This window comes from Hermetia illucens, chromosome 5 (assembly GCF_905115235.1).
Source record: "Hermetia illucens chromosome 5, iHerIll2.2.curated.20191125, whole genome shotgun sequence".
In the NCBI taxonomy this organism is placed as follows: domain Eukaryota; kingdom Metazoa; phylum Arthropoda; class Insecta; order Diptera; family Stratiomyidae; genus Hermetia; species Hermetia illucens.
In genome coordinates, this window is record NC_051853.1 from 28,846,285 (window position 1) to 28,918,373 (window position 72,089).

A 72,089-nucleotide genomic window follows, 5' to 3' on the forward strand; every position below is an offset into this window, starting at 1 on the left:
CCTCGAGGTGCTGAAGCAGAAACTTGCGGTATGCTCCAATCGCATCCGTAGGTATCAGAAAAGCTTTCAGCGAAGGACAGACAACACCTTGTTCTTCCAGAACCAACGTGGATTCTACAAAAATCTCACCAGCTCAGATAGGGAAAGTAACCTCGATGTGGATCAGGCAGAAGACTTCTGGAGAAGTGTTTGGAGCGAATCCAGCCGTTGCAATTTAGAAGCAGCGTGGCTCCCACACCTTATGCGTTCATGCGAGGTCCTCCCCGAACTGACCATGCCTGACGTAACTGAAGTCGACGTTGAAGCAGCCCTTGACAAGGCAGGTAACTGGAAGGCGCCAGGAGTTGACAAGATTCACAACTTCTGGCTGAAGCGGTTCAAGAGCACTCACAGGATATTGGCAAATCAATTTAATCAGATGATTGCCGATCCTGATTTAGTTCCACCATTTTTCACCAAGGGGATAACTTTCCTCATCCCCAAGGAACAGGGTGTCTCTTGCCCTTCAAAATGTCGACCAATTACTTGTCTTCCTACCATCTACAAGGTCTTCACTTCAGTTCTGTGCGCGAACATCTCAAAACATCTTGATGTTCATAAATTGATAGCTGAGGAGCAAAAAGGATGCGCAAAAGGCTCCCGAGGCTGCAAAGAACAGCTTGTAATCGATACGGTAGCTGTAAAGCAGGCTGTCCACCAAAAACGAAACATCTCGACAGCCTACATCGATTATAAATCAGCCTTTGACTCCATATCACATTCGTGGTTACTACAAGTGTTACGCTTGTATAAAATCAACCCGAATGTTGTTCTTTTTCTGAGAACAGTAATGAAGAATTGGAGCACGAAGCTATCGGTATCTTCGCAAACATCAGGAGAGATACCAATCAGGCGTGGCATTTTCCAAGGCGACTCTCTAAGCCCACTGTGGTTTTGTTTGGCTTTGAATCCGCTATCCCATCTTTTGCATGAAAGCAAATACGGGTTCCAAGTCAAGCATGGCATATTATCGAAATGTACATTAAGCCATTTCATGTACATTGACGACATCAAATTGTATGCCAAAGACGAGAACCAACTTCGCTCCTTGCTGGACATCACCATCCAGTTCAGCAGGGATATCGGCATGCAGTTGGGTTTGGAGAAATGTCGCATAAAAACAATTGTTCGGGGAAAACACACCGACAACGAAGGATACAGCCAAAATAACATCCGAATTGAGGGCATGGATTCGGACGACGTCTACAAATACCTCGGCATATTGCAAGCAACAACACCTGCTGTGGCAATAATTAAATCTAAGTTGCTGGGGGAATTTGAGCGGCGTCTGGATCTTGTCCTTAAAACTGAGCTGTATGGGAAAAATAAAATCATGGCAATCAACACCTTTGCCATTCCCGTCCTTCTATACACTTTCGGTGTGATACAGTGGAGTAATACTGATTTAGAATCTGTCAATAGACGGGTAAGGGTAGTTCTTGCAAACAACAACATGCACAATAGAGCTGCCGAAAAATTGAGGATCACTATCCCACATCATCAGGGAGGAAGGGGGGTACTTGATTTAAAAACGTTGCACTACAATCAAGTGCATTCTCTTCGTGAGTTTTTCTATGAGAAACAATCCTCTAGCCAAATACATCAGGCTACCGTCATGGCAGATAATAAATTATCTCCTTTGAACTAGAGAAGCAGAGAATGGGATCCCATGTCGAATGTTACTTCAGTCCAACAGAAGATCGACATGTGGAAAGAGAAACCCATTCACGGAGGTCATATAAAAAATTTGTTGTTGTCAGGCATTGACATCGAAGCCTCCAACAAATGGTTGACAAATGGTGTACTTTTCTATGAGACCGAAGCATTCCTAACTTCAATTCAGGATGCTTCGCTCCCAACAAAAAATTATAAACGGTACATTCTTCACGACTCCTCAATCACCAACTCCAGTTGTAGGTTATGCAACTGTGAAGAGGAGACCATCCAGCACATAACATCTGCGTGCAGGATGTTGAGCGGTACCGAGTACACCAATCGTCATAACTCCGTCTGCAAGATTCTCCATCAAAACCTTGCGTTGAAGTATAACTTGGTGGCAACCTACCATCCTTACTATAAGTATACTCCGCAGAGAATCTTGGAAAATGATCGGGTCAAATTACTGTGGGACCACACTATCGCCACCGACCACAGTGTTAATCATAACAGACCCGATCTAGTTCTGCTTCTGAAGGAAGAACGAGCGTGCTTTATAATCGATGTAGCCGTACCGTTGGACCGGAACACTGTTGAAAAACAGCACGAAAAAATCCGGAACTACGGCCCCTTGGCACATGGAGATGCAAAAACCAGTTATCCTTGCAACCTGTGCTATAGTCCGAAGAGTCCTGTCCGGTAACAATCTGACCTAATGGGTTTCAGTCTTGATCCGCACTGTCTTCAATATAAGATCCATGTCTCTGTAGTGTAGGACCTCCGCGTCATTGGCTGAAGTGTTTGCGACAATCGAGATGTAGCAATACATTTTCGCATGGTCGCACACACTTTGCGTTAAAACGCATCATCGCTGTGATGCGGGCCTTTGGATGTTGCCTTCAGCCCATCCTTAGGTTGGTCGCCCCTCGGTCCGGTTGGGCGGGAAGAGGGTCCGTGGGCTTTTTGAACTATATATATATAAGCCAAGTATCTCCGTTGATGTAGCGCTTACTCGGCTTGGTAACTCCGCGGATTGCAGAGCCCGCTTTGTGGATCGTATCTTTTGATTCCACGATTCTTCTACACTCGTAATGGTCGGTAATCGCGCCAGAAAGATGACTGCATCTTTCTTCTCACGAAATCGCCACCATTTAATGCGCCGCGGCCCAATGCGTTCCTCACGCTGTTTTATCAGTGGCTTAATTCGCAGAACGGCAATCAATGGCCGATGTTGAGGTGCGATGGTCTCATAGGGAACGGCTTTGCAATCAGTGACGGTGGTAAAATGTTGGCGTCTTATGAGAGTATAGTCAATTTGCGTTTTACTGTTCCCAGTATAAAATTTAAGAAGATGAGGCAATCGTTTGATGAACCATGTATTCATAAGTACAAGGTCATGTGTATCCGCAAAATCGATTATACGCTTACCACCCTCATTGCGCGATCTGAAGCCCTTTCCCCCATGGCCCGTGTTACCGTCTGCCTTTTCACCCACATGACCATTAAGGTCGCCGGCAATAATAATATAGTCGTCAGTAGGCACGTGACAAGTTTTTTCATCGAGAAGTTGTCAGAAGGTATCTTTCTCAGCATCAGGTCGACCTGTCTGTGGTGCGTACGCGGTGAAGAAGTGAATAGTGCGATCAGCTGATATAATGGTGAGCTTCATCAACCGATCATCAAATCGTTCGACTTCTTTAATGACATCACGGAACCCACTGTGATGACAATGCCAACACCATATTGAGTGTGTAGGCTACCAAAATAGAGAAGTGTATAGCTATTTTGACCGCGTTGGCGTTCAATGTCGCAGCTTTTGTCACCAGACCATCGGGTTTTTTGCAGAGCTCAGATATCAATGCGCCCTATCCGATATGCTCTTCCGAGTTCCTTGGTCTTTCCAATAAGGGTGCCAACATTTAACCTGTAGACAAGTACTTGATTTGTTCGTTTTGTTCGGACTAACTTACTTACGTTCTGACGCCGTCCATGCGTCAAGAACTCTTGCCCATTTATCGACAGGACCGGGGTTTGTCCTGCCGCGTCGACTGTGGTGAACGTCCTAGCAATTCTCCCAGACTTGTGATTCAATCCGATCATCATGTTTCTAACGAAATTGTATGCATTTTCTTGGTCGGCCTGTCGCGGGATCTGTCACCTGTAACTCCAACTATACTCTTTTTATCTCTTTCCCTGATGTCAGCATTTTATCTTGGTTTTACTGAGGATAGTACAGAATACGTTGACAACGGTTTTGCGCCGAGGTCAACAAATTCAATATCCCTAAAAGCTGTCTGGCGTCCTGAACTACGCCATCGCTCCATCTTAGGCAGGGTCTGCCTCGTCTTCTTCTTCTACCATAGATATTGCCCTTTTAGACTTTCCGGGTGGGATCATCCTCCTCCATACGGATTAAGTGACCCGCCCACCGTAACCACCAGACCAGACGGTCGTGGTATCGCTCACAGATTTCGTCGTTATATAGGCTACGGAATCGTCCATCCTCATGTAGGGGGCCAAAAATTCTTCGGAGAATTTTTTTTTGCGAACACGGGCAAGAATTCGCAATTGTTTTTACTAAGAACCCAAGTGAGACGTTTCTTCCCATGATGTGAATATCGCGCATTTACATCGGCATCGGGAATCACTTTCTCCAAAGCCAAGTTGAAGAGGATGCATGATAGGGCATCCCCTTGTCTTAGACCGTTGCTGATGTTGAATGGTCTCGAGAGTGATCCTGCTGCTTTTATCTGGCCTCGAACATTGTTCACGGTCAACCTAATCAGCCTTATCAATTTCGTTGGAATACCGAAATCTCTCATGGCCATGTACAATTTTACCCTGGCTGTGCTGTCATGGGCAGCTTTAAAGTCGATGAAAAGATGAAAAGATGGATGGATTAGTCAAACATTCAAATTTTAATTTTCACTGGAAGCGCGCCAATTCTTTCATTGAATGGTTGAAATTTTATAATGTTGTTTGCGAAATTCTTGCAGACAACCAAACCTATGCCACATTATCGCGTTCCAGATTTCTTTCCTCTTCTGAAAATAGTGTGCGCTGGAGAGTCAAAGAACTCACTACCTAATAATTTTATTTCCTAGACCTCCAAAACATCCACCTTGTACTTTTCGCCATATTCAGTGAGTGCTTTAAAAGGAGGTAGTTCTGAACAGGGAGCGTACGTTCCAGGTTCCAAACTCGCAGTCCGATCCGAGGTTCAATACGTCAACACTTTGGACAGGCTTGCTGCATAGCCTTTAACCTGGAGGACCAGCCGCCACAAATCTGTTTTACAGGGCAGAAAACTCACTGTTCACCATCTGTTGCATTACCCAGGGGTAACTAACGAGGTAGGGAGAGTAGGATTTCCTAGTAAAGCTGTAGTGGCAAGTTACTATGCCCTAAGTGTTTATTGAAGATTGCAGCACCGAATCTGCAAACCTTCCGAGACACATATTACCTTTCAATCCCCAGTGAAGTGCTGATATAATTAATAGCGAAAATACCATTTTTGAATACATTGGCTGGGACCGACTGATAGACGATCTAAATGATTGAATAGAGTGAGATGGTTCTGAAAGAAAGTACTCTTTGGCATTTGTGCTAAAGCTCTTACCTTATGGAAAGCACTTTAAATACGTTCCGAATATCCTCTCCTTCGATTCTATCCTCTGTAGTTTTAACTGAATTCCTTAAATTCTGAAATCAAATCAAGGGAAGCTGCTGCTAGCAGTAACCTATGAAACGTAGGAAAATTAAAGGACTTCTTGTGTTGAATTCTCCTTAAAACGGTATAATACTTTGCGGTCATGACCTTTGAACATCCCACAGAAGTATACATCCTATGTATTATGAAATAATTATTTGGAGTTCTTCAATTTCAAAAGTTCTTGTCAATCCCGCTCACTACCTTTTTCGATGTGATACCTTCCAATTTCTTGACTTTTTCCCCAAAAAGAAATTCAAGAGAATTTTTTTTCATTTCTGTGGTGCTGTCACCGTATTACTGTAAAGTTAGACGGTGGAGAAAATATTCTGGACATTTTCCTTTTCGAAGTGCTATGAACATCATTTCAATGGAAAATGTTACGAAGCATTTTCACTACTAATTCTTGTGAATACAGAAAGGAAGTGCAAACAGGACACCTACAAGTGGCAACAGAATTGTTGGATGAACCTTATTTTTACATTGAAAGCAAGTAATTTTCTCGGTGGTTTTCTTGGAGTGCCTTTCAGCCGACAACCTGCAATATAACATCAGTTCAGGATAGAATTGCCCTAAATGAAGTTAAATAATTTGAACGACAATCTATCTGCGAAGCTACTCTCTGCATAAATCTCTGCTTCCGCGTTCCCCTAGCATAAACCGGAAAAAGTTTCAGGTAAAGTTCCTTCTCAAAAGGTAATAAAAGTACTTCGCAAAGGAATAAAGTGAGTGAAAAAATCATGAATTTCCATGAAGTGCTACAGTCACTCACCCATGTAACTAAGGACAACACAATGTTTCGCTGGCGCTTATTTTTCCTTGGCTTTTAACGTTAAATCGTTGGAAGCACAAAAGATATGTATACTTTGAGCCTTGCCTACCAACATCGTTGCAGTCGACATTGTCCTTCGTCTAGGAAATGCTCAGAAGGTTAACGCGAAACGACTAACATTTTATCTTTCAGTAAATTTTACGACAACCTTGCCATGAAAATCTCAAAAATTAAAGATACGCATTGAAACAAAAAGATTTGGAGGACCAAAAAATAATAAACATATGAGATCCAGTGGCCGTTTTTGGTCCTAAAATACAGACTTTTACTGTATTACCATGAAACCAGGTTGTTGCTTGGTCGAGGGTGAGGGCAATAAGGAGAGTATATTGTCTTTGTCATGTTATTTGATTTGTCTTACTCAAAATAAAAAATAATAACAAAAAGGGAAGAGTAATATCGCTAGGAAATGGGAATATGTAGGGCTTAAACTTTGTAAAAAGATTCCCTTCTGTTGAGGGTGAGGGAGTCAAGTTCCCTCACTTGATGGCAGTTGAAGTCAATGCGATGAAATCATGTTTTCTTCGGGGAAATTTCTTAAGTCAATATTGCTTAGAAGGTCATAAATTGATAATGGAAAAAGTAGAATGTTTGCTTGCGAGTCATTCTTTACGGGTAGTGGATTCAAATAAAACGATTCACAGAAAGCAATGCGTCTTCCGTTGATTGTTCATAAAAGCAAAGGCAAGGAAAGGTACTGTAAGACGACTTCCGACTTCCAGGTATATACATATGTATATAGCCCACGAAATAATATTGTCTTGATAAGATTGAAACGTCATGAAGGATGAGTGAACGAGGTACCCTCTTAAAGAAAAGTTTTGAAACAAAGTCGCTAGGTACGATTCATAGCGAGAAAGGTCCTATCGATGGTTATCCACGTTCTGTCCATTCACTCTCAAGTATTTGATGGTCGGCTCGGAAGTGACAATGTGATTGCCGATTCCGACGCTTTGTGATGAGAACCGCTTCCGCATTTTCTTACGTGACTGGCCAGCACTCTCTAATCAGGCCTTAACAGCACTGATTGCTTCGCAAGAGTATAGCTCAGCATCCTCGAAATGCCTTGCGACTACAACCAATGCATTTCCCGCCAAGCGATTAACTATTTTGATAGCACCAATGGTTGATCTCGAAAGTAATCTGTTCTAGATTACCCACTCCAACATTTTCTCCATAGTGTCTAGAAGACATATGAATCTGAAAGAGGATGGTTGACCTGAAGGTTTAGCAACCTTAAGCAGCAGTATCAGCTTCTGCCGCTTCCATGTTGTAGGGCATATCCCCTCAGACATGCCCGCTTCGAGCAATTCAGCGAACATATCCAGTCTGGATTTTATGGCGAGCTGAAGGGTTCTATTCGGTATGCCGTCCAGGCCCGGAGCCTTGTTTTCACCTAATCTGCTGCAGATCTCCAACAACTCGTCCGTGGTTACTGCCGGAATAGGCGTCACATTCAGAGATCTCTGAAATGCGTTAGTACCCCTCTCTTGCTGGGGAAATAACCCCTGGATGATTTTCAACAAGGGAGTAGGGCTTGTGATCTGTGGGGATGACCGTCCGTTCAATAGTCCTACCACAATTCTATAGGCGCTCTCCCATGGATTTACATCCCCTTCGAGCTGAGCTCCTTTAAGCATTCCCTTTTGCTCCCTTGAATGCAAGCTTGAGCTTTTTACAGGCTACCTTGTAAACATGATCCTTTTTGTCCCTGACCACTCCTTCCTACCGGCCTCTGGAGCCATTCGTCTAGCTTGGTGCAAGGCTGGTCGAAGGCTGGCCAAGTCACTATTCCACCAGTAGTTAGGTCTTCTTCTGGCGAATGAGCACCTCCTATGCGTGAATTTGTCAAACGCCTTGGCGATGCATTACGTGCCATAGAGAGCTCCCTCCGTAGACGGCCTGCCTTAGTAGGTTGCTTAGCCACAATTCTAACAAGCTTTCTTCGTCCAATGCTTTTGCAGATCAGTCTGATACCCTGCTCAGTTTTAGGTATCCTGTTTCCCTGGCTTGTCACACCGTCCTCAGTTCAATGATGATGATCGCTGCCTCGCTAAAGTGCCAGGACATACCACGTACCAATGCAGGGTTGACAAGAGTCAGGTCTACGATTGAGGAAGACCCCCCTTTGCGAAAAGTGCTTGAATCACCTTCCTTGGCCAAAACTAAATCCAACTAGGTAAACCCTCTAATAGACTTCGCCCATTTGTGCTACTCTCCGTGCTTCTCTCACAATTCTTTAAATTCAGACAATGTTAGACTGGGTGAGGCGTAGCAGCTGTACACGTACACACCACTTATTTTCGTCCACGCGAAACTACTGGCTGACTGACTCAGGGAGCATTGTATAGCTTGGCAACCGCACGCCCATATCGCCGATCCACCAGTCGAATCTGTGACCCATACACTAATGTCACGGTTTCTGTAGGGTTCGCTTATGATGGCAATTTCCATCTGAGATTCATAAGTGGTTTGCTCAAGTAAGTCCTGAGCCTCGCTGCTCATTTTTTTATTGCAGTCCACGTCTTCATGAATTCTTCGCATAATAAGCATTTAGGATCCTCATTGTACTCCTTGGCAACATGTCCTTTTCCCCCACACCGCCTGCATCGATCGGATCGATCAATGCCGCTGGTGCGTGTCTTCGCCACGTGCCCAAACATAAGGCATTTGAAGCACTTCTTTAGTGAAACCTTTTCTTGCAGGCGAGAGACAACCTACCCAATTCGAACCTTTCCGGCCCACAATAATTTCTGCGCTGCGTCGACTGGTAGCCGTATTGTGGCCGTTCGAGTATTATCATAGGCTTTTTAAGGTTTTGTGTAAAACAAACCCTTATTAAAATCGGTTTATTGTCTGTCTGTCTTTTTTTTTTAGGTGAGGGAAATCCATCATGGATACGCATCTGGAATCTAGGGCACGCATACCGGACTCTTACCGACTAAAACCTCCCATATTTTTTCCACACTCTCTCCGCGGGACCACCGTTTCGGTATTGTTTCGCGGGGCTGTTCAGTTCTTAGCTGTTCACTCTAAACGAGCTGCTACCGCTTTGCGTGGCGTTAATTGCAGTAGCTTCCCTTCTGTGTCTCCGCTGTGCTTCTGCTGCTTTGAGCTTAGGGTGAATCCGTTTCACCATTGCAATTACCGCGTCCCATGCTATATTTGATTGCACCATGTACCTTATCAGATTTTCTACCGTTAAACGGGTATTTAGCTATAGTGAAAACGTGTTCTGCATTTTCGGCTGCACCTTCACACGTAGCACAATCGGGCGATTCGTCTAAACCGAACCTATAGATGTAACTCCTGTATCCACCATGTCCGGTTAAGAACTGAGGCGGATCGTAACTCGTCTCACCGTGGTTCCGCATACTCCGCATGCTTATGTCTGGGATACGCCTGTGTGTGCCTACATTTGGAAGCATACTTGCCAGTGTTGAGCTGATAGTCGCCGCTTTTTGCCCAGTAAGCTTTAAGTCGGGTTTAAAGCTCAGCTTGGGGTCGAATATTACTCCCACGTATTTCAGCAATGGCTGACAGCTAACAAAATGCGTCCCGATGCAAATTTTTGTGAAGAATACCAATTCCCTCTTGTGTTCGACAAGCTCCAGCCCGTAGTTTTTAAGCCAAGACTTGATCGTCCGTATAGTCTCGTTCGCATATATCTGCACCTCGTTGGGGTGATTGGATGTTGTGACCACTCTAAGGTCATCTGCGAATCCGACGACAACGGATTTTTTAGCTACTGGAAGCCGTAAAACGCCATTATGCATTAAGTTCCATTGTAAAGGGCCGAGAACTGATCCCTGCGGAACTCTTGCCCTTATTACATACATCTTCGACCCTTCGTCCGTATCATAAAGTAGCTTCCGCTGTCGGAAGTAATCGAAGATTATATTTATCATAATATACAATATATTTTGGTGTTTGTGCCGCAATGAGCGCTTCGATAATATGGTTCCATCTGGCAGAATTGAACGCGTTCTTGATGTCAAGAGTCACCAGTGGGCAGCATTTTTCTTCGTCGTAGGTTTCTCTGGCTTGTTCAAAAACCAGTTTGGTAGCATCAACCGCTGACCGAACCTTCCAGAAGCCAAACTGCTTATTCGATAAATAACCGCCACTACCGGATATAGTCGGTTATAGATTACCCGCTCGAGGACCTTGTATTCAGAAGACGGTCTATAGCATGTTGGTTCACCTATCGGTTTACCTGTCTTTGGATCAATACCAGCTTTTGTATTTTCCACTCTGCGGGGAAGGACCATTCTTTTAGGCAGTCTGTAAATACCCGTGCAAACATGCTTGGCGCCATTCTCTTTGCCAATTTTAATGCCTTGTTGGGGATTAGATCAAGGACGGGGGCGGTGGCATCCCGGACCCTTTTCACGGAGTCCAAAACTTCGTCTGTGGTTACTGGAGGTATGTCTTCGGCACTCATTGGTATCATCTGTTTGTCCGTCTGTCTGTCCGTCATACGCATTTTTCTCGGAGACTGCAGCAGGGATTGACACCAAATTTGGTGGAAGGTAGGGAACTGTGAACACTCACGCATACAATGAGTTACATCCTTTTACGTAGAACGTGAGGGTAGATCCCCATACATGCAAAAGGGGGTTGCAAATTTTTTTTCACCAAATATTGACTATATGTGGGGTATCAAATGAAAGGTCTAGTACTTTCCAAAGCTGGTCATAGTTTTGACATTTGTTAGGAAGGCGGAGAGTGCGGGGGGTGGAAACTGATCATTTATTTAACGGGGCCATTCTCAGAAACTGCTCAACCGAAAAATCTGAGAAAAAAACAAGTGGCTCCAACTATATGGTGTCAAAGTTGTCACTTCTTTGGAAATTCGAGATTTTGAATGGCAATATCACCGGAAAGTAGAAATTCTCACATAATATGTATATGCATATATTACGTGTTACATACTAATGGGACAAATTCACACTCAAATGTCTGTATAAAAGAAATACACAAAATCCTTCATACCTGAAGCGTCCAGCTTCCGGTTTTCCAACTTGTTTCAAGCTCGCGATGGATTCTTCTTCCAGTTCCTCCAACTTAAATTGTTCTTTTAAGGCGGGGCATATTTCTTCTCTGGATTTTACTTCAAGATCTTTGTATTGTATGTAGATCTCATGTTTTGGGCTCGAACTGTGACATTCTCCCCAAGCGAGTTATTCACTAGTCTGCCGATTTTTTTTACCTCCAACATGAGATCGCCTTTCTGGGTCCTTTAGATCTCGTTGACATTTTCATCTTTTAGGTCGGGGTCAGATTTTACCTTTTTTATACGTGTTAGACAGATTGCCCTTACCGTTGATAACGATTGCCTCTGGGAAAGTTCGCATTTTTGCTTTGTTCTTATTGTTTTTATTAACGACCTTCGTCCATTCACCATATTCATTCCCCGTAGGTTTCCCTTCGATTGCTGACGCTTGCACTTAAGGCACAGGCTTTTTACCCTACGTGTCGTTCGGTGTCACTTGGGTTGCCTGCGATAATGTTGGAATTGCAGGTTTCTGCAATTCCCTGGGACCTCTTTCCTCCTACCGCGACCTATTATAGAGGGCCCTAATGGCTCTCATCATGTTTTTAATAAGTTGGTTCAAGTTGTGCTTGTCCTTGATGAATAAGACAGCTTAATTATTCTCCTCCGAACTGCTTGAAAGGGAATTCCTCCCGGTCAGGGTTTTGTTCTCTATGAATCTTGGTCGAATTACTCTTTCTAAACGCATCTTCCGTCGTAGCATTTAACGTGCTTTCCTGCGTTTTATATTTTGCCGTCTTTGGCGTTGGTGGAGACCGAAGAGTTGAGGTGCTTCTCCTAAATGGGTAAATTTCTTGGTCTCGGAGTACCTCCTGTGGTTGTCCCTCTTAGACAAATGCGGTGGGTATCGAAACCGCGATCTCCCTTCAATCCACCATTTTTTGCCTCTTAGGAAGGGCTTACTTCGCTTGAACACCTCCTTCTCCAACTCTAAATCATTTGTGGCATTAGATGTCATGATGATTGTCCGTCTGTCTGCCTGTATATCACCCCCGATTTATTCGGAAACGGCGGGACCAATTGTCATGAAAATTGGCGAGAGCATGTGGTCTGTGGATCCCTTAACATACAGGAAGTGGCACCATTTTGTGTTAAGTTTAAGAGGGGCGAAAGGAGGCTGCAAACATTTTTTTCATAGAATATCGCCATGTGGGGTATCAATTTAGAAGGCTCAATTAGTACTTTTCGAAATATGTCCAATATTTCATCTCGGGTGAAATATAGGGAAGTGAGGGTACAAAATATAACCCTCAAAAAGTGTGACAGTTCTCGTTCTCAGAACCTATCCATTCGAAAAATCTGTAAAAATCACATGGGGGTATGTAAACGAAATCTAGGCCTAAAAATATATTCCGTTCTGATATCTGCACACATATAATTAATTATAGCATATTTTAGAAATGTAGCCGGAAATCCTCCTTAAGTGCATGCTAGGAGTACAGAATTTGGAGAAGGAAATCTAACTATTATTAAGAAAGTCATAGAAGGTGAAACGTTTACATTTTATGTGAATGTGCGTAGAAAATTTCTCACATAAGAAGAACACAAAACCCTTATACCCGAAGCGCCTGCTTCCGGTATTCCGACTTGTTTTAGTTCAAACCCCGATCCTAATAGGGCCCATAACGATTTAGATAGTATAATATGATGGGCTTGATTCCACCGGTTTCTTATTGTCCTGTCGCCATATAATTTGCTTAGAGAGCCGAATTTTACAGCATTTTGTACAATATTTAAGACAGCTAAATGTACATATATGTATGTTCTCTCAAACACAATGTATCACTTACACTCCACAAATTAATTCTTATTAAATTCCCACAAAAACACTTTGTGGACTTGCCGCAATAAGAACTACTCGTATATGAGCCATTGCTGGAAGTAATCAAATTAAGTCCCATACGACAATAGGAATTACTCCATCAGTTCTTCAACACATCACGCTACATGAGTTGAAAAGGTCAGGACAAATTCTCCTTAGTCCTTAGTCATTAGAAGAATTACCCCCCGAGCGTGGGAAATACACGATCCAGGATGTTTCTTTCTAGGCAACACAAAGCCGACAAGCTTGATGAAACCTTGGCCATTGCTTGTTGAAAAGATGCGACGCAGAAACTGTGCAGTATATTGTTAGGAATAGCTTCCGGCAATCATTTAATTACGGAACGACTTAGGTAATGTAATTAAATTGGAGCACCGTGCGAATTCCAGAGGAGCAGTCACTCCAAGCATTTAATTGTATTTCTTTTCTCTTCGTCCTTGGGTGCGTTTTTGCCACTTTTAAATTTTTTTTTGCTGGACGTTTTGTAACCATGAAATCAGAAGCATAACGTCGTTACACAAGAACGACTTTCCACGAGTTTGGATAAGTTCACAAAGAAGTTCTTTTCTTTCTTTTTCGCCCCATTTTTTATTTGAAACCCAACAAATCTTATTCTTCGAATACCCGCTTTTCAATGAAAAATCAGCATCCCTAATCTATATCCAGAGAAGGCAGCTAGGTTAATACTTCAGCGTCAGTACGAAAGTTCATCTTTCAAAATGTCAATCCGCAGAGATGGCAAACGAAATTGGAGGAAATCAGGGAAGAAATTCGACACTTAATGTAAAATCACCCGCTTCCTCCGCCCCCATTGAGCCAAACATATACATTTGTATAGCCCCTCGTATATGCTGAATATTACGGCTTTTGTTATTATGATACATTGGGAAGTATTTGTCCTGATTCCCCAGCAGCCATTTAATTATTTAAAATATTGCAGATTCCCAATTGAAAGAATTTCTAATTTGGCAAATTGTAAGCTAGGAGTCGAGAATTAATTAGTTTTCTCAATAATGAAATATCTCCTTCCAAGAAAAGTTATAAGAACTTTGTAGTACGCAACAACTAGATGCTTCTACTTCAATAATCAACGTAAATGATAAACGTACGCCATTTTTTCAACAGCAATTGCTGGTCTAACTTCTACGACAGATTTCAAAGTAATTCCTTGGCGTATGCCAGTAGGAACTTGAAAAGGAATTGGAAATATTTCCACACTGTCGCGAACGAGGATGGTTTCATAACCACTCTCATGCACATTCCTCATAGGAAGTGCGTTAGATACCTGGGTGTGCGTCTTGACCAGTGTCTTCAATTTAACGAACACGTTAAAGTCGCGCTACAAGCGCTCACAAGTCATTCATGTCTCTCTGAAGACTCTTTTATGCTCCACATCTTAGACGAAAGGTTAACACTATTTGCCATCTTACTTTGGTTAGACCGGTGCTCACCTACGGGTGTCCTATCTGGCTTAATTTGAGTGCTAGCCAAATGGAGAAAATAAGGATCTTTGAAAGAAAATGTCTGCGCGCTTGCACGGGGCTTAATAGGACTGCTTCATCAAACTATGAGCATTATCTAACTAATGAGGTGATGTATGCAACTACTGATGTGCCGAGAATCGACAGAGTTATCATCAGATTGATTTGGAATCATATAGTGCGATCTGTTTCGCATGGCAAGGACCCTTGGGTTTCGCAGCCGTTCTACCCAAATGTATTTGGAGAAAACTCTCACGATAGGCTTCATTCTTGCCGAAGTGTTCGTGTATCTTGACAGGAATGGTCTAATCCTTGATCCTGCCGGTGATCCGGTTATGTATCATATACGTAGGCGGACCACGGACAAAAGGATAGAATACCCCTCGAACTTGACTGTGGGAATTCGACTGGAGATACTCCAGAGCGAGAGCAATTGATATTAAGCGGGATAAAAAAGAAAAATCCTGGTACTGGTGGCTGTAGGATTCCGGTTAGCGGCGGCCGTGCCCAGTTTCCAAATAAAAAAGGTTTATATTTCAAGGACTGCCGAAGTCTGTGGCTGCATCATCAGCGTTTAATTAGCTACTTCTGCACTTGGCGAAACCGTCAGTCGCATTTTAAAAAAAAGCCTACCCCATAGGTAGTGGAGAGGCTATGAAGGAGGTATAGGAAGACGACCCCTTTTCTAAAACCCGACGAAAAATGGTGGCAGTTTCCATTTCTGATTTCTATTATAGTAAACAGCTTCGTGATCACTCTCCAGGAGGTTTCTTTGATCGCTGTAATCCTTATATAGGTCATGGCAACCACTGAGTCTGTTATTTCTTCACGAAAGCGGAGATATATAGATATTTAATGTGATATATAGATATCCACAGTGTTGATAATGCGTTGAAGCCTCCTGCGAAGACAGTCTTCAAGCATCCACCACCAGTTTTCGTTTTCATTCCACGTACGAAGCTTTCTCTTGTGGATATTGAAGGATTATCTGAAAGACCGCTCCCTGCTCTGGGACGCTAGAGGGCCAGAGGACGATGGAAATCACGTCGGGAGTAGCACAGGGACTTCTGGAACGCTTCCTATGATAGTTTGCTGAGACTCGATATGCCCGAAGAGTCGCGCCTGGTCAGTTATGCAGACGACGTTGCGGCACTTGTTGCCGGACGCACTGTTGAACAGGAGCAAAGCAAACTTGGAATATTGATGCTACGGATAAGCGGAGTGGGTGGATTACTGATCACGTCAGCCTTGCGCTGGAAAAAAACTGAAGTAGTCATCTTGACCAGAAGGAAAATCCCGACCCTGCGTCCCATATCGATCGGCGAGTTGACTATAGAGTCAAATCCAGCGGTTAAGTACTTTAGTTTAATGCTCGACTCGAAGATGAGATTCTTCGAGCAAATCAAAGCACCAGCGGACAGGGCTGGAGTCGCGGCCTTGAGTCGACTGATGGGGAGGCCCCATATAGCAGACGTCTCCTTATGGGAGCAACGCAGTCGGTTCAGCTCTATCGTACGGAGGTACGGGCTGATGCCTTTGATAAGCAGGTGTATCGTGAGCACCTTACTAAAATGCAGAGACGGAGAGCTTTGCAAGTGGCGTCTGCTTATCGCACTGTCTCCGAACCGGTGTTGATGGAGACCGCGGGAGTGATCCCCGTTGCCCTCCTTGCCAAGGCGCGTAAAGTTATCCACCGCCGTAAGGGTGAGAACTTAAGAGAGGTGGATGCCCATGAAAAACGTCAAAGAACCCTTATCGAGTGGCAAGTTTCTTGGCAAAATAAGCCAAAGGGCAGATGGATTGTGCGGCTCATCGCCAATTTAGACCCGTGGCTGAACCGGACAGACAGTGAGATTGATGACTTCCTTACCCAACTTCTAAGCGGGCATGTAGGTTTTCAGTCTCATCAGCACAGGATTGGGAAGGGGCGATCTCTTGATTGTGTGTTCTGCAATGGAGTGGCGGCTTAACACACCTTTTTTTTCTTGCAAGAGGTAGAAAGGCTTTCGTCAGTAGCTTTATTCAGACATAGGGGAGATCTCTTCAGACAACATTGTTAGAGAGATGTTAAAGAGCGCTGGCAACTGGAATCATATTGCGCATTATGTTCGGACGGATTGCGAAGGAGATTGAACTCGACCGGCAGAAGAACCGGATGGTAAAGGCTTCCCTGAACTAACAAATCCCTTCCTCCGCTCCCCTCCCATTAGTGAAAGGTATTCCATGAATTGAAGGCTCCCAAAGCCGGGGGAGCGGGAGTGCTAGCCGGAAGTAATGTGTCAAACGGTTCCAGGCTATTTCTCTGATGACAGGAAGGTGTTTAGTTAGTAGTCCGACAGCGTATTGTTGAGGGAGTCCAACACTCTGTGCATAAATGCACCCACCTACCCTACTTTCAACAAAAAAGAAACAAATTACCAAATTGTTGTAACACGATCGTCAGACCAAGTGCGACGTAGTAGCTATTAACGTAGAATTTATTGGTGCCTTTTTAATGAATCCGTCGGAAGCAGTTATGGTGAAAGAAATATTCAATAAATCTTGGATGTTTTTTGGATGCCTCGATTGGACAATTTCCATTTTCGTCGGTGGTCCATTCCGTGCTATCTTCTTTCCTATATGGTTCGCTAATAATGAGAAAATCTGGTTCGAAAATATCATCATCAACAACGGTGCAACAGCGGGAGAAATTTTCAACAGAGACAGCACTCCATGAGCTCATGAAAAAAAATTGGCGTTGTCCGAAAAAAAAAATACGCCTTAGGCGCATTCGTGGACAGCGAAAGTGCAATACTACGACGACCGTGGTACTCAAAGCTATCCTTAACCTATCCACAAAACATTTGGAGGTGAAACGGAAAGGAGCCAACGACGCACATAGACTCGAAACTATTGCGTGTGTGAAGCCGGCCAACCATTCTGGCATGCGTCCATATGGAAATTCCTTGACAAACATCGGATGGCTCTGATGCCGGCTGATCATATGGTTACCAGACTCATGGTTTGAAAAGACGTACTCTGTCGTAATCACCAAAAGAGACGAATGGTCGATAAATGGCCACGATTCTTTTTGGATTATAAACCTAATCATTTTCAATGATGTTAATCATGGAAGGTGAATCAGGTGGAACTGGCCTGACCGCTTCAAAAAATGCGGACCATATTCCAGGCAGAGATATACGTCATTTCATTACCAGCAAAAGAATGCTTGTCACAAAAATGATGGGGTCGCACAATTCGAATCTGTTTTGACAGTCGGGCAGCACCATCTGCATTAAACAGCAACCGCATACCAAGCCAGTTTGTCGACTAAACGAAACACTTCTAATGTGGGTGCCAGGATACTCGGAAATCGCTGGTAATGATGAAGCTGACTGACAGTAAGGCCAGAGCCAGCTTTTGGCTACGATCATCTACTGTCAAGTCCACTCTGTTGAAATTTTAACTGATGCCGTCAGACGAAAATCTTGTGAAAAAACTCTGCGCCATTTGTTGTCTCTTAAGAAGTGGGACATGCAACCCTAGTAAGGCTTTTAATGGGGGACTGCTCCTTAAACTACCATAAGGGAAAATTTGTTGTAGTGATTTCGGCTATATGCTGCCAATGTGAGAAGGGGGAAGAGACACTTTGCACTTCATATGCTGCCCGGCCTCCTGATATCACAGACGAAGACACCGCAGTAAAGTTCTCTTCAACAAAGAATCTGCCCGCTCGCAGCCTCTGGAGAATGTTCTCAGATTTGAAAAGCCTGCGAACGCCGCAGATTGGAAGCCATTGAGTAAGCAACTGGCGTCTTAACAAAGCCTAAATGCTCGGAGCTGCGGATCCCCCGACTAAACCCCAACCCAACATTATTTCCTTGAATAGATATCGATATGGAGAATATTCTAAGGTATATTCGTCGTCATGATTTTTTGCCAGGCTTTTGGGTTGTGCCTTTTCTGAAAATCTGATGCAGTTGATGCAGACTCAGCGCCCCGCTTGATAGTGGAACCAGCACTGTGAAACTATTCCAGAACGATAATCCCGCGAGGAGTGTGCGGAGAGAGGTATACCCATAAGATTCCATTTCGATGGTGAGTGTTTGTTTTAGGGTGGAGACTGTCGAAGATAGCTAAAACTTCGTCAACTTTTTCACCGTTGCGAATATATCGTATACACTTCTGAACTATACGCCCAGAATATCATTGGCCCATACTAAAGAGGCTTCACTCCAGGCAAATCAGCAACAGATCAGATTTTCTCTCTGCGGCAAGCGATGGAAAACCTTTTTTTTAATTGGTAGTATTGTATGCATATTTCGGAGACTACTTGTCGACTTCCTCAATGCTTAGATTTAGATATTTTGGATTTCTAGCTCATCCGAGCAATCATAGAGGGAAATATTCACAGCTCTTAAGCCACCAATAGCTAATACGAAATTTGGTAATTCAATATTGATAGCACATAATATGTGCCGCATCCTTCAGCAGGAGTCATCTATTCTATTAATATCCGACAGCATAAAAAACGATGAGGACATTCAAATTCCTTCCATCATAAGTGGAATTCGTTGGAATTCATGACGGATTGCAAAGTTTTCGACTATTGATTGAACATGTCAAGATGAATCTATTTCAGGGCGCTGCAGGACATCAATTTCAATTTTCCTACTGACAGGATATTGCGAAGAGTGACGTGTGCTAGACGCCGACATGTATTCCATATGGACCACTCATGTTGCTCTAAAGTAGGGATGAAATAGTAAGCTACTCACGGTTATTGGTCAAATTATTGTAATGGATTTTCTCCGATGTTCCGACCATCGGCCGTTTCTACAGGAACTGTAACAAGCTGACTTTGGCAATCACAGTTCGGCAACCAACCCACAGGAGCTTTCAATCTGCCACGAAGTATGTTTACTCAAACCCTCTGTAATTCCGATTCCGAGGAGGCAATCGAATCAAAATGCTATTTTGAATTTCGTCCCAAATATATACGTAGATGTATATAAATAGATATGTAGATATCTTGATGCCTATTTGTCAATATGGAAATATGCTTTCTGCTAGATAAGATACTGATACGAGCGGAGCTGGAATTGATCCGGTTGGATGTTCATATACGAATTGCGGTTTAAAGTTGGATGAAGACGAAGTTGTGTGAGAACCACAACAGTTTTATCGAGAGAAAGTTTCGATTTGCATCTATAATTTAAACTAACAGAAATTGGAGAGTGTTGAGCCACAGCTCCCAAAGGCTTTAAATAAGATTCATTTAAGCTGTGGTGATGTTATTCTGGTGTTCATTAATTGGAAATATCCGAAAATTGAAACATATATTTGATCTGGTGTGGTGGCATGTAAGGAGTTGCCTCAGGGGTATGATTTTCCTCTGAATTGTCAACAAGACATTCGACTCTGCTCTGTTCTCGACCTTATGATTAACCTTGTAATTCGAGAGATGGCCAAGAGAACACTTGCCAACAATGGGGGTAGAGTTTAAAGCAAAACTGAATTTTGGTCATTCAAGACTACCAGAATATATGTAAGTACAGCTTCAAATTATCACCGTACGTCACGAGCTTGCATGCTATTTTGTTACCAAATTCAAACATTTCAGGGGTGACTTTTTTAGGTCGGGTTCTCCTCCCCACTCGCGTCATCTGCCCGGATTTGGAACTTTCACCAGTATGGGTGTTATATCGCATCACATAGCTAATCCTGCAGTGGAAAATATCTCTTGGACTAAAGATATTTATAGAGTAAAATTAGCGCTTGCGGCGGGCTACGATTAATTGCATCCCAATCTGTACTTCTTTCTGTCATATATGTATAAAATGAAAGTATTCTCTTAGTGTCCGGATGGCTCAAGTGGTTAGAGCGCTGGGCTATCGTAGCGGAAGGTCGCGGTTCAAATCTCGCTGGGGGCAGAGGAATTTGTTATCGTGATTGGATGTAGGACACCAGTCGACTCAGCTGTGAATGAGTACCTGAGTCAAATCAGGGTAATAATCTCGGGCGAGCGCAATGCTGACCACATTGCCTCCCACAGTGTACTGTGGTGTACCGTTACGGTCTTGAATGAAGTGCTCTAACACATATCAAGGCCTTGATCCAATATGGATTGTTGCGCCAACGATTATTATTATTCTCTTAGGGTTCCATACTCTTTTTAAACATTTCTTAGCCTAGATATATCCCTGATACGAGAGGTAAGTTCCTAAAAGAGTATGGAGGAAGAGGACTCTTAAATTTTTCTTCTTTTTCTTTAGCCTTGGTCCCGTTTACAAGCGAGGTCGACTCGTCGTGAGCGGTTTCGGCATTTTGTTTTATCAAAAGCCAGATCAAATCCCTTTCTAGCGTATCAAGCCACCATTGTTTCGGACGGTCTTTTGGTCGTTCACCATCGATTTTGATGTTCAGACCAATCTTGGTAAATGAATTTTCGTTAGCGCGAATTACGAGACTATGCCATTGAGGATGCCTCTTTCGCAATTTCCCACGATCGGGGTAACCCCCTATCGATTACGGATATCCTCATTTCGGACAGACGACCTTGCAGTAGATTTTAAATTTGAGAGGTTCGCCTATCTTAAGGTATGCAGCTACGTCTACCATGATCTATATATCTACTTGTATTTTGAGAATATGCCTGATGCTGACCAGAACGACCCCCTTGCACCAAATTGTTGCATTACCTTAGAAGCGGTCGCTCCGTTTCAGAACGCCCCTCTTGGCGCCCAAAGAACTTCTTAAACTAAAGAAAAGGAATCCCAACATATATTATTTGATGCTACGAAACTCGGATGCTGTCGGTCTATCCTCGATCTATTGGTCGTTCCGGAGCCTATTTGACACTGTAGTTTTCAATGAAGTTCCCAGGATTTCAAATAAGGTTCAGGTCATCTTGTCTTATGATTTGGGAGGAACCTGTGGCAGAGACCACGTGGTGCTACTTGTGGTAGATTAACCGATGACCTTAAATCTAAAGGTTTTCTGTTCTCTGGCGTCGGATTCTGCCTTCAGGTGTGATCGTTCGGCCTGAGCGGTGATTGGTCCTGACGGGACCCAGGTCTCACGCTTTTTCTTGAATGTTTTGCCCATAGATGCTCATATCTCTGGGTCTCTCCCTGTTGATGTTCTGAAGGCCTTCATGGATGTTCAGGAACACTCATACAGGGAGTGGGAGGATGACTTTTTGGCAGCGTCACTTGCGAAAGGACATTTCAATCACACATCCAATAAAATCGTTCTCAAGAGGTTTGGAAATATGAAACAATTGTAAAGTTAGGGAAATTAATGAACACATAATCTTCTGGTGTAAGGAGTATACCAGGTTCCGGGTAAAGTATAGATGGCGTAACAAGTATTTTAACGTTCAACAAATCCTGCTGAGTAGGGATCCTTGCATAATTGATGACCTTTTATATTTATATTATGGATGTCGGACACCAGTCGACTCAGCTGTAAATGAGTACCTGAGTCAAATCAGGGTAATAATCTCGGGCGAGCGCAATGCTGACCACATTGCCTCCCACATTGTACTGTGGTGTACCGTTTCGGTCTTGAATGAAGTGCTCTAACACACTTCAAGGCCCTGATCCAATATGGATTGTTGCGCCAACGATTATTATTATTTTATATTTTTTTATGAAGGCTAGAGTCCGATTATGATACTTTTTCTATTAATTCTTTCTTTGAAATCTGCTCGAAATATTGTCATTTGGCATTACTCTTTGGATTTACTTTTCCTAGACTTTTCAAAAGTTTAAATGACATTGAGCTACCAAACGATTTCGATTTTGTCTCTTTTCTTGGAGCCTTTTATAAGGCTACATGGGAAGTGAGATGACGATTGTAGTTAATAGCTCCCAGAAATTGCCCAAGTTGCCCAACTGTAGCTGGTCTCCACTACCTGGCGGTGGACTCTACTTTTTCAGCTGAAGCAATTTTCCTTATAATCTAAAATCCTGACTTCTTCCGTAGCAAAGATACATTTATATCAGTTGCTTCATCAGCTTCTTTTAAATGTGTTATAAATATTACTCTGGTGTCTGCTTAGGTGATGGCAATCACTTCCTTTACTTCCCCGATGACATTTTTATAAATTTGCCAATTGGCGAGCGATTTATCGTCGAGAAACTCGTGGTAAACGCGTTCCTTTTCACGGACCTTTACTTTAACGTCGTTTTTCCAAAACCAAGTATCTCGGTTGATGAATCGCTTACCTGGCTTGGTGACCTCGAGGGTTTCACGATTTTTCCACATTTGTAATGATTGGTAATCGCGTAAGTGAGATCATTTAACACGCGGCGGGCCAGTGCGTTCCTCACCCTGTTTTATCGGTGAGTTAATTCACAAGACGGCAATCAACGGTCGATGTTGAGGTACTATGGTCTCATCGGGAACGGCTTTGCAATCAATGACGGTGGTAAAATGTCGGCGTTTTGGGAGAATATAACCAATTTGCATTTTATTATTCCCACTATAAAATGTAGGAAGATGAGACAATCATTTGATGAACTTTGTATTCATAAATACAAGGTCATGGGTGCCCATAAAGTCCACTATACACTCCCACCCTCTTTGCGCGCTTCAAACTCTTTCCCAGCTGGCACCTGTTACCGTCTGGTTTTTCACCCATTTTTACCACGTTCGCGTTCTATGTCACAGCTTTTGGCACCAGACTATCGGGTTTCTTGTAGAGCGCAGATATTAATACATTTTGTATTTTGTTTTGTTTGAACTTACTGGCTCACGTCCTGACGCCGTCTATGCATCAGAAACCCATTTTTCGAAAAGACCGGGGCCCGCCCTATCGCGTCGACTGAGGTGGAGAGCTTAGCATTTCTCCGAGGCTCGTTGTTACTAAATTCGATCTTTTTGTTTTTAACGACATTGACTGACCCTTTTTAGTCGACCTGTCCCAGGACCTGTCACCAAGGGAGATCAGGTGGAATTTAGCATAGCGGAATAACTCCAACTATACTTGACTTAAAAAGAAGTCCAAGCAGACCCTGCCTGAGATGGAACGATGACATAGGTCAGGACGCCAGACAGCTTTTAGTGGACCTTAGCGTAAAACCGCGGTATTTGCAGTTTCTTACTAACTCAGGCCTAGATCGGATACCGGTTGTTGCGCCCTTGATGATGGTGATACTTTATTTATTTCTATTTACCTCAGCATTTTATTTATGTTTTACGTAGGATAGTATAAAGTACGTTGCCTCAAATCCTCTCCCTTTACCTGGTCTTGGGACCAGCATGCTATGTAGATAACATGGCGAAGTAACGAAGAGGATTCCCAAATTAAACAAAGATAATTTCAAAGGTTCTTATAAAATCTAGAAACTTGCCAAACCAATCGTACTACCAAACCGCCTTGAAATGGCAATGTTGTTGTCCTTGCAAAACAAATTTGAATACACTTAATTTTAACATGAAGGGTCGTGAGATAACTAGATCCTTTTCCTGCTATATAAAATGAAGCGTCGCCTTTAACTCTACTTTTACTTAGAAAGAAGAGCTAGTATTATTTCACCTGCATTCCGCGTAAAAATTTTACGATTGCGCTTGATAGCGTCTTATCTTAGAAATATACGATGCGGCAATTCGTCAATATATCACGAGAAAAATATGTACGAAAATTGCGAATTTTATGGTTAGGAGAATACTGAAAATCTTAAAGTTTCAAGAATATCTGTGAAAATTAAAAATTTTAAAGCTACAAAATTATGTATATATAACCGAAAATTTGAAGTTTTAAGCGAGGAAACTCTTACAAATTTCTTCTTGTTGTTTCGTACCTTTTCGCATGGCCTCCTCCTGCCATTTTGCATTTTCACTTATGACCTCCTTTCGAAGGTCTACTGCTTCTCGATGATTTCGTTTTTGCTCTTTTCTTTTGTTCTGTCCGATTACTTCTTGTAGTTTTCCAATATTCCGACTGAAACGCGTATGCAAATTCGCAGTTTCTTACTGCCTCTTTGTAACTTTTCGATATCATCCACCGGCAATTTCGGAACCTCCTGAATAATCGTGCGTCTTTTTCATGCATAACTTCTCACGTTCTTCTGTCCCTACTTTCCATCAATTCGCCCATCCTTTGTTGAATCCTGCGTGGCTTTTCTCCTTTGTTCCTACCGTATGGCTCTCTCCTCGTTGTGTTCTCTTGCGATTTTTTTCCTTTCCTGCTTTGTCAATATCACCATCTTTTATCCGTCCCCAAAATTTCTACGCTTATCCGTCCCCAAATTTTCGTTCGCCCTTTTTCAGCTTTTCGGATGGCATCCTTTTTTCGTTTTGGAGCCACTGGAATGGCATGTTCCTGGCGATTTGCTGCCTCTCCGCTTCCTTTCTGCTGTCTTGCCATCTTCGGTTTTCTCACTTTTTGAAGCATTAGCTCCTCATCTTAACACACTACACTTCCCTCTTTTCATTCCTGAGGTTCTTCAGGAAAATCCCCAAATCACTTTGTAGTTTATACTATCTGTTCTGTTACTTCTGGAGTACCCTCATACTGCGATTTTTCATTCTCTCGGCACGCTACTTCCTAAACGCTTTCCTTTTGTTTTTCGTTCATCTCCTTTTTGTTAAATATTTCTTCAAACCCTTGCTTGAATTTCATACTCCAACTCCAGAATTCCTCGAACAAAGAATCATCCATCTCTGTGGCTTACACAATCCCACCCCTGTCACCAATTGTTACGTTACTGCTTTACGTAGATTCGTATCACTGGATTGAGTAGCACTAGACAAAAACCCATTCTATAACTTTAATATAATCATTTCTTTTACACTAAATTATACAACCATACTGCATAATTAATTATAAAACAACTGGTACATTTCGAGGCGTATTTACAACCGACGTGATCTATTCTAACTCGATAACTAGACTGACTTCGTGGGAAACCTCCAGCCCTTTTGTATCCTGCGAAACATTCCAAAAAGGCATGCAAACTACTTTGCACCTATGACAAGATCCGCTTACTGGGATTAGAGCCATCTAATAACAATTATCCTAACTAAATATTCGCCCTCCTGTTATATAATTTTGGTGTCCTGACTAATTGTCATTATTACGATTTACATTAACGCCACACGTAATTTTGGATGTCAAATTCCTAGTAGAGATAAAATGTCAGCATCACATCGAATTCGAAAGTGGAACCATCATGTAGTCAAATATTCTTACATAAAAGATAAACAAATCCTTCTATATCTGAAGCACCGAATTTCTTGTTTATTTTTGCCTCCGCTAGGACACACCACAGAACTAGCTAGCGAGTCACAATTTGATGCAGGCCTATAAACGGCGTAGTCATACACGCCTCGAGCTGTGTGTGAGCGAAATGTCGTGGAGTGTGGTCTTGTCGTCGTCGTTAGTGTAGACTGCAAAACCAGAAAGCATTGCCGAAGTTTGCCCTGGGCACGCTAATACACACTATCTGGTGAAAAACTCTTCAGACTCTCTGGTGGGAGGATGGGAGATGGAGAAGTCCGTGGTGACTGCACCGATACGTCATCCAAAGCAGGTCTTTGCTATAACCTAAATGTTCACTTTTCGGCTTTCCGAAACTCGTTCCCTCCCCAGAACGCCGATCACCCATTTGCGAAAACCAAAGTTAACGTTTCTCACTTTTTGGAATTGGGATCATAAAATGGTTGAAAGAAAAATGTTATGTTATAGGAAAGAGGGAACTGTAGCATGCAATTCATAAATTTTTTCAGCACTCTCTGAAGTATTAAGAAGCACAAGATTTTTGCGCATTCCATAAAGTTCAGAATACTAAATGCTTTCAAACCTACCCTTCCTTATATAGAGTCAATTCAACCGACAGTGTCATCTCGAGAATTTAATGGGTACCTTTCAATCCATTTCTAATCATAACATATTCTTATAAAAACACGGACTCAAAATCCCAATTATCACAGGAAAGTTGCCCCAAACGATTGCCCGGTTAATAAGCAAGTTAGACTAAGGAAATTGTCTAGACTGCCTCGAACTATAGATGCATATCTCCTGGATGCATAAGAGCAGTATAGGGTTATAAACGAAAGTAGATTAATATACGAAACTTACGTCGGTGGTTTCCATAAGCCTCTAAGTGGGACATAACTCCTCGCCCTACCCAACATTATGTCAATGTGGCCAAGCCCCCGAGACTTTCTGAAACGGCAAAGATTTCTGGGAAACTTGCCAATATATTATTGCACTGTCAATACCAATTCTTCTAGTTAATGACATACTTCCTTAATGCCGAAGTACAAATACCTAATAAGACTGAAATACGGCCTAAAAAAGAATCTCAAACATTTGTGGTCAAGCTTAAACTTCTCCCTGATCACAGTTTGACTTAATGTTTTTTAGGGGTAATTTAGTGAATGTCTTTACGCACATAGTGTTGGACTCACGATTAAACACCTCACGTCGTCAGAGAACTAACCTGGACCGCCAGCGCTCTTCTCTGACAATATTGTCTAGAGGGCTCGCCGTGTTTGAATATAGTTGTTGAAAAATCCCATCTCACCTTACATAAAAAAAAACTGGGATCAGCGTCGTCCAAAACCCCATTGCAGAACGCACAGTCAAGTGATCATACCTTCCCGTCAAGTGACTCTTGTGCAAATAACACTGAAAACTCTCGTGCCAGCTTAGAAGCTGGTTACGGAAATAGACAACCTAACAAATTTTCATACCCAGCCATACCTTTAAGTTGTTAATTTGCCGCGTAGTCCATCTGCAACTTGTCTCATTTTGCCCAGAGAGTTGCCACTCATTTGGCATATATTACCATTATTCACAAGCAACCATATCCCTAGATTCTTCTTCCTGGCGCTTGTATATCGTATTACCCTTCTTACCAAAAAGATCAGCAGGAATCACTCCGGCGATAACCATCACAGCCGGTCCAGAGACAAACGCGCAAGGCGTTTACTATGTACTTCCTTTCCAAGAACATCAGTCCAAACCTCCACGCCGTAGAGTAGAACAGACTGCTCGAAACCCATTTAAAGACGTCGTCCGCTAAATGTATGGCCCCCAATGTTTGCAAGCTGCAGGTTTGTCTGGCGCTGCTTTGATTTGCTTGAAAAGGCTTATTTTCGAGCGATTAACGACTTGCCGTTCGATATGGGACGCGGTGTCGCGATTATCTTTCTAATAAGGATGACTCCTTCGGTTTTTCAAAATAAATCAATTCAAATTATTATTTGTTATTTATAAATATTCCAAGTTTGCTTTGCTCCTATTTAACAGTGCGTCCGGTAACAAGTGCCACAACATCATCTGATAACCGATCAAGTGTGACTCTTTTGGCAGTTCGAGTTTTAGCAGACTATCGTAAGAAGCCTTCAAGCGGTTCAGCCCTAAAATCAATCATGCTCTACTCCCCGCGTGATCTCCATCCTTCTTTGATCCTCTAGCGTTCATAGAGCAGAGAGCGGCATGAATTGAATGAATGAATTGTCGAGAGTGCCAAGAATGCCTTTTGATTTTATGAAATTGAAGGTATTTTTGACATCAAGCATTCCGAAGAGCATGACCCATCTAGCTCGGTGGTTGTGTGGCTCTGCTTAATAAACTGCATCCATGACTTGCATTACCGCGTCTACTGTGGATCTGCTCTACAAATGAACTGTTTCGGGGATAAGTCTCCAGCAGTACGTATCGCTTCTCCTGACGAGCTTTTTGAGGACTTTCCCGGTGGTATCAATCATATAAAGAAGCTGGTATGCAGACGGCAGTTCAGGGTTACATTTCCCTTTGCTGATCAACGTAAGTCCAATAACGTTCAGTTAGAAGGAAAATACGAGCCCCGAATTTTCAGGTTACTAGCTAATAACTGAGTCCACACAGGTCCTCATTTACCCCGTCGACTAAATTCTTTCATCAGCAAGCTTCCTTCTAGTTATCACGCTGCAGAGTCTCCTTTTGCCTGATGTGTATCATCGTGCTTCATGTCTCCTCACGGAGGCTTAGGCATTAAGCGGAGTTGTGACACTTCTTCCGAAACTCAACATGGCTGATTTCGGGTTTTCACACAGGGACCTAATACAGTTTTAATTAGGCTCGCCGTTTTCGGATTTTATCCAGGCCATTAAGTTATAATTATCTTTCCCGTGTTCCATTTATGGTTTGGGAAGCCTCATTAGCTCCCCTTTCGACTTCGGGATACACCGAAAAAAGGAGTCAAATCAACAGTCAACTTATCATTTTTTTTGTTCCACGAAAATACCCTTTTTAACTTATGAAAAATTGATTTCCACACATTCCATGCATCATTCTGAACCTCGTTCCTACCTAACATTAAGGGTTTCCATTTTTCAGAAACGTATGGATGTAAACACATTTATCCGAATGTGTTCCATATTATTTATTTAAAAACTTCCTGAAAGGTAAAAAAGATGCTCTCAACCTCATTGCCCTTTCCGTGCAGTACATCAGGACATATTCCATTCCTAAACCATTTTCATTAGAGCAGGGTCGATGTTACATACATATAAACCGGGAGACATTTAGCCTGATACTCTCCAGTAATACTAGCGAATATTCAAACAATAAATATTCATTCATTTGAGGAAGAGATTCAGCTAAGTGCCATATGTAATAAATTTTACAGCCATTATCGCTTCTCCTGTTAAAAGCCTGCGCCATGCTCTCTTGCTTTCGGCTACAATTTGAGTGTCCTTTTCGGTGTCAATTTCCACTTTGCTAACTCTCAACTTTATAACCTCGAGCTGCACTTAACATCATTTACGATGTCTCGTGTAAAATATCGCTTAACGCATCTGTAAAACTTGGGTCATAATCTTTTATCCTGGAAATGTGTCACGTTCTCACGCGAGGCAATTACTTTGAATGACTTTACGTGTCAGTTCAGTGACACCATCAGCGCCCCCGACATAATCGCATACTAGCTAATCGATTCGATTCTCTAATGTACTTAACTTGCTTCCAGGAGTTCTTTGGAAAAATGGAAACAAACTCCTAACTGAATCATTTCCTTTCATGAAACTGGTACTCGTTAACGTAAGTACATCCCAAGATGGGTGAAGAAGTTGCAGTATGAGCAGCTGTGCTTTCCATTTTCTGTATGATTCTGTGGCGAATTCAGGGCCATATTCATCCCAAATTATCCGAGGTTATCCTCGGAAGAATAGCGCACTGTATTAAAAGTGCCTTTTGGGTTATCACCGAAAATAGTTTATTTTACGACAACAGAAATCATAAGAGTACAAGGGCTAAAAAGGCAATTGTTGTTGAATTGCATAGTTTTAGTTTCCACATGAGTATCACGAATCGTTGAGATTAATTGGAGAAGATGCTTCAATAGCACGGCGAACGGGATCAGTCTTTGGCCTCCAGAAATCCAATAGCATGGTAGTCCTTCTAGTTCAAAGACTGCGCTTTCCGACAGTCTTAACGAGATCTGATGTCCGCGTCCATAAGGTGTTCCATCTTTTGCATGGTGCTCTTCTGAGTCGTTCTCTTCGGATTCCAGCCCTAAGGTTTTGTTTGCCTCTTCTTCAATGTGATATTGATATTTAGTTGCAGTAAATTTACAGGGGAGAGTCAACTTTGAGGTACTGTAACTTTGTTACTAATAGTATGATTTTGATCAAACTTGGGGATAATATGCTTCATATTATGTTTTATACTACTACCAGCTTTTATAACTCTGAGATAAACTTAAGGGGGCTTTTACTAAATTTCCCCAAAAACATGGTAATTTACTATTATTAACTTAATTTGAATAGATATCAATATGGAGAGTATTTTGAGGCCTGGGCACCATACAGAGGCAGCTTCATGAATAATTTCGGATTTTTCGGTTTGGGCAGTTTCTGAGGATGGGTCCGTTAAAGAAATCATCACTTTCCTCCCCTCCCACTCCCCGCCTTTTTAAAAAATCTCAAAAATAAAAACGGCTTCGAAAAGTACTAATCGAGACTTTTCATTTAATACCCCACATGACTACATTCGGTGAAAAAAAAATTTACACCCCCCTTTTACATGTATGGGGACCCCCCCCCCCTAAATTCAACCTAGAAGGATATCACTCACTGCATGTCTGGGGGTCCACAGTTTCCACCTTCTCATCAAGTTTCGTGTCAATCGGTATAGCCGTTTCTGAGAAAAGTGCTTGTGACAGACAGACAGACAGACAGACTTCTGGACTGCGAATCAGATGAAGGAATGAAATCACTCCAAACGACATGCGAAGTTCCCCAAGGGTCTGTACTAGGGCCACTCTTGTGGATTATTATGTATAACGGGGTACTGACGTTAGACCTTCCTACTGGTCTGCCTTCCATTGGTTTCGCGGACGATGTTGGTATGACGGTTGTTGCACGCTTTTTCGATGAAGTCGAACTTTATGCAAATGAAGCAGTCTATGAGATTAAATCCTGGTTAGAGAATGCTGGTCAACAGCTCGCAGAGCATAAGACGGAAATAGTACTTATTAGCAAGCGGAGAAAATGCACTTCCATGAAGATCAAAGTTGAAACGCAAACAATTCATTCCAAGCCTGCACTAAGTACTTAGGTGTAATGATTGACCGAAGGTTGAATTTCAGATTGCATGTGGAGGGTGCAGCAACCAAGGCATATAACATCGGAGCGTTGGTTGCGAGAATGCTACTAAATATAGGTGGCCCAAGGCCAAGCCGAAGGTGGACAGTTCGATCCTACTGTATGCAGCCCCAGTATGGACAGATGCACTGGAAAATATAGCAAATAAGAGAAAGATTGGAGCTGCGTATCGCATAAGTGTACTCCGAACATGTTGGGCTTACAGAACAATATCCAATGAAGCAGCTTGCGTGATAGCAGGAATGGTCCCGGTTGAAATCCTGGCGAAAGAAATACAACGACTTTACGATCGAACGTACCTCACCGGAGAATCTCCTGCCCGTCGGCGACAGTTCGCACGAGCTGAAACTGTCGCGGAGTGGCAAGAGAAGTGGGACGAGTCGGAAAAAGGCCGTTTGACTCACAAAATCATATGAGATATACGGAAATGGATCGAGCGACCACACGGCGAAGTAAGTTTTGACCTAACTCAATTCTTGAGCGGACACGGAGGCTATCGAGCATATCTGTATCGATTTGGGCGTGATGATTCGCCATATTACCCAAAGTGTCCAAATATACCAGAGGACGCAGAACACGTCTTTTTTCACTGCCCCAGATTTGAAGCCCGAACGGCTACATTAGAAGCTACAACCGGGAAGCACTTTACACCCGAAAATATCATGGAACTTATAGTGAAAGCGAAGGGGATATGGACCGAAGTCGAAAAAGTGATTGCAGCCATCGGAAAGAAGCTTAGGCAGGAAGAAGTCATCCGAAAGAATGAATGCGAGAGGAACACGAATATTAACATGAGCGCAGAATAAATTCCAATGGGAGTCCCGCGGGGAGAGTGGAAGGAGAAGGAGGTGGTTTTAGTGGGTAAGAGTCCCACATACCCGTGTGGCAGGAGCCTGCGGTAGCTTTTGAAGCTTTCCACCTTCCATCGGCCAAAAAAAAAAGACAGACGGACAGAAAGACAGACGGACAGACCGACAGACAGACAAACAGACACCTTAAAAAATCAAATTGCGCAAAACTAGGAGTGGCATATCGACTAGGTGCACTCCACTCCACTTATCGAACATCATCAAGAGAAGCAGCATGTGTACTAGCAGGAATAATCCCCATAGACATCTTGGCGAATGAAGGTCGACATCTCTACGATAAAGTGAATTCAATCGGGGAGACTAGCATATATCGACTGCCACTAGCACGGCGGCTATCCATCGCAGAATGGCAAAAGAGATGGGACGAGTCACAAACTGGTTTTTGGACCTACCGCATCATACCACACGTTCGAAGGTGGATTGAATGAAGCCACGAGCTAACGCTTGTCTCAAGTGGACATGGAAGTTATCGGACTTATCTATGCTGCCCAAGATGTGGTAACGTGGCCGAGAATGCGAGGCACGTTGTATTTGATTTCCCTAAGATTACTATGCACATAAATAGGCTGGAGGCGATCGTAGACAGGCACTTGACACCCAAAATATTGTGTAGTCCATGCTGAAGTCAATGGAGGAATCAAAATGGAAAGGAGTTGGAAACTATTCATCAACAGCTTATTCAAGATGAATTGCGAAGAAAACATGAAAAGTAAGGAAACTTAATGAGCCGCAGTTAAGAACTGATCCAGCGTCGAGATGCAATGCTTTATAACAGTCCGTTGGAAAAGTGAAAGGAGAAGAAGGTGGTTTTAGTGAGTGCACTATAGCTGCGTTCACTATAACTGCGTAGCAGCATCCAGCAGTAGGTTTTGAACCTTTCTGTCTTCCGACGATGAAAAAAGAAGACAGACAAATGTCTGCTCAGCCAGACAAATGTCTGTATCCGTGTCAGACAAATCTGTCCTGTATAAATGACTGTTTCAAATAAAGCTCCGTGGTGTTAGGCAAATATCTGCGCCTGCCTCAGATATCAGATATACAAATGACTGCGTCAGAAAAATGTATGTTTCAGATAAAATCTTTTTCTGCTTCAGGCAAATGTGTTTGTCTGTCTCATACATTTGACAGACATCAGTCAAACAAATGTCTCATTCGAAATCAAACATGATGTCTGAGCCACACTCGGACATTTGTCAACAAAAACAGACTGCCTGAAGCAGAAGTTTGACATAGGCAGAGGTTTGTCCAACGCAGACATTTGTCTGACGCAGGAATTTGTCTGTCTGATGTCTAAAACATGCACAGATATTTGTCTGTCTCTTGTTTGAGGCGGCCGAAGAAAGTTGCCTTCGCCAGGGATAAGTTAATTATTTTTTCAATATGTATACCTTGCAATACACTAGGCAGTATTCTGTCGTGTCGTTCCCTCTGTCGCGTCGTGGCGTTTCATGTGGGCATTAGCAAATGTCGTATCGTGTCGTGTTGTTCACAGTGAACCCACGTGTTATATTAGTTAAATCTTTCTTTTTTGTTTTTTCCTGTTAATTTCTGAGGAATGTCATTCGGAAAATTTTGTGGTACAGGATTTGTGAAAATTTGTATTTTCATTGAAATTTTCCATCATCCAAAATTCAAAAATTTCCTGCCTGAAGATTAGAGGACGATTGAATTCTCTATATGCATTCAAATGCGCCCGGAAAAAGTAAAAATATTACACATATCAACAAAAAATCGAAAAACGACTCTCACGAACATGTTGACGGGGGATGCAACTGCCACCCCATATATTTTACAAATGCGAACCTCCATTACCACAAAATTATCATAAAACTTTTCAATCCACTGAAAGCTGTTTGCTTACAACTTGAACCGAAGACGAGGTGAGAACAAATAAGGGCATAATAAGTGGAATAAAGGTTTCAGCACCTTTTCCAGGGATAATGGAAACTCACCGTATTTTGTACATTTTCTGTACGTATTATTCGTGGTTGGCAGAGATAGAGCTATAGAGGCAGATAAGAGGCGAAATGAACTCAATGAGGTAAATTTTTGGTGTATTCTAATAGCCTTCCAAAAAGGTAAGAAATAAAAAGCTCTCAAATAATTAGTCATAAATAATTTGGGGTTCAGAAAGGTTCCAGGAGAGGTTCCCTCAGTGTTAGTCACTGTTTGGATCATAATTTTAATGTGGACTTATTATGTTAGTTGAATAGTTTATTAAATATAGGATGAATTTCATTGCCCACGATACTAATGTCTACAACAAACGCTAGACATCATAACGTCTATCGTCTGTTGAAAATTCACCATTCACAATTCTCTCATTTTTAATCCAGAATGTTGCACCACACAACCTGAGTTGCAACTTCATTCATTTCATTATGGTTTCCGAGAAAGCTGAAGTTCCAAAAGTCAGAACCACTTAGATGCATGCAATAATGCGATGGCATTGAGGGGCAGAGCCTTGGTAACCAGGTTGTTTCAAGAGTTTCTTTTTTAAGGTTTTGCTTGCAAATATTTTATGGATGGAGGTGGAAATCTTACAAAGACATTACCGCGCCAGGTTGCAGCAGTATGTGGGATTCTCACCCACTAAAACCACCCCACACCTTCCCAGCGGCTTCCTTCCCGGTCGCAAAGCAATACTTCGCGGGGTGGACTACGCTTTAAGCGACCAAACCTTCCGTTTTTCGCGTCCTCCTTGGGCGGTTCGCTTTTCCAAGTCCCTCCTGTATACTTATGATTGCGGAGTTCGTTGTGCACCAGTTTCCCTCCGACTTCAGCATTCCCCGACGATGTTCTGCGGGCTTAGGTTGATTTTCAAGGAGTCTTCCAGGCTCCTCCTCTCTGTGTAAAATCCTGGACAGTGGTCCTCAAGTGTGCAACCACATTCAGAGCAAAAGGGAAAATCATCCAGCCTGAATTGGTGCAGATACTTCCTGTAACCACCATGACCGTGTCGTCACTGAATCCATTCCTTAATACGTGGAATCAAGTGTGGATCCAGCGACCCCTCTGCGAGTCAACCCACCGTTGCTGCCATTTTTCCAGCGACTCTCGTCTTGCTGACTTTCGGTATTCTGCATCCTCTTCAGGTAGATTCATTTTCCTTTTCTCATACAGACAGTGTGTCTCACTTGTCAGAATGTCTATCGGGATCATTCCCACATCAACACACGCTGCGTCGCCTGATATTTTTCTGAAGGCGCGCACACCCTCCTCCAATTATTCTCACACGCTAGTGCTTCCTCCCAACTGGTGCCGCGTATAATAGCATGGGGCGAACCACTCCGGCCACAAGTAATCTGCGACTGTATCTTGGGCCTCCAATGTTAGGCATCTTCCGTGCTAATGATACACTGGTATTTGCCGCTTTCTCACAGGCATGGTCCAGGTGTTCTTTGAAATTGATTTTAGCGTTAATCATCACTCCCAGGTATTTGATATGATTTCGAAGTAGGGATGTGACCACCAACACGAATATTGTCCATATTCCTCTTCCTACGGTTGGTAATCAAGACCGCCTCCGTCTTTTGTTCCGAAAAAGCAAGCTGAACCATCCCCAGCCACGCTTTTATAGCGCCAATGGTTTCGTTAGCATAAACTTCAACATCTTCAAGTTGTTTCGCGACGAAAACCACAGCTAGATCATCTGCGAAACCGATTATTATGGCCTCCTTTGGCATGGCAAGGACAAGAATCCCATTGTATATCACGTTCTACAGAAGAGGAGCGAACACTGAGCCCTATCGTACTCCTGCCTGACGGTGTACTGCTTGGATCCCTCATCCGTATCGTACCAAAGCGCGCTCTCCGAAAGGTAAATTTCGAGGAGCTTAGTCGAATAACTAGAGACATCCATTTTAGTCAGTGAACTTATTATCTACTCCCAGCTAGCGGAATTGAACACATTTTTGACGTCTAACATCATCACTGCCCAACATTTATTAGACGACATCGCGTCTCGAGCCAGCTTCAAAGTAACGTAACGTAACGATCGTTCAATAGGCCTGTCGAAATACAAATTGTCACTCCAATAGTCCATCCTTCTATTCAATGATAAGGAGCAGTCTATTGTAGATGGCCCTTTCGAGCATCTTTCCTACGGTGTCGATGACGCAAATCTTGTGTCTTCCACTGGTCGGGGAAAACTCCTTCTACCATGCATCTTCCAAATTTTCAAATACGCTGATAAACCAGTAGGGTCTGGTCTTAACAGCAAATTTAAGCTCTATTGAAAACAGCATCCAGACCGGATCTTTACTATTACCAATTCTCCGAAAAATTTGGGCAAATTGCTCGCCAGTTACCGCAGGTATGGTGTAGGCGTCCAATGCTTGCTTGTGTTGTTTACGCTTCCCTTTATCCGGGGGGAAGAGCGCCATCACAATATCTAGCAGAAGATGCGGGCAGGTCAATTGTGGTGTTCGCCCTCTCATCTTTTTAATAACCACCTTGTACGCTGTTCTCCAAGGGCTTTGGTCGACCTCCGCGCAAGTTCCTTGAAGCATTCCCGCTTGCTGATCCGTATAGCTTAAGCCTACCCGGAAGGTTCACATATACTTCTTGGGAACAAACATCGCCGTATGGCCCAATTTCGATCTGGAAGAAAATTGCCTGGTGGTCGCTATGAGTATAACGCTCACTGACAAACCATTACATTCTCCTCGTCAGTGTGGTATTCACATATGTCAGATCGACTATTGAGCCCGCCCCGGTCCCACGGAAAGTGGAAAAATTTCTCGTATTTGCAAACACCAAGTCTAGTTTCGCGAAAGCCTCGAGCAGGATACGGCCCCTGGTATTCGTAATGCGACTGCCCCAATCCACGGCCCACGCGTTAAAATTACCCGCTATGATCTTGGGGTTCCGACTCCTTGCATCCGAGACTAGCGTACCTACCATTCCTTCGAATTCTATAATACTATCGTCGCTTTTGGTGGAGTATAGCAACTATATATGTAGATATCAGCTATTTTTACCCTGACGAACCTAACTCCTGGAAGCTCCATCACTTCTGAAATGCCTTGGTTTTCACAGGCCCATATTGCCAGCCTTGCTAGTTACATCTACAATCCATGCAGCGCTCTTGTTATTGCGAGAAGGCTCGCTGATTATGGCAGCTTCGATTCTCTTCTTATAGATGGTCTGTGCGAGAAGGTCTTGCGCTGCCTCGCAGTGGTTGAGGTTGATTTATATCAATCTTATTTCCTTCCTGCATTGAAGGCTCTCCTAAACATTGGGCATCTGCTGTTGCCTGCAGCGTACCGGTAGTCGACGTCCTTTTTCCCCTGACAAAGGATACATTCAGGACAACTTTGCACTCCCTGAACATATGACCTTCTGCCCCACATTTTCCGCAACTTTTTGACCTGTTACTGTCACCGGTGCATTTCGCCGCTATGTGGCCAAATTTCAGGCATTTAAAGCAGCCCTTGAGGAACATCTGCTTTCTGAGTCGGCAAACGAAACAACCTATTTTTACTTTACCAGCCGCTAGCAGTTTAAACGCTGCTTCAGCTGGTAAGCCTATAGTTGTCGATTGCGTGCCTCCGTATGCCTTCCTCAGTCCTCTGATTGCGGAATCTTGCAAGCCAAGTGGTCCAAACTGCTTTTCTAAGGCGTTGGGGATATCCTCCTTAGTCGTGATTTCATCAATATACTTACACTGTATGACAATCTCTTGCTTTCTGGCCCCTACTTCTGGTTCTTCTCCTAAAGACTTCAGCACCTTGCCGAGGAAATTTTCAATCGTTTTGCCCGGAGACTTCTTCAGCTCCAACATCACATCTCCTTTTTGGAAGCATTCGATTCGGCTGACGTTTTCTCCAAGACCCATCAGCTCAGAATCGGATTTGATCTTCCTGAGGAGGTCGGCATAAGTCATATCACCTTTTTTCGAGATGGTAATCAATTCGGGCCGCAATTTTTTTCTTTCCTCTAACCTTGGCCCATGATTCCTTGGTTCCTTTTTGGGGCTTTATCTCCCTTGGGTCAATTAGAGCCGGTGCCGCAGTTTCCACGGTTTTGGTAACTTTGTTTGCCTTCCTCTTTGCCGATGAGAGGCCTTTTTACCTTTTCGCGTTCTGCGAAAATCCGAAAGAATCGTTCGCGCCCTCTTTTTTGTCTTTTATGATTTCGGATAACTCTACTATTCTTCCTCCGCGTAGGGCAAACGATGATTCGTCCGTATTCTGACACTACTCCTCTGCTTGGTTTTCCCACTGGGCACTGCCGTATTTATTCGGCTTCCAAGAGCTTCCCTGTTTCCTTCCTTCGTCATTGATTGTTGATTTCGGAGGAGATCGCATGATCGTCGAGCTTCGCCTAAATGGACCAATCACTAAGTCCTGCGACATCCTCGACCAGGTGTAGTCACTCCACTATGGGCTAATGAATGACCAGTTTTTGGGTCATCTGTCCGTGTTTTTTGAACAGGCTTTCCCAGGAGTGATATACTCCTTTTAAATGCCTCTTTCTACAGGCTACTTGTAGTATTCTTCTCGTGCATGCAAAAATAATGAAACTGAAGCGGAGTGTCAAGGAAAATAACATACAAACCATATTGCATATTTGACGGAATAAGAAAACCATCTCTCCGTATTTTCACAATGCGGCACGATTGGAACATCGCTGTCCCCGTGGAACCTTGCGGTAACAGCGAAGTTCGCTGAAAAATCACTTATATCATTATAATTTGCACAGTTTCCTGAGTGGTCCACGGGGACATCAGTATAATAAGCATATGAATGTTGAAAAAACATTAGACTTGCACCCCAAAATTACATTTTGATTACAAAAAATATATCTTTCCGAAATATAATAACTGTCATAAAATAAGAAAAAAAAGTAAAAAAATGCTACCGGGAGTTGCATACTGGATGGGAGTAGGAAAGACGATACCCTTAGCTCGAGAGTAGTATTATTTTTTCACATTGCTAACGTCTCCTATCCGATCGAATACCTTCCTGTGAAACAAAGGAATAAATAAAGCATCCCCAAAAGGGAAGTTATTTGAGCAACTTGAATTGAAAAGTCAATTGGGAAAATTCGATAAAAGCAAGAAAGAAAGTGACGCTTGAAAGAAACAACACTCAAACAAGATGTTATTCATGCTTGTCTTCATGATTATAATTTCAGCCATTTTACAGTAATGAGGGACCCGGACAGACAGGCATTGGGGGATGCTTTTCACAGAACCTAAAAATAGGAAGTGAAGTGAAGGAATAACAGGAAGTGATCGACCCAAGGAACGTTTTTTCTTAATTAAGCCAATTACACTCCAATTTTATTTGAAATAACAACAGGTGGAAAATCTAAAAGGTATTCAAATCGTCGTCATTAATGGAATTTGAGACCAGTTGCCCGGCTTTGCAGACTAAGTCAGTGCTTTGAATGTTGATGGTAGTTTTCATTGAAGGTTTTCAGAATATAATTTCAATTTCTCAGGTCTTTACCGGTATTCTTATTTCCACGAAATGAAGTGGCGTCAAAAATTCTTTTCAAAAAACAACAGTCCTTAGGGTGTAATCCTCATCATTTAAAATTTGCGAATATAATTAGGAAAATGTTTAGTGTTTTTGTTATCGTTGCTACCTTTTCTCCCAATGAAAAACGGAAATATCATAGATGCTTTTAGGGTGACATCCTTCAGTTGGTACTTTGTGATTTCTGGTCTTTCGAGTATATTTCTGCAGATCATTTTTTTAGAGACGCTGTGGTGTCTGCCGCTCAGCAATATGAGCGGTATTTCATCCGCCTCTTTCCAAGGTCAATTTGACAAGATAATGCATACAATAATGTGTAATATTCCCTTTTTTGCCACTTTTTTAAACCCCTTAGCTTCTCCAATTGCCCCTCTCAATTTCATAGTTCCTACCCCGTCCTGCATTGACATACCTCGCATCATACATCTTCCTTTTGAAATAATCAATTTTACCAACTTTTTAAAACAACCTAGCAATTTGGCGCTTTCCCCTAAATTTAAGAACCCAACTTCATTCGAACAACTCCCAAATTAATTTTTTGATAATTTTCAACTGGCGCAGGGGAGGATTGCCCGCCAATCGCTCGTTGCCCCTGATAAACTTGTCCATATTACGTATTATTGAATGCATGCAGACAATTGATCGTTGTTGGGAGAAATTTACATGCCGCATAATACAACACAAGAGGGTGCAGCTGCTGCTGTCGTTGAGCCAGCGTGGATTTTGAAATTCAAGGTCGAGTTCAGCACAATCAGGATTAGTGGGACCGCAACCAGCTAATCGGATGGACAGCTGATCAATTGAACATAGGGAGTTCGTTTTGTTTCTTCGAATCATGAAAACAAAAGAAACAGCTGGTGCGATGTGAGTCAATCGGAATTGTTTCAGGTAGTGTTGCTTTCTAGCTCCTACTGTTTCCGGTAACAATTCAGTGTATACGTTTTGGGTTCCAATTTTTCCGAAAGTGGATCTTTGTCTAGATTCACTGCTCTTGCTGGTATTGAGGATAACCACCTTGGATTCATTTGCTGGAAGCAGTTAGTGGTAACAAATATGCCGAAAAACAAGTAGATCACTTCAAGCAGTAGCGACAGCGATTCCGGACCGGAAAACAGAAATCCACCGTTGAAGAAGCCGAAGCCATCGAGTCAGCCAAAAAAGGCAATCGAATTCATCAAACTTCGTAAACATATACATGGATGAATTATTTAGAACGATTGGTTAGTTTCTCCCTAAGTGAGTTAACTATAGTGACCATTTCCAAGCTTTTTAGCTTGACTTCTGGTGCAGTTTAGGAAAATAATTAAACAAACTCTTGGTCAATACAGTAAACAACGCAACATACATGCATGAATACAGGATTATTTTATTGGTAGAATATTGTCCCCAGTAAAAATAGGGAAACGTCTCAATTAAGCCGGTAAGCAATGAGTAACTAAATAAAGTAAGAATACGTAATATAGCTTTCAAGGAGTGCCCTGTATTTTGGCAGGAAAATGTATTTTCCCAAGTTGTCACAATCTCAGCAGATGTCGGATTTTACCTAATACTGGAACTAAGTACCAAGCATTTAGGCTCGGAAAATTAAAAGATAATACCTACTTAAAAATACAAGGACGCCGGTGATGATGACCGGTGGTAGGTTAGTGGGAGCATCATCGACCACGTATGCAGAATTGTGTACTTCTGCATGGTTTGAACCAGACTGTGTGAGGGTCCCAGGACATCAAGCGAACCCGTGAGGGATTTAGGTACAATACCTGTAGCTGACAATATTATGGGAACTGCAACCACTTTTTCGAGACCCCAAATCTCTTTGATTTCCCGTTCCAACGGCTCATAGTTCACATTCTTCTTCACGTATTTCTGTTCAATGTTGCTATTATGGGGGATAGCAACATCAATAATATACGCGGAACGACCCGTCTTATTAACAAGCAGTACGTCAGGCGTGTTGTTTCGTTAGAACTTGCCGATCACAACACATGCTGTAAGCATCAAATACTGCTTGCGGCTCATATTCGGGAAACCGGACATGTTCCCATGATCAGCCCATGCTTGTATACAAGGTTCTGATGAATCACCTTATATACAGCATTATGCCTGTTCGTGTTATGCACCGGTGTCATTACAGTACAGCTAAACATCAGATGGCCCAAAATCTCTAACGCCGAACCACACTTTCTGCACTGGTTGTCCACCCGTTCTTTCATTATGAGCTGCTTATTAGCTCACGTGGTGACTACGCCGGGCTAGAATCTGACAACCGCAACTGCACCACAATACGTAGGTGGTTGTAGTTGCAGCAGCGACATATCAGCACACAGCCGAGATTCAATCTCATCATTGATTTGAGATGGGGGCTTGCTGGAAATGGATAAAGTCTGGGAATACCTAATATATGCAAAGGATTCATATCCGAGAATTCTGCTTTGGAATTCATTCCGAACCGCAGCGGAGATGTCAGCTAGACGGTGATAAACTCTGTATTTTGATATAATGAAACCAATATTTCATGAGGCAGTTCTTAAGAATCGATGTTTGTTTCTTTATATTGACAGATCACCTTTTTTGAGGTTTCTGCGATAGTGCTCACTGCAAATGCTCCATTGATAGCTAATTTCTAATAAATTCTACTCCTTTCTAAGCTCAATTTCAGTCAATTATTCTATTGCACTGATAGGAAACTATAGAATAATAAATATTTTCTTCTTTCAGGACCTCGTCCTAGTTCCTACACTCCTAATTAAGGTAAGTTAAAACAATAAATTTCTTCTATCTAATTAGTGCATCCTTAACTTTCATTAGAAAGCAATGATATTGAAACAAATCTAGCTTAATCAACTAGGGCTTATCATAAATTTTATATATACATATGTAGCCTGAGACAGATTAACTTGTGTCCAATGTCATTCATCATCATCAACAGCGTAACAACCGGTATCCGGTCTAGGCCTGCCTTAGTAAGGAACTCCAGACATCCCGGTTTTGCGCTGAGGCCCACCAAATCAATATCCCTAAAATCTGTCTGGCGTCCTGACCTACGCCATCGCTCCATCTCAGGCAGGGTCTGCCTCGTCTTCTTTTTCTACCATAGATATTGCCCTTATAGACTTTCCGGGCTGGACCATCCTCATCCATACGGATTAAGTTAGATTCTAATTTGTCGCTCTATGAATTTTACCATCATCATCATGAACGGCGCAACAACCGGTGTCCGGTCTAGGCCTGCCTTAATATTTTACCTGGAGATGGCTAGATTATTGTCGGTGAAGCTCAGAGGACTTACTGGAAGATAATGACATGGGCGGGCTGTCAAACCTGTAAAATTTTCGTGAAAACGAACTTCTTGCACGACTGAATTTTTGTATAGTTATTCAACGAAGACCCACAAATACAGGACAAATGTTGTCATAAGGCTAGGTTGAAGATAAAAGGGTGTCAGAAGGATTAATGCTGAAAGACAACGGAAAATTTTTATATTAAAAAGTACTTCTGAAAATTCACATTTATATCCTTCACGTGTGGAATAAACTATATCCAACATATTAGAGGCTAAATGACCCATTACACTTTTCTCTACATAGTCCATAGCATTTCGGACAACTTTCCTTAAATATTCATGAGTGTCTTAGGAAGAAACAATCGTGCAAGGAGTCAGTTTTTTTTTGTGTTCCAGAAGTTTTTGGCATTTTTTTGTCTTCCAGTAGGTCGTCTAACTGTCTAGCTGTGGCTTCATCGACAACAATCCAACCAATTCCAGGTAAAATTTTCCGTACAACGTGTCATGTAGGCTAGACTCTGCTCTGCTCTTAAACTAGAGGCAGCATCTCTCTATCTGCAGTCATGTCCGACTTCTGGCCAGTGAAACCAAACCAAAATTCAGGACGGGCTTATCATTGAGGATGTTGAGCAGTTCACTTATTTAGGAGTCCACTCCAGTAAAATAAGGAAGCAAAGCGGATAAATCCAACCAGCACATCATACTTCGCTTTCCTACCCACGCTATTGCAATTGTTTGTTCTGTGTTTATGGATGATACCGAATCTGGGATCTGAAACAATCTTCCGAAAAAATTGTGGGCATTTTCGAACCGAAGATATTATGCCATCTCCTAATATCCCCTATGGAATCAAAAGGTAAAAAATAACTTGACATAAAGAAAATATAAGAATTATTTTTTCCAGTCACACTTGTCCGATATCTTTTTATCAGTCTCGTGCAGTCTGTTTGAATATACCAGATGTACAAGCTTAAATCCACTGTTTTTCTCGAGAAAGACTCGTTTTTTATAGGAACCAAAGAAAATTTTATTCAAAAAGCTGGCCCTTTTTATCTACACATTTTTTCCACCTCTCGGGTAATTTATGGATACCATGCCGATAAAATTGTTGATCTTTCAAGGCAAACCACGCCCTCAAGCCATTTTCGGACGTTTGCGTAAAAATCGGAGTGCTGCCCAGCGAGCAAGTGACCCATCGATGAAAACATATGATAGTCGGATGGAGCCAGGTCTGGTGAATAAGCAGAGTGGAGTGGCATCTCCCAGTTGAGCGTTACTAAGTAGTTTCGAACTTTTACAACGTGTGCGAAGGAACATTATCAGGGAAGAAAATCTGAATTTCATGTCTTTGTTGATATTCCGGCCGTTTTTCATTCAGAGCACGATGCAATTTGATTAGTTGTTGGTGATAACGGCAGGCATCGACAGTTTCACCAGGTTTCAACAGTTCACAGTAGACAATACGCCGCTGATCCCACCAAACGCACAGCATTGTCTTCCGTCCGAAACGATTTGGTCTTGCAGAAGGTGTCGCTAGTTGGCCGGCATCAACCCATGATTTTTTTCGTTTAGGATTCTCAAAATAAATCCATTTTTTTGTTGGCAGTCACAGTCCGATGCAAAAACATCTCTTTTTGTTTAGGATAAGTGAGGGATCCACAACCACTTGTTGTTGGACCGGACCAAATGGGGAGCAACTTACTCCCATGTCTCTTTGGTCCGCGGATTTCTCGTTTGGGGCATGGCACCCAAGCATTACAAAATTATAGGACAAACGGTTTCGCAACTCGTCAGGCGCTACCTCACCTCTGCCCTGAGAGCAGCGTGATCGTGAGTGGCATCAGATGGAGAACGCTCGTTTATATATTTGGAAAAACACGCCAAGGGTGCGAATTATATCCAATAGAAAAGAATAGTTTGAGCCTGAGCTGGCTAAGGCTATAAAGGAGCGTTTTCCATCTAATGCCACTCACGGCCACGCTGCTCTCAGGGCAGAGGTGAGGCAGCGTCTGACGAGTTGCGTCTGCCCTGGACGAAACCGTCAGTCCTATAATCTCATTTTGTGTCTGGCAAGGAATATTTCGCATGTGTTCAATTCATGCGGCACCTATTTTTCCGACCTTTTGAACCTTGCCCATTGCACGTAGATGCATGGAAACGGCTTGTTGAGAGACACCTAATTGCTTGGCGATCATGTTCTGCGTTTGAGTATCATCATCATCCAAAAGAGTTTCCAATTCGTGGTCCTTAACTTCCCGGGCTGATTTTCACGCTCCTTATTGTTTAGATGGAAATTGCCATTTTTGAACCGACGAAACCGGTCTGGGCACATTGTTTCCGATAGAGCATTATCGTCGTAGGTCCTCACAAGCATTCGATGCAATTCAGCGGCTGATTTTTTCAAATTGAAGCAAAAAAACAAGTCGGGAAACCGGAAGCTGGACGCTTCAGGTACGAAAGGTTTTGTGTATTTCTTAGTACGTAGCACGTAATATATCCATATATTATGTGAGAGTATCCACTTTCGGGTGATATTGACATTCATAGTCTTCAATTTTCAAAGAAGCAACAAATTTGAGGTATTATAACTTTGTTAGTAATAGTGCGATTTCCACCAAACTTGGTAAGATCATGCTCTATATTATAGCCTATATCATTGCAAAATTTCATGGTACTAAAATGAATTTAAGGGGGTTTCTAACCAATTACAAAAAATTGTAGTAATGTACTACTATTAACTTTATTTAAACAGATATCGGCATAGAAGGTATTTCGGAGCCCAGGCACCATATAGTGGCAGCCTCCTGATTTTTTTCGGTTTCTTCGGTTTCGTAGTTTCTGAGAATGGCCCCCTTAAAGAAGTGATCACTTTCAACCCCCCGCGCTCCCCACCCTTCCAACGAATGTCAAAACTAAGATCGGCTTTGAAAAGTACTGACCGAGACCTTTAATTTGATACCCCAGATGACTGTATTTGATGAAAAAAAAATTTACACCCCCCCTTTTGCATGTATGGGGACCCCCCCTTAAATTCGACGTAAAAGGATGTAATTCACTGTATGCGTGAGCGTTCACAGTTCCCACCTTTCTACTAAATTTGGTGTCAATCGCTATAACCATCTCCGAGAAAAATGCGTGTGACGGACAGACAGACAGACAGACAGTAAACCGATTTTAATAAGGTTTTGTGTTTACACAAAACCTTAAAAAGAGCTTCCTGCATAAACTCCGCCCTACCAGAGGCAATAGTTCACTTGCAGTTCTATTTTTGATGCATCTTTCCTTGGCAACTCTTTACAGTTTCATTTTTGATTACGTAAAATACTCTGTTATTAAGGTTTTGTGTAAACATAAAACCTTATTAAAATCGGTTTACCGTCTGTCTGTCTGTCTGTCTGTCTGTCTGTCCGTCTGTCCGTCGCACGCATTTTTCTTAGAAACGGTTATAGCGATTGACACCAAATTTGGTGGAAAGGTGGGAACTGTGAACGCTCATACATACAGTGAGTTACATCCTTTTACATCGAATTTAAGGGGGGGTCCCCATACATGCAAAAGGGGGGTGTAAATTTTTTTTTCATCAAATATACTCATGTGGGGTATCAAATTAAAGATCTCGGCTAGTACTTTTCGAAGCCGGTCTTGGTTTTGACATTTGTTGGAAAGGTGGGGAGTGCGGGGGGTTGAAAGTGACCACTTCTTTAAGGGGGCCATTCTCAGAAACTACTTAACCGAAAAATCTGAAAAAAATCAGGAGGCTGCCACTATATGGTGCCTGGGCTCCGAAATACCTTCCATATTGATATCTGTACAAATAAAGTTAATAATAGTATATTACCATAATTTTTAGTAATTGGCTGCAAAACCCCCCTTAAGTTCATGTTAGCACCATGAATTTTCGCAATAATATAGGGTATAATATTGAGCATGATTTCACCAAGTTTGGTCGAAATAGCGCTATTACTAACAAAGTTATCATACGTCAAAATTGTCACTTCCTTGCAAATTCAAGACTATGAATATCATCCGAAAGTGGATATTCTCACATAATATATGCATATATTACGTGCTACGTACTAAGAAATACACAAAACCTTTCGTACCTGGAGCGTCCAGCTTCCGGTTTCCCGATTTGTTTTTTTTGTTCTTGACTCAATATCATATTATTTGAAAATTTAAAATATCCGTTTTTTAAAGAGTTCCCAATAATATACACACATAGCAGCATCCTGTAGCTCACTAACCGAAAGAATTTCAAGGCACACATTCTTATTGAAAAAGGATCAACATCCTTAAGAGCATTTTCACTTGATTCCGTACTAACCCGGTTTACGACATAAAACCAGCTACGCCAAAAACACGTACATATTTTCGTTCTCAGCATCTTAGTGCATTCGAGCCTCCTGATTTACATTCAAGCCGTGTAAAAGCAACAAGCCAATTTGCCAGGAGAACCATTGAATCTAAACAAACAGCTAACATTTACCCACGCTTTCTTTTCCCTTCTTTTGAATCTGATACTATCTGAAAAGTATTCTCACTTGCTTTCTCGTTAAACTTATTTATCTTTTACAGGTTCCAATAAGGAAGATAACAAAAATTTTCTCGTCCTTCAGCGAGAACGGTTTGTTTTAAATAAAAATTACATCTGCATCTGTTGACTTTCCGCAACATTGGTCTGTCATTTCTTTTATAGATTTGTATCTGGGTAAATCTGGGTAATGGAAAAGAGTGAGTAAAGCTTTTCACTCGTTTTCGGATTGATTTCCCTTCATCTGTTTGCCCTTTCGTATCGATGAAATGTCAATTTGCGAATTATTTTGAGACGTACGGCGGAGGTAGGGGAATGATGATTCTGTGATGTTTACATTGCTCCATTTTTATGAAAAAAATCAGAAAGCGCAAAAATTGATAACGTTAAAAGACAGACGCTTGAATTTTTGATAATTTTGCTGAAAGCTCTTTTGAACATTTATGTAAAGGTAAAAATCATATTGGCTGGATGACATTTGCTCCAATTTGTCTGAAAAATAATGGAATAAATTATATTGTATCTTCTCGTCCTTATCTGAAAGCAACACTCATTTCTTTTAGGTCTATGTAACGTGAATGCCGAGATTGTTAACTATTGTTGAAAAGAAATAATGACAGCACTCCGCAGATCTATACTCCCTCATCACAAGCAACGCAACCTTCGTACATTTATCACTACATACCAATGAGAAATCTCATTCTTTTCAAGGTTTTATAAAAAGCCATGTAAAAATCGAAGATATCTGTCTGTCCGTTCAGCCGTCTGTCTCTCAAATCCATTTATTCCAGAACAGCTAAAGCTTTTATCACGAAAGTTCATGCAAGTATGTAGTCTGCCAACCACTTTGTATATGAGTAACAAGCCTTTGCGCTGAGTTTAAGGTAGGGCTCCTCATATATGCAACAGAAGGGTAACATTTATTTATCAGGAGATAGTCGATATTAAACACCCAAATCGTACTTTTCGGTTGGAAAATGGATGAGTTAGAATTCCAAATCTACGCAGCGAAACAAATTCGTTCTCAGAATCTATCCAAACAAAGAATCTAAAAGAAATGGAAAAAAAACATCCGGATTTGATTTCTTTAGCGTAGGGTTTGGATTATGTCAGTATATATATATATATATATCGTCTACATAAGCCGCTCTTTGAGGTATTTTGCTAAGTAGGGCATCTCTCAGTTTGTCTTAAGTTTCTGCACTGAGTCTGTCAGGACAACACTGAATAATCATAGGACCTGGCCATTGCCTTGTTTAATCTCAGAATCCGCCCGGAAACTTCTCGTCAATTGGCCTTGTACTTAAACCTGGGCCGAAGATTAGCCCATTGTTATTCTAATGAGGCTGGCAAACACTAACGAGACTCCAAACTTAAGCAATATTTTCCACAGTACTACACGATTAATACTGTCCTTCCTTGTTATCTGAAATTCACAAAAATCTCTCCCAGAATTTATCCAATACTTGCATTACTGAAAATATCTGATCCTTGTCGATTTGCTTGACTGGAATCTTCGTCATCAACTGCGCAACAACCGGTATCCGGTCTAGGCATGCCTTAATAAGGAACTCCAGATATCCCGGTTTCGCGCCGAAGTCCACCAGTTCGATATCCCTAAAAGCTGTCTGGCATCCTGACCTACGCCATTGCTCCATCTCAGGCGGGGTCTGCCTCGTCTTCTTTTTCTTCCATAGATATTGCCCTTATAGACTTTCCGGGTGGGATCATCCTCATCCATATGTATTATGTGACCCCCACCGTAACCTATTGCGCCGGATTTTATCCGCAACCTGACGGTCATGGTATCGCTCATCGATTTCGTCGCTATGTAGGCTACGGAATCGTCCATCCTCATGTAGGGGGCCAAAAATTCTTAGGAGGATTCTTCTTTCGAACGGGGCCAAGAGCTCGCAATTCCTCTTGCTAAGAACCCAAGTCTCCGAGGAATACATGAGGACTGGCAAGATCATAGTCTTGTACAATAAGAGCTTTGACCCTATGGTGAGACGTTTCGAGCGGGACAGTTTTTGTAAGTTAAAATAGGCACGTTTGTTTGTGGACCGCTTTCCGCGCAAACCAGGTATTTCCAACAACCATTTCGTGTGACCCTGCTAATTGAAGCAGTCCGTTATCATTTGTATTTTGATGTAAGTAACGGGAGCCGACGTATCGCCTGAATACGGGCTCCTTCCCTACTTGGCTGTTAAAATCTCCAAGTATGATTTTGATATCATATCTGGGACAGGCTTCGAGGGTTCGTTCTACTGCCTCGTAGAACGTATCCTTCTCCAACTCTGCAGTCTCCCCTGTAGGGGCGTTAACGTTAATGAGGCTTATATTTCTAAACTTGCCTTGCAAGCGCAGAGTGCATAGCCGTTCGCTTATGTTTTCAAAGCCGATAACAGCAGGTTTCATTTTTAGCTTGTCCGGATAGCTGAGTGGTTAGAGCGCAAGGCTGTCGTACGGAAGGTCGCGGTTCAAATCTCGCTGGTGGCAGTGGGATTTGTATCGTGATTTGACGTCGGACACCAGTCGACTCAGCTGTGAATGAGTACCTGATTCAAATCAGGGTAATAATCTCGGTCGAGCGCAATGCTGACCACATTGCCTCCTAGTGTACCGTTACGGTCTTGAATGAAGTGCTCTAACACACTTCAAGGCCTTGATCCAACATGGATTGTTGCGCCAATGATTATTATTATTATTAAGAAACCTACTCCGAGTACATGGTTTACTGGATGGCCACTATAATATATAGTGTAGCGACTCTTCTCCAGGAAAACTGTCCCTGTCCAACGCATCTCCTGTAACGCTGTTACATCAGCCCTATATTGGAACAGGGTATCGGCTAGCTGCTTGGCAACTTCATCTCTGTAGAAGGAGCACACATATCATGAGAAAATACGCAAATCGTTATTCCTTCGTCGTTGTATTATCCGTCTAATCCGAGGCTCCTATTGTAGCTGGACTGGAATCCTCCTCGGTATTCGCACATTCAAAAAACCGCGTTCTCTTATGCATGCTATGATAAAGGACACATGTGAACACAGCTATAACCTCTGTCTATTGTCATTTGGTACAGCATAAAGACTCCTTCTTCCAGGAGCTCCACAAGGTAAAACCCCTTTCTAACTTTCGCGTCCAACTCCTCTAGAATAATTTTGGTGTCATTGAAGCGCAATTACTCACATATTGCTTTTAGTTTGTCTAGTTCGTTTCTCAGGGAGTGGTAATATCATGCTTCGCGGCATGAGCAGCATTTCGTTCGCTTTGCTTGTGGCGAGCTGATGAAGAGATTCATTTGTTGTTATGGAGCATTTTTACTTTTTATATATAATCTTAATTTACAAATGATAATATTTATTTTTTCTTTTGACAATTCTATCCATAAAACAGTCCCACCGAAACCCTAAAATTTACCTAAATATTTCCAATAATAAAAAAAATCGAATATTTACAAATTATCATTAACCTTTTTTGTTGTTGTTTTCTCCATAAACCTGATTATACTGCACTTTTAACGATACTTTCTGGCTAAGATCCATACAAATACAAATGTTGTGAAATTGCGGGATTTTTGTTTGTGGGCGAAGGCCGGTTCGATAAGGGCGGGCAAACCTTGCTTGATGCTCCAATCATGCCCTAGCCATTGGCGGGTTTGGATCGACGCCATTACCTACTCGGTTGACTGATTTGAATACGTGAAGGTGAGCTGATGGTCGAAAATCTTTGAAGTCAGCTGTTTTTCAAACATATAGGATTGGAAATAGGCTTATCGAATAATATGATGGTACTTGCGTCCGATCTCCTTCCGGTTTTGCAGCACTGATTACAACTGACATTCCCCTTATGATTAGGAAGTTACCAATACGTGTCGTCATTTTGAAGATCTTAGTTAAGTGATTTTGTGATTTTTTCGTGACTACATGTATTTTTAGGATTACGTTCTTTGATTCGTTTAAGCGTGAAGTTGGGTTTTCTTTATCGCTGAATTGATTGTAAAAGTATTTCCCAAGTGAGTCGCAAGCACAGCGCCTTTATCCACATCACTGCAAGCCCGTAAAAGAGTTTGCAGAGGTAGTCTTGTCTATACCAACAAAATGTCAGGTCCTGGTATTCTGGTTAAAGTATATAAACTGGTGTTCTATCATCGGCCAAACCTAGGTGTACTCAATGCATGCCTAAACGAGGGCATCTTTCCTTGGCATTTGAAGGTGCCAAGCCTTGTGCTTATCAGTAAGATGAAAGGAGACCCTGAGTTGCGTCTGCATGACGACCACATTATATCCAGGGAGAAGAAGCAGAAGAGACTATTCGCTGAAGCGATATTTGCTGGTTTGACACCTATCTCTGAGACAGTTCGGTTTCAGAACAAGAAGATCCACGGTGGATACTGCTATGCAGATCCTGGATGCGCTTGATCGAGCGATGGCACAGAATCGACGATATCGATGAGTTAAACTCCTCATCACGCTTGTTATCAGAAATGTTATGTACATTAGTAAATCCATTCCATGCGTCGGGCTATCTCCTGCAGGTATTTAGGGTTTATCTGAGGGACAGCTCTCTAGAAGTCCAGTGAAGGACGAAAATTATGTCGGAGGTAGCAATATCATTCTAACCTCGGACCTTTGGAATGCTTTCTATGATTAGCTCTTAAGACTCGACGTACCAAAAGAGTCGCGTTTGGTCGGTTACGGGAATAATGTTGTGGAACTTGTTGCCGGACCCACTATTGAACAGGCGCAAAACTTGCTGTATTGGTTCGATGTATAAACGGATGGATCAATAGTTACGGTTTCAATCTTGCGATGGACCGACAATGGTAGTGAAGGTCCTCAGAATGCTCGCTTTCTCCAACTTCAGAGGGAATTCCAGCGATATGAACTGGACATTCTGGGCCTAAGTGAAGTAAGATAGTGGGACTCTGGAGGGTACTCCTCATCCTGTTGCGGCAATGTATTTTTGTACTCTGGAAAGCCAAGTGGGATTAGACGTGAATCCGGTGTCCGGTTGTTTCAGGCAACACCTTGCTCGGACATGTGATGGGGAAACGGCCTTTTCGACCACAAAGCTAATGCTGGGAGGTTCGTGGATTTCTGCCACTTACACAGCCTCACCATTGGTAACACATTTTTCGAACACAGAGCCTGCCATAAATTTAGTTGGGTTTCAAATGATTGACGCCATACGAACAATCAGATAGACCAATTCGCAATCAACAGTAAATTTAGAAGTTGTTTCCTGGGTGTGCGTAACAAGAGGGGCGCTGACCCGGCCTCGAAAGAAATCAATATCTAATGGTAATTTACGTTCGCTTGTGTGTTGTATCCGCTACTTCTCGCAAGGTTGGGGAATTACGACGCCCTAAGCTTAATATCAACCGCTTGTATGACCCGGCTGTCGCTCGACAGCGGGAGAGCTATCTTGCTTATTGGACAGCAGATACACTGAGTAACACACCTGAAAATATCGATGCGTATTAGGCCGCCATCAAAAATGCTCTTTTGTTGGCTGTTATACAGGTCGTCGCCTACATCCTGAAGGGCCCTCATAAGATTTGGCTGAGTGCGGAGTGACGAAAACAGAAAGGGTTGAAGGCTCAATTGACCGCTTCGAATGATGGCGGACGATAGCACGTTCGAACTGCAATACCAAGCGAAATTCGGAGAAGCTCAGCGTAGTATGCGCCATGACTATAGTGAATTTGGTGGTGGTCAGTTTTTTATCGCTGCACCTTCAATTACTGCTGATCTGTTGCTTCCACTAGCCCAGAAATGTTGGCAATCCGGGACCTTTCCCAGAAAATGGAAGAAGGGGATGATCGTCAAGATTCCAAAGAGGGTGGCCATTTTGAGTGCGACAACTGGAGAGATATCTGCGTGCTCCCTGCCGATGCATAGCTAAATATAGCTAACAGCTAAAATAATCCTGGAACGCATCAAAAAACATCTCGAAAGCTTGATCGACAGAGAGCAGGCTGATTTCCGCGCGGATCAATTTTGAAATAGTGTGTGGAGTTTAGATCTTCGCTGCACCTACTCTTCATTGATTTCGAGGAAACTTTTGATAACGTTAACAGTAATGGATCTGGAATGCTTTACGCAGAAGGGGAATTCCGGAGGTTTTGAGGTCTGAAGCTGAGTCCACCAGAGTGTGCATCCTGTCACCGATGTTATTTCTTCTTGTTTCGGTGACGTTCTTTATGCTCCCTTGTCCGACTACGCTGATGACATGTGCTCGCTCTCTCACCGGGTCATGGACCTTGGCCAAATGGCTCTGGATTTGGAAAGAGAGGCAAGTAAAGTGGAAATGGAGATAAACGCCAACAAAAGCAAAGTTTTCAGTCTAACGAGTCATCGCACTCACCCTATCTGCATTAATGAGCAGAACATCGAATTTGCCGATCAATTTGTTTATCTAAAAAGTGTGATTTCTTCTAACCAGGTATCGAATTGGATGACGCTTTAAAAACGCTACATCCACTTTGGCTGCCCTGTTTAAACTCTTGAAATGCAAATACTAAGATCAATTATTGTTTAAGATAAATGAGGGATCCTAAGTACGGATCTACTTGATGTTGGACCGTACCAAATGGAGAGCAACTTACTTTCACTTTTTTTGGTCCACTGATCCCTCGTTTGGGGCATCACACCGAAGCAAATAAAGGGACAAACGGTTTCGTCCAGGAGAGAGGCAACTCGTCAAGTGAGGCAGCGTCTGACGAGTTGCCTCTGCCCTGGATGAAACCGTTTGTCCCTATATTTTTTTTTACTAAGATCGAGTTAAAAATGTTCTGTGCTAGTCTCCTTTCTGTGTTGCTATATGGAAGTAACACTTGGTGGTGGTGAACTCCACTGGTACTCAGCCAGACCTCCTCTGCATTATCAAAAGAAAACATTTTTTTGGAAAACAACTCTAGGCCTGAAATAATCATACCTCCCTCAGTTCTCCTCATGCTTCTCATAGCACATCCCACTCCTTTTTTCTACGCCAAAGTGGTAACCATAAAGTTCACTTCTTTACCATGAAGTGCACACATTTCAAGGCTTCTGTCGATCTCCGCTATTAGGATATAGATATGGCATTTTGGCACAGACGATAATGAGTAGATATTTTTTTGTTGAATAGAGTAAAGCTGTAAACCATCTTCAAAATTCATTCTGAAACCATGCCTTACGTCATGCTGACAGAACAACCATCACACTATTTGCTGATTTATCCCATCCTTATAAAATTAATAGCCGACATTTCCATTCATGCAAGCAAAAATTAAATAAATAGGGAACATTTACCAAAACTTATCTAGCATTAATTGCCGAATGTTTACACATTCTATGGTTATCGCACATACGCCTCCGAGAAGACCTTGTCTCTTCCATTTTCATTGTCCTTCACAGGGCACTTTAAGGAGTAATTGGCCTTGAATACATGAACAAATAAGTTTAAGGATATGCAGTGTGGAGGTCGACACCCAGTTTTCAAGCCCCAATGTCGACGTCAGTAGCCGGGTAGGTCCGTAATTACTCGCCAGTCCTAATCCGCTTTGTACTACATAATATTAACTAGAGTGGGCATTTTAAACACAAAAACACTATGACTGAGTGGGAGCTAAACATCAGGCAAGAGTGACTCCGAATAAAGAGAGAGAAACTAGAAAACAAGCTAAGGACATCACGGTCTCTGCTTATGTCGTGCAGAAATCCTTCTTAAGCTTTTTGGCTCCTGGCCCTAAGCCTCTTTTCACACAGAGCACAGTTCAGTTTATTTTCTTTCCCACATACCTAATGCCTTTCTCGTCTACTAAGTGTCTCGAGTTCATAACAGTGTAGGGAAAAAATGAGTGTAACAGTTCAGTAGACCGGTATCAGTAAGTATTGTAGTTAGGGAGTTGAGGTGGTAATATGATGACAATGGTAACATCAACAATCGAGAATGACTAAAAGGAACTTGAAAACGTGTAGTCTTATAACAAGGGGCGTTCGAGCACCCTCATTACCAGAAATAGAATAAATTCTGACTACAAGGAAGAATGGATATAAATAACTTGCGCGACTTATCCTGACGAACACAAAGCAAACCTTTGACTTTATCAATTCATGAAAGCTGTAAGGGAAGTAGGTCCAATGAGCATGATCCCACAAATCACAACACCTTGAGGAGTTTATTTTAAACGGTTTAATTTTATGTTCAAATTACCGAAACTCTGTAAGGAGTCAGCCCTTGGGAAAGCAGAAAATTTCTTTGAAATAGGGTTTTCGTGACATTCTAAAGTGTTTCTTTCTGACATATACATATTCCGGTCTTTCAAGCCAATAACAAATTAGATGTGCCAGCCTTTTGTTCGTTTATTCTAGAATTTATGTTGATACCACAAATAAAACTGATAACAAATTGGGTCACTTCACGTGAAAATGACCAAGATTATAGTTCAGTTGTTGATACATGTGAACGACCTTGTGTGGCTTGGAATGACTAGTTTATTTTGTAAACGTGGCAACGTGAGAAATGCTTATGGCCAAGATAGATTTGAATTTATTGGTTGTAGAGAACACTTTTAGTTTCTTCTTTATAAGCACTTAAATTTGAAAGTCTCCCCAAAGTTAAGGATCAGTTTTTGTTACCATGAATGTCAAATTTACAATTATTTCACACTTATCTCCAAGAAGTGAGAAAATAAAAACAACTGGAGGGGGCGCTCAGCGCCACAAGTACACCCCCTTGTTCTGCCACACCCTGTGGTATTACAACCTTAGTGAACCTTCAGATAAATATCCCTCGAAATATATGCTCATGTATGCCGGTCGTCAATTTTCCGTCTTCTCGAAAACTCAGCTGACCTGTAGTATACGCGGTTTGACAGAATGTAAATTCTTATGTTCCTTTATTCGTTGATGATAGATAATTTTATTTGACTACTCGCAGCATAATTTTCTAGATCCTATCCCAACTTTGTAAATACATTTCAAATGATCAAACTAACTTAGCTTCGATATGTTAACAAAAATTATACAGCTTCCAAATCTCTTGAAAATCTAAAGTACCATTTAATAGCGTTAATTTAAAACTAAAGTTGACCGTTGACCCCTTCTTTCTACGTGTTAGCATCATTATATTATGTATATGCCCATGCCCGTGTGTAATTAAGTACATTGTTGCCTAACGGATCGATGCCACCTGTGTGGAAGCATTTAAGTTTATAATATTGTGAAGCTCGGTACGTGAATATTTGTAGCTTCTTTGCTCCAACTAATCGATTTTATTTATTAATTCGACGAGCCGCGCGAGAACAGATCTATCTCGCAGCAAAGATACTCGCCGGACAGATCGTGGGTAAGAAAAACCAAGAATCCGTGAATTTATTTGATATTTTGCCTGGCCATGGCTTCCACATTTTTGGAAATCAATAGTAGGTTGAAAATGATGAAAATAAAGTAAATAAAGTGCACGGTTTTGTCTGATAAGAATATTACGCCGAACAGTCAGGCTTTCATATTTTTTAGAGTTCTTCTTCTAAATCGGAGCGTATTCGGCTACAGAAATTATGGCTTGTGTGACTTTTCGTAGCTTAAATAGCTCTCATCAACTTTGGTGAACTTGAGAGCGAAAGACGATTGAACATAGGCTGGGCGATGTTCGATCTTAAAGTGGCGGTTTCTGTTGGAGGTATCTGGAAATTTCACCATATGCTGCTTTAAGTAATCCGATATCCTTCCTCTAGAAGCCTGATTGACTCGACTGTTTGGTAGTCGTATTAAAGAACAGCCGTCGAGGTATTCACGCGATAACAACATAGACTGGAGACGAAGCGGTTTGAATAGCGATAGCGGTGAGTTCCAAACTTTAATTATCCCCCTCGGTTTTGCTCTCATACCTTTGAGCTCAAAACAGCTTGTCCGAAATATTTTGTTCTTAACCCGAAAGGAACGGTAGAAAATATTTTGTATCAGTGCCACAAGAAGTAAGGAAGGAATTTTTGGGAGACCACATAAATTGGTGCCATCTGAAAAAAATTCCTCACCAGCCTCTGTTCTTGCACAGTTTCAACGAGGATCGTAATTTAGGCGTGTCGCTTGTACTTGATAGCGTTTGCAACCATCGGTTCTCAGAAATGTGAGAGAGGGGGCCACCCAGATCCAAATTATGTTATGGGCAGTCACGAGAAGTTACACTCGATTGCACATGTAAAGTGGTAAAACTCGTTACCCGGGTGTCGCAATCAAACAGGGAAAATCTACGAGGGATCACATCATCATCTGATGCCGCCTGAGGCAACAAGAAAACTACAATACATACAAGAGGTTCGTCTCCCATGCATTGCCTGAATTTGTATGTTGAAAGAAAAACATCGCACGTGCACGTCATTCTTCAATCACATAAATAAGAAAATGATTTAAGCGCTATCGATACACCGACACATGAACCGCAAGTGCAGAACCCAGCAGGTAGCCAGTAAGCTACTTCGTACCATACGCGATCTCATTCCGTGCCACTTAGAAACTCGATTTTATCTCCCTATATGTAGTTCGCTTGCTTGGCATCTACCAGCCGTTGCAAATGGGGATGCCCGTTTTGTATGGCGCAAGATCGGGGAGTTACAAGTAAAAGGGAACAAGTGTCCTCAAGCTATAGCATTCTGATTAAAAGAATTCATCGTGTCCGGACGATTTATTGAATCTCACTGATACTGGCAGAGTGATTTGCATTGTGATAGGTTGTCGGATACTACTCTAATTAGTGTCTCTGTGAATGAATACTTCCGACAAATGTGTGTTGCGTTTTCATCGTAAAGGATACGTATCTGACATTGCATGCCCAAAGCGAGACAAAGTTTCCTACCCTCTGCTTTGGTTTTAGAATGAACGTTCCTAAAGTTTAGGCACAAGACGACCCTTGGTAGCTTGGTGTACTGGAGCAGATCGGTAAGATAACCGGCTCTTCAATTATACTACCAAATCGTCAATTTCTCTATTGCCTACTCTAATCCGCTAGGCTAAAATGCATTTAATCGTGAGCCAACATGGAGGGGTACATATTACTGCAATATTACAAGAAAAAAAGCTTATTGACCAATTTAGCTTTCAAATGTACAACTGTATACTTGTCAAATCGCATTTTAAATTTACAAATGATTTTAAGAAACGAGTCCAAACATGGACTGATCGGTTCATGCAACACGGTCTCAGAGTGAATCTGAATAAAACTGAATTTTTGACAACCGATCCGCATGAAACAGGGACTGTCACCGTCATTCGCAGTGACCTGCCCAGAACTAAGCGATTTAGATATCTCGGGTCAATGCTATCAGCCAATGGAAAACTGCGTTATGAAATTACTTCACGCAACCGGGATGAGATGGTATTCCATAACTGGTGTTCTTTGCGATCGATGTATCAACGAACGTCTCAAATCTAAAATTTACAGGAATATCGTCCGCCCTATCGCCCTCTATGATTCTGAGTGCTAGCCGACTTTAAAAGACAATGAACGGCGTCTTGCGATAATGAAGTAATAGAGACGAAGATGCTACATTGGACCAGTGGCGTGAAACAAGGGCTACAGAAAAAAAGGGGGAGAGAAAAAGAGGCAATACTGCGAACAATAAAATGAATTTCTTTACCAGTTCCACTCAAGGCAATAGAGGAGCAAAAATGACTCGCATATCGCGAAATTGTGGATAACTCCAAAATTAGGCTATTAAATAACTTACGTATTATTATTATCAATTTTCCAAACTAGTGGTTGTATCAAATTTAAAAGCCAGGGGAAAATTCTGATTATTGATTCTTCCTTTTTGCTTAATACCTGCAATCATACAGCCCCAATGCACAATCAGTCTCTTATTAATCTGGTATCAGTCAATTGTGTAGTTTTGACCAGTATAATAGTTTGAGTATAATAACTGATAAGCTGATGAACTAAACCGGAAAATATATATTTTCTAAATTTTCGAATAAAACCGTTCGCCTAGTGAGTTACAATTAGCCTGATAATGAATTGAGACTCATGTGGGCACGAATGTCGGCTCTAGAAAGTATCATCTTCTGTTGGTCGTTTACCATCGCTGCGTTCATTCCCATGGGGAAAACCCGTCGCCCTCAAATTAAATACGAGCCGTTTATTATCTTCAAGATCATCAACGGCGCAACAACCGGTATCCGATCCAGGCCAGCCTTAATAAGGAACTCCAGATATCCCGGTTTTTCCTCGAGTTCCACCAATTAATTGTTTGGCGTCCTGGCCTACTTCATCGGTCCATCTCAAGCAGCCTGTGCCTTGTCTTCCTTTTCTAGATATTTCCCTTGAAGGCTTTCCGGGCCAAGAACAGAAGTTCTGTAAGCTGAAATAGGGGTCAGTCTTCCCATGATGTCGATATCGTCATCATAGGGCAGTAGTTGAGTGGGTTTAGAAAGGGTGGTGCCTCTTGCATTTACTTCAGCATCACGGATCATTTTTTTCCAGGGCCAGGTGAAAGAGAACGCATGATAGGGCATCCCCCTGTTTTAGACCGTGGTTTATGTTGAATAGTCTCCAAACTCTGCTGCTTTCATCTGGCCTCGCACATTGGTCAGGGTCAGTCTAGCCAGTCTGATTTGTTGCTGATTAGTCTGGAGTGAAGCCTCTTTGGTATGGACCAATGATGTTCTGAGCGTAGAGGGTTATCCAAATTAACGGAGAATATCCTATAGATGGTACTCACCAACGTGATGCTACCCTGCTTGATACCTCCTTTTTTTATTTATGGGACAGACAATGCCTCGTCAGGCATTGATTCACTGTCCTATATCTTGATCATAAGTTGGTGGGACCGCTTGGTTTAATTGGTCACTTCCATCTTTAACCAGTTCGGCTGAAATTCCATCGGTTTCTGGCGACTTATGATTTTTAAGCCGATGAATTGCACGGACTGTTTCTTCTATACTTGGGGGTCTCAGTATTTGTTCATTGTCCTCAGGTGGAGGGACCTCTAACTCGCCTATGCTCTGGGTATTGAGTAGTTTACCAAAATACTCAACCCATCGCTCTAATATGCCCATTCTGTCGGAAATCAGATTTCCCTCTTTGTCCCGGCAGGATGAGCATCGAGGTGCATAAGCCTCCATCCTGTTGACTTGTTGGTAAAATTTCCGCAACTGGTGCGGTTGCTTCCTATACTTTTCGAGTTCACAGACCTGTTGGTTCTCCCAAGCTTCCATCTGTGAAATCGCTTCTCCGCTCGACGGAACTGTTCTTTGAGAATGTAACATTGACGGGTATGCGGTAGTTGTAAAAATCTTCCGTTGATGCTTCATTTCCAGGACCTTTTTTGACTGCTTTTCTATGCTGCGAAAATATTGATGAGCCACCATCGAAAGTGCGTTTATGGGTATCACGGGTGAAGTAGTCAACCAAGTTCCAAAAAGACGTAATGAGACCTGATTGACTACGAAAACATGGATTGACTACGAAAACATGGAGAATCGATAAAAGTAATAGGTTGAAGATTCTGCTGGTCTATACAAGTGTGAGTAGACGGAGCATGCTGGAACTCCGTTTCTTTCGCAAAGCCCGGAAAGTAAAGTGTAGCATCTGGCATGACAAAATTTCTGCAATTTCGTTGGACAGAAAAGTGAACCTGCCAGAAATAACAACGATATCGCTACCGCATTTGGAATTACTAAGGAGCTCTTAAGTTAAGTCTTTCGATGGTCTTGTGAGGGGCGCTAACGGAAAGCTCCTCATCCATGATGATCAGCAAGTCAAGAAATAGAGGGCGCACTTGATCACTATTATCAATCGTATATGACAATACACCAATTTGTGTGAATGGATATTGCTCCCCCAAACAGCGAAAATATATCCGCCATAAATGCCCTTATGCAAAGCAACTGCGGAACTGTTCCGTGCAGCCCCTGCAGAGTTGCTTCTTGCACTTATTCGCAAATCCTAAGAATATCTGATCTTTTGTATGAAAGTCCGATTAATGGAGAACAAGCTACTAACCATTAAAGATCTTCCCATCCCAACCCCATTAGCACATTTGGGTTCATTGCGGATCAGTTTCCGGCTTTTATGTCCTCTTTCAACCCTTAGGTTAAATCTAAGAAAAATTTAACTAATTCAGTTAGACTAAGATTCACTGAGGAAAAGGGCAACATACCCTGGAAAGATCAATATATGAAAAATAAGGTAATCAAATTGAAGGTGTTCCGCGCCAATATTCTCTCTGTGCTGTTAGATGAGGGTAGCACATGGAAGATAATCGTCACTGCTAACCTAAAATTCCAAGCTTATATCAACTTAAGCCTGTATTGTGCCATCATGGTACACTGACCTGAGGCAATGTCAGATGAAGGATATTCTAGGTGTACTAGTCAGATACTGGTGAATGTGTTGATCAGCGGAAACGGCAGTCAATAGGTCCCACATTAAGGAAGGACCACAACTTCAAGGGGGTTATTGGACATTGGAATTATCTCTGGATGGCCGGCGAGTGGTGGCCCCGGCGCGGCGAAATATTTAATTCAATACTTACGGACAACAAAAATTGTTTAAGAACCTAAACGTGACAAATAACGAATCGACTTCAACAAGGAATGAAACAAGGAAACCTGAGAGGCTAAGTGTGAAAACTCAAAGTGAGATTCAAAGATCTTCCGACAACAAAAATAAGAAAAGTTACCGGAATTACATGGAAAAATACTTTTCATACAGACAGTTACCAGACCTCTCCCAATATGAACTTAAGCATCCAAACCATAATTAAATCTCCCGCACGTGTAATTACATCATACTAAGGTCGGACAAGACAAGCTTCCCAAAGAGAATAACAATCAGGCAGACAGGATTATCCTCGTCTTGCCTTATTGCTTTAATGAACTTTAGACTTCTTACATATCGACTACTGTTGCGGCCTGGTGTTAGCCAAGATAGTTCATTAAAGGACCTTAATTTCCTTTGTATACATAAAATATCTTTCGTCTTCGACTATCATCATCTCCCGTCAATTAGTATCCCCTGCCTTAGGCAAACTTCTAGTGGAATATTAGTTCTTTGAGCACGAAATTGTTTCGCCATCGTTGTCTGGATACCAAGAATATTTGCCAAGTTACTAAGTAAGCTTAGCTGACGGGGCTTATGTGTTATTTATATACACGCACGGTTCAATGAATTCGTTCACTGAGGGACTTCAGCAGTCCCGAAATAATTCACCATATTTCAAAGTTTCCCAAAGACATACATATATACAATGGAGTAAAATTTACTTTCAGCCCAGTTTCCCACTCAATCTACAAATACATAAGCATTTAAGAGATGGTAGCCGGTGATTTTGTCTGGCAGTCTACAGTGCTTCTGCAGGTAACGATGAAGTATGAGCCAATATTAGGGGGTTCATTTAATTCATTGACGTCATCCAATCTAAGATATGAATAAAGATTGTTTTCATACTATCAGAAGGCTTTGTATCTTTTGCTGACTAAAAGTGAGGAGAATTCAACTTATTGGGAGCATGAAACTTTTCGAAATCTTTACGATCCATTGAATTGTAGCTACCCATTTATATAAAAAAAGATTTTTATTGTAACGGCTGAGATATTTGAGGTAGTGATAATCTTTATTTCTTTATGCATTATCTGAATTCAGACATCCAAATTCGTATCATTTTCGATAAAATTGCTTTGCTGGTAATCCTTCTGAAAGAAGTCAGCTCAGTATTGAATTGATACTTACATTTGCCCGGATGAATAGTTGTGAAATACCGGAGCAGACTAGAAAGCATTCTACAAAAAATATCGATATAGGTGGCGAGGAGACACTATAAAATCAATTTATGGCAGTACATGTGGGACTGTAATCGATGGGTCAACTGGGTTTCTGATTGACTCGAAATTACATCAAAGCGAATCAATAACATTGGGATCAACATTAAATTTATTAGCAAAATGCACATTCCTTCCGAAGCCCGTTTACGTGGGGAATTTGTAGCTTTGCTGTATTTAGAAATAAACGTCAATTTTTTAAATTAAAAGGGGTAAAGGGTTTCACAAGTTTTTATTGCTGTTAACTCACCTTGTATTCCCTCTTCCACTTCCCGGAGTAGTGCCTTCTAAACACATTTGAAAGCTTTCTCGAAGATAAAGAGTAGTTAATTCGGAAATCGAGCTCTTCAAACTGCTCGGCAATGGTCTAAAAGGTATTAATTCGGTTGGTATAGCGAGAACATGCAATACCCCTGCAATTGTCTCACTCAAGATACTGACTCCTTCTCGAGATCTTAATAATCATCTACTTTTCCTACAGAAACTGTAGGGGTTGTCAGAAATAACTCCGCGGAGAGACCTTCTTGACGAACGGCTTAACTCTGATCTAAAGTTCACCTCTACGTTACCACTACTAGCTACGCCTTATGACGCCCTTTGTGACATAACACGCAACGTGAAGAGGATGAAAGAAGAGGCACTTTTATAATATTTTCTGAGAGACTCATCTGGACAAGTTTCATCTGATCAGCAATCAGAATTGTGTAAGCTGTCGGTATTGACCTTGAAGGATCACAGCACCAAAACAATCTTGGTGGGTGCGGATGCAACACGCAAGCCTAGGTAAAAGACCACCAAGTGCCGATCTCATTCGAGGCCAATATCAGTCCCTCTCCTTGTTACACACATTCAGAAGACAATCTACTACTAATCGCAAAGTGGCGATCTAATTGGATGATCTTTGCCGATACAAGACCTTAGGCTTTCCACTCGAATTATATGCCGCCAATAATGGCACCCCAGGAATTCCCACCTGAGGTTGCCGTGAAGGTACCCCACACGCTTGGCATCATTAAGCGCTATGTTACATTAACATTTCTTCGGAACCACTCCGACTACAAGTAATCTGTGGGTGTATCTCGGGCTTCCAACGTTAAGTATAATCCGTGTTAGAGGTCTTCGCATCAATCGTCACTTCCAGGTGTGAAGTGACCATTAACCCCAACACTAATTATATTCCTTTTCCTATGGCTGATAATCAAGCCCGAAATTGATCGTCCTCAGCCACATTTTTATGATTCGGATGGTTTCATTATCGAATACTTAAATATTTCCTGGTTGTTTCATGACGACAACCATAGACAAATCATCCACAAAACCGATTTTCCTAACATCCTTCAGCAAGAAAGACAAGAATTCCATTGCACAGCACATTTCATGGGAGAAGACTGAGTATTGTTGAATTGCGAGATTACGCTCGCATCGCATCAAAATCAATTCGCTTAGTCAAACACCTATTTTATCCAATAAGCTTTTTATCCTTTCCCAGCTGGCTGATTTGAACTTGTATTTAACGCCTAATGGCATCAAGGCACACCATTTACTGGAGAAAAAAACCTCCCGAGGCAGTTTCAATACCGGCTCGGTTGTAAAATAAGCTTAGTGAAAACCAAGCTGTCCTCCCATTAGGCCATGATAAGGAAAATCCTATTCTAAATGACCCTTTCCAGTATCTTCTATATCGCACCTGATAGAACGATGATTGGCTTCGGTAACAAATTTAGTTTCTGTCTCTTTCATCCAGCGGGGTAAACGCCAATACATACTTCAGGTACGCTGATAAAAAGATCAAGTCTGCTCTTAAAGTGAGCCTATTGGAGGGGTCATCCAAGCCGCATAAGCCTAATTCGATGATTTGTGTGTGTTTCACGTCGTAGTCCACTTTTCCTCTGCATTGCTGCCAGTAACTTCTTGCTTGAAAACATGTAGTTCGAAACTCCGTAATATCATCGTTTCACGAATAGTTTCATAATCTTTCGGTGAGGGTTCATATGATTTCGGTATGCGTCTACTTATTTGTGCTACATTTTCTGAAGCTGGACCATCGAAATCATAGTCTCCCAATAACATGTCTACAAACGCATCCCCCTCAAACATTTTCAAGGACCAATTCTGATTTCCAAGAAACCGTACACCGCTGCATGGACTATTTTCGATCTGGGGCAAAATTGCCTGATAGTCGCTGTGAGTATAGTTATCATTAACAAAACAGAATATACTTCTTGCTAACGTGGTATTCATACATGGCAAATCGACCGTTCATCCCGATCGTGCCCCTTGGACACCAGGTGCTCCTCCGATGTTTGTGAACACGAAGTGTAGCGCGCTTGGCTAAGCATAACGAATGCTAATTCCGAGAACTTTATCACTTCTTGGTGTACGTGATTTCCATACGTCTATGTTATGGACTTCCCACTTTCATCTTCAGACTAGAGCCCATTGCTGTTCCTGCAATAAAGCTCGCTGATCATGGCTACCTCCACACTTTTCTGTCTTCTGTCTACTGCACATTTGCTCCCTGAATGTTACAAGTCGAAAGTCGATACCCATTTGGGCATCGCAAAACATAAATTCAAGGTCAGGTCTCCACTCCTTTTACATGTGGTCTTTTCCTCCAAATCTTCTATACCTTCTTGACTCACCGCAGTCACCGAGTATGTAACCAAATTCAAGGTATCTGAAACAGCGTTTGAGTGATACCTGCTCTCTGAGTAGACAAACCTATTTCCATTTGACCAGTTATCTGTACTTTTAACACTACTCCAGCCAGCAAGCTGATAGTTGTCCTTTGCGTGCGTCCATAAACCCGAGTCTGCGAGTCGTTAGCGTGTGCCTATAAGCCCGAGGCCCTTGATTGGAGATTCTTACAAACTGAGTGGTCTAAGTTCGTAGAGCGCGTGGATATTCCGCTTCACCATAACTTTATTAATGACTTTAGATTGTATAGGAATCTCTTACATCGTACTTGAGCCCCTTCCATTAAATCTTCTCACTTTACGGATGAAATTTCAGCCTTGCTGCGAAAAGGTCTTTTCAGCTCCAGAATAGAATCTCATTTTTAGAAACAACGAATTGGACTCATATTTTCTCCAAGGTCTTCCTGAGAATATCACCTTATGTCATATCACTTTTGCCTTTTGCCTTTTCTTGTACTACGCTTCCGCAATTCTTTTTTGAGGCTTTCCCTCGTGGTATTCATTCATTCATTCATCAAGGAAGTACCACTGTTTCCGCGAGTTTGACTATTTTATTTAAATTTTTTTCCCGATAAGAGACCTTTTTGTCTTTTGGCGCCCAGCGAGTGCCCAAAAAAATCGTAAGCTTCCTCCTTTTTTGAGTTTTCTGTCCTTTCAATCTTTACAAAGCGCAATCGTCTCCCCTGGGTGACGTTTGCGTTCCTCGTGCCCTTTTAATAACTGACACTGTTATACAGAACCCTAAAGTACCATGCTTTTAATTCCCTAGTGCATACTATGTTTGCCTTTATCTAATTGGGATAATGTTCCTCTACTTTGTTTTCAATTTGCCCCATTTGCTTGCCTATTCGAGGACTTCCCTGACTTCTACCTTTCACGGTTTTTGTCTCCGGGAGGGATCGTAGGATCGTCAAGTTTTCCTAAATACAGTACTAATTTCTGCCATGTTATCCGACCAGATGCACCGTCCTCACTGTGAACTGACTAACGAAGATCATTATGAATTTTTCATCATTTGAAGAGCTAATCAACGCTCTATCTATAAGGATTTTACGTGTCGCTTCATTCGATGTTCTCTCAAGTGTCATACTTCTTTGAAAAACCTCTTTCCTTTAATACTTGCATATACATGGTAGTAGGCCTAGACCGGATACCGGTTGTTGCGCCGTTGATGATGATACATGGTAGTATTAGATGCAACAATGGCCAAGTAACAAAGAACTACTTACTGTCTGTGTAACTGTTCTGAAAAAAGGACACTGCATCGAACCCGTCACGGCTTTGAACCGCTTCACCGCTTAACCCATCCCATCAAGTTCCAGTCCACAACTCTCTAACCAAGCGATAACTGTACTGTACTGGTTTTCTTTGCATGAGTATAACCCCGGATCTTCTAGACGCTTTGCTACTATTAGCAAAGTGACCTCCAGAAAACCCACCACCGTTGCTCCCACCATAACGTTAAGATTAAGTACATCATTGAACATTATATTCCGCAGCAATGAGCCCAGAAGGAAGCACTGTGAAACACCCGTAGATGAAAGCGCTCCTGAGGTCCATCATCAGCGCTATACTAGGGCCTTCTTTCCGGTAAATATCTATCGACAAAGCAAGGATAGCTGGGTATACCAATCTTTGCTAGAGATTTCTGCGTTAGGCTCTAATTGGCCGCATTGGATGCATTTCTCACGTACACCGTAACCACCATGTTATATTTGCTTGAATTAACCTTTCCGTGAAATACATTTTTATGACCGATTTGATAGCATCAATTACTGTTCTGGCTTTTCAAAACTCACACGGCGAATCTGATAGGCTCCCTTGGTTCCCAACAATTGGGAGCAAAGAACAGTAGAGAAGAGAGTAGATAGAGTTGATTGCCTGCTCTTAAAGAAATATAGGTCTAGAGGAGGACAACTCGTTTCTCCCGTTTCCATCCTACAGGAAATATCCCCTCAGACATGCATGCTTCGAACAGTTCAGCAAGCATGTCTTCTATGTATAATAGATTCCACTGCGAGCGCTATTCGGCCTGGAGTTTCGTTGTCTCGTTGTCTCCTATTCTGCTGCGAATCCACCACCAATTTGTCTTTGATTACTGCCGGAATTGCTGTCAAATTCAAAGATCTCTGCAAGATTTTAGCGCCCCTTTTTTCGTGTAAGAATAACTCTTGACTGATTTTTAATAGAAAGGAAGGGCACGTGATCTGTGGAGGCTCTGAATCGTCCTATCGCAATTCTATAGGTACTTCCCCATGGATTTATATCCGCCCTCAACGAGACCTCCTTAAAATATGCCCACCTGTGCCGCTAGATATTCAGTTTGGGTTTTGCACGGCCTTCCTTTTATGTATGCTATTTTTGCAGTTGATCGATCCTGCACACGTCCTCTGAGCGATTCGTCTGGCTCGGTGGAAAGCTGACCGTAAGCTGGCCAGTCCACCAGTAGTTGCGTCTCATGGTTTGGCGGTGCATGGTGCATCATGGAGGTATCATTTCGTGGGGCCGCCTGTCTTAGTATGTTAGTCTTGGGACCTTCTATGAAGGTATGCTCATCCAATGCTTTTGTAGGCCAGCCTGATGTCCATCTCGACTTTAACTAAACTGTTTTCCTGCTCTCTCAATAGTTCAAAAATACATGCGATATGATCGTTGTGAGTGTAGGCCTCACTAACGCGTCACATGCCAGTACGGAACTCACAAAGATTAGGTCTACGACATAGACTTCTGAAGCCAGAGCCATTTCCAACTAGTTAAAAGCTTCTTCTCCGCCCCTTATGTCAACCTCTTTGTTTCGCTATTCGCCCATTCCCGGCAACCACTTTTCGACTCTATCCACTGACGCTAAGAACAAAGTTGTTTAATAAGTCCTTAAACTCAGAGAATGTAAGATTTTATGGACCACAGCAACTGCATACGTATATATCGCTTACTTCTACTCACGGTCCCGGTTTCTATAAGGTTCACTTATGATAGCAATTTTTATCTGGGATTGGTAGGTGGTCTGCTCAAGAAAGTCCTGAGAGACCTTTTGATGATTGAGGTTTACTTGAATAAACTTTATTTTCGCATTGCAATTAGCGCCTTTCTAAATTCTGAGGATTTGCCAACAGTATCGGTTATCCCGTTCCCTTTTCCCTTTGTACAATATGAATTTGAGGTCCCTATTGCACTCCTTGGCTTCTATTTTTCCTCTTTGGCTTTTTCTTTACCACCTTGGTACATCCTCCATTTTCGTTCCCATTTGAATTCACTTCGATTACTGGCGCACTTGGGGCACATGTTTTCTCCCTTCGCCACTTGTAGTTTCATTTTTCAAAACCGCTGGTATGCCTCTTTTACCCTCGAGACCCAGCTAATTCAATATTATTATATCTCACTTTGATACTATTGGAGCCGCAGGTTTTTGCTTTTCCCTGAAACTTCTTTTCTCTTCCTGCAACCAATTATTAGAGAACCGGCTTACCCTATGTTTTCGATGACTTAATGTCAATCGGGCTTTCTACCACATGCACTTTCCTAGAAAAGGGACCTATTGACACAAAATTTTGGGGAAGGATGGAATTGTGAATCTCCATGTATGCAGTGAATGATGTCACCTTACCTTGTCCATACATGCAAAAGTGCGTTCATCGAATTTCACCTTGTGTTGGTCACACGCAATTTATTCAAAAACTTTTATAGCTGTTGATTGAAAATGCGGTGAAGATGCTGGAACTTTAAAACATGGCATCATTTCACGTTACGTTTGCGGACGGAGGCTATGGTATATCAAATTAAACTAGATAATTAACACGGAAAGAAATTTGAATAAAACAACAATAGTGCGAAACATCAGATCGATTCTAGCTTTCTATTCAAGTTACATTCTTGCCATTATGTACGGAACACCACATCATTCAAATAGTCGCCTTGAGTTTGGTAGCAGTGCTTCAAGCATCCGCTTTAATGTGTAATAATTCGGTACAATAGACGCGGCGTTAATGGCAATAGCGTCTCGAATGTTGGCCTCCAACTATCCCAAAGCAGTTGGCTTAATAACGTGGACTGAGGACTTGACGTAACCCCGAAGAAAATAATCGTAGGGTATCAACCTGGATGATCCGGCGGCTAATTGATGAACGTCCGCGGCGAGAGAACTCAGTTGAGAAATTTTCCTCCGAGCGTCGGCTGTATGGCATTTAACACAGTTTTGTTGGTATTACACCTCGAAAATATCGATATTGTCGAACTCCAACTACAGAAAGGATTTTTGAGAAATATGCTCTGTGAGTTGCGGCTCAAGAATGCACGCAAGTTTTCCCAGCTTGTCGTAAAAGGCGACTAAAAGGGATAAAAAGTCGTAGAAAACGCGAATCCGGTTTTAGGTTGTTTCTGACGCCTACCGGAATGCACACTTTCTTCACCCGGGAGCCAGTTTCTAACAGACTTTTGACTGGAACATTCCGGTCCAAGTTAATGAGCATCACAATCGGACAGTGCTGCAGACGAACCGATACTTCTGAAGTAGCGGAAAAGGATGCTTTCTATGGGCAATTAGACGCAGTTCAGAAGAGGCTTGCTAAAGATGACACAGTGATCGTAATAGGTGATCTACATGCCAAGGTGGACTCTTACAATACCTTTTTCAGACAGTTAATTGGAAAACCTGGCCTTGGCAACCGTAACCCAATGTGGATTTCTGCAACTTCCACCGTCTAGTCATTGGTGGACACTTTTCGAGTACAGAGCCTAATATTAGGTCAGCTGGGTTTCAACTGACCACCACCGCACGAGCAATCAGATTGACCACTTTGTGATCATTAGTAGATTTAGGAGTTGCCTCCTGGATATTCGTAACAAAAGAAGCGCTGACATCGGACTCGAAAGGCATCATCATCTGGTGGTCGCTTATCTCTAGTTGCGTGTTGCGTCAGATAACTCTCGCAGGTTTGGAGAGCCACGAAATCTTTTCACCGGTTTCGAGTAAGCTTTCGATATCGTGAACACAAAGCATATCTGGCGTCCTCTACGGACAAGGGGCATTCCAGAGAAACTTTTAGCTATTGTCAGAGTGACATATGATGGTGCACAATGTCACGTGCTGAATCGAAGAAAAATCTCAGATGAATTTGAGGACAAAGCGGTGTCGGCCAGGGTTATATCTTATCACTGATATTATTTCTTCTTGTTATCGGTGACGTTCTGCATGCTACCCTGTCCGGAGGACGTGGAAGAATTCAAGAGTCGATGACGTATTTCCTCAAATACTTCGACTATGTTGATGACTTCTGTTTGCTGTCTCAACGGATCATGAACCTTGGCCAAATGGTTCCGTAAAGTGAGGCGCTTTCGTTGCTTTGTTTAAAATCTGGCAATGCAGTTACCTCAACACCAAACTTTTGTGTGCTAATATTCTTTCCATGTTCCAATATGGGAGTAACCCTTACTGTTACTTAAAAGCTCGGAACTTTCGTGAACAATTGTCTGCTACGTATCATCGGGGTACACTGGTCTGATATTATTCCAAATGAAAAACTTGGTCGTACCCGTAGACGATGTGATACGAATGCGGAAGTTGAAGTCACTCTTATATGACTTAGAAGAGGTGACAATTCCATTGTTAGCTACGCCATGCAGCGGAACCCACTCTCCTAAGATGAGCTTCTATATTTCATAAATTTACTCGAAGATGCCCTTAAGGTCACCAGAGAACACAGATTTCAATATAATCCATGATATAAGGCACCGCACTAAAAAATTCAGTGAAAATCCTAATGTTAGTAAAAAAGTTTTATTAAATCAGACTTTTCTTTTTCAAGTCATAGAATGTCAATATCACATCAAAGTGACATACGAAAAACCATGCCCATGCATACACATATGTGTACGACGAGCCTATCCTTGCCAGCTATAAATTCCTAGACAAGCTCTCACACTCAAGGCACGAAATTGACCTTGACCTGGACAAAACTCAGTTACTGAGAAATTCCACTTCCAAGCGAATCAATCATCAATAATGCTTTCTAGCTTCAACTATGAATCCTTTTAGCAGAAACATCCTATCCTTTCTCATGCAAGTCAAAAATTTTCGGAAATTTGCTAACACATGGAAAGGACAACAACAAGGCACAAAGCGACAGAGAGCATCGGTTCGACAGCCTGAGTTAATTTGATTTTTTTGTTGTAGACGCAATTATTCGTCTCGTGTGAGGCCAATTTCCTACGAAATAAAACCACACAATAATGCAATTAAATCCCAAAC